The sequence below is a fragment of the Bombus huntii genome, chromosome 5 (genome assembly GCF_024542735.1).
Source record: "Bombus huntii isolate Logan2020A chromosome 5, iyBomHunt1.1, whole genome shotgun sequence".
NCBI classification, from domain to species: Eukaryota; Metazoa; Arthropoda; class Insecta; order Hymenoptera; family Apidae; genus Bombus; species Bombus huntii.
Window position 1 is genome coordinate 12207676 of NC_066242.1, and position 50530 is coordinate 12258205.

At 35.7% G+C, this 50530-nt stretch overlaps 1 protein-coding gene across 2 annotated transcripts; it reads left to right on the forward strand.

Moving 5' to 3' along the window:
• The first annotated feature begins 4455 nt into the window (after window positions 1-4455).
• On the forward strand, window positions 4456-50147 carry LOC126865884 (uncharacterized). 2 transcript variants are annotated; one of them, XM_050618811.1, is made up of 4 exons: window positions 4456-4768; window positions 4860-4935; window positions 40426-40514; window positions 44639-50147. In XM_050618811.1, the coding sequence occupies exons 3-4, from the start codon at window positions 40457-40459 to the stop codon at window positions 44782-44784; spliced, it is 204 nt and encodes a 67-aa protein (XP_050474768.1). In that variant the 5' UTR covers window positions 4456-4768; window positions 4860-4935; window positions 40426-40456; the 3' UTR covers window positions 44785-50147. The 2 variants fall into 2 exon arrangements, with proteins under 2 accessions (XP_050474768.1, XP_050474767.1); XM_050618810.1 differs by lacking the exon at window positions 4860-4935 and having other exon boundaries at window positions 4461-4768.
• The last annotated feature ends 383 nt before the right edge of the window (window positions 50148-50530 follow it).

Consider the following 50530-nt stretch of genomic DNA (forward strand, 5'->3'; position numbering starts at 1 on the left):
GATGCTTTAATCCTATTCACTGCCTTTAACAATATACGAATTTCTCTTCCCTATTAATGAACTTCATCCTCTAGAAATTTCTCCTTTTCGATCTTTGCTATGCACTCATAATTGAAGGTTTAATATGTATCCTTTTGATCTCTCTTCATCATAGAAATTTAATTATTTTCTTTATTAGTAGATCTTTCTCCTTTATCACTTTTACGGATCAAAAATAAAAAAATTTGTTTCAATATTACTCATATTTTCTTTGTTAAAATAACACTATTATGTATAAATATGTACAAATTATATTTACACAACTTTTATTAAGATAATTTCAATTTACTTTTCATTAACTTTGCTTTAATTTACTTTTGATAATTTCTTCTTGTGGTAGAAGTCTTATGTTACAATGTATTCGCATTACGTGATTGATATTTTTATTTTATTCCATACGATCTCCCTTCATTAGCAACCCAATTATTTTCTTTCTCGTTGGCTAACTTCTCGTAACAGTTTTTTCCCACATTTCCTGCATACTGCAAGTTAAAAGCGATCCCATTCCTTCCTTCATCCCTTTTTAATAATCTACTTATTCTTTTGTTAAGCAATTCTCTCTATGCCCTGGTAATTTTCTCTCGACTACTCCTGTTGCGAATTTAAAGTAAAAAGCTTCTGATATTTGAATTTCGCTCGTACTTACTTTTTCTTGTCTTTGTTGCGGAGTATAGTAGTGAAGTTTGCTACTGTTGATAATATAGGGTGTTCAGAAGTTCCTGTTGAATTCACGAAAAGGCTAAAAGAATCTTCGTTACATTTTACATGCTAATTAATTAGGCCTGAGTATGTTAAATTCTGTATTATTTTGTATCAGTTAATATCCTCGTACGACCATCAAAATTTGATACTACACAAATTGAAATGATAAAAATGAACGCTGATAAAAAGAACGCTTTATTAGAAAATATATGGCTATGTTCGAATACTCTTTGCAACCACTAAATAGCTGTGTAAATTCACTAAAATCCAACATCCTTTACATACGCACCGTGTTCTTGTTTGTGTTCCCGCGTATTGCCCCCTCCCCCTACCCATTCCCAGTACAGCAATTTTTTACATTACCTTCTTCGAGTTTACTCTAATTTTTCCGCGTCATACGCGTCCCACGCGACACTAACCGATTCCTCTATTTTTCTTCTTACATTCTCACCCGCAAGTATAACATTCCTACCCTATGTGCACCGTCATTGCTTCCTTTCTTAAATACGCACTGTCATTTCTTCAGCATCAGCGCGTAGTTATTATTCCACAGACGTTCCCTCAATATTCTTCCCTTCGTCGCACTTCTCTCTGTAATTCGTCCAGCTTCGTCATCCCTCGCTTCCACAAATCCAACCTCACCCTCCTCCATTTCATTGCCTCTATCTCTCTCTATATTTTCTTACCGATCATCAATCTATCTCAATCTCTTCGTCTCATCGAACCGTTATATTTCTTCTTTGCTTCGGTTTCACGATTTACAAAGCATATCTCGGTGAGATGTATAGCTTGAATTATAACGAGATTGGATAACATGGAATTGAAGATACGATATAATAAGAAACAATACCATCCGCGTTGTAATACTTCTGTACTTCTACCAAACCGAAAATAACGGATAAAGACATGACATAAGTATAGAATCGATTTCATACAATGACAAGTGTATTTTGCTATTCGAGAAAGGAAACATGAATTTAACGTTTCGGCGAAGAATTTCAAAAATAGATTATTTCTCGAATATAAACTTCAAATATAATTGTAACCCTCTACAGGGGAAAAGCGAGTCGTTTATGTACAATTAAAAATTTTTTTTGTTATTCTACATGTTTCTAAAACATCTGAACAAATTTTTCTCTATTTATCAACATCCACACTATCATACAATCATCAAATTGTATGTATATTATGTATACATATACATAGAAAAAATATTCAATATTTTCTTCAGCAAGAAATAAAATTCGCAGGAAGACCCAAGAGATGAAATTTCAGTTGATTTGAATAATATTATTTGAAATTTTCTGCCAAACGACGAAGCTCTGCTCCAAATCCGAAGCCACCCTATTTTCATCTCCCTTACTCGTTCACTTTTACTCTCAGCTTTCACCTTCTTCACCCCCTTTCGTTTCTTCCTCGTGTCAGTTTCTCTCTCCTTTACAACCCAGCCCAACCTCCAAGATCTCTTCCAACCCATATAATCCCGACTTACATCTTTCTCTCTTCCTCCATCTCCTCTTCCATTCACCACCTTTCCTTTTTCAGCCTAAAACAGCCTCAGTTAGCGATGGGTTCAAACGCGTGGCAAACAGGTTCGAACATGCATCGAGTAGAGTCATTACTTGAGAATTAATATGTGAAGAAATCACGAAAGAAATGCGCAATAAATACATTTTCGTTGATTTTATTATTGTAATGTAGCATTGTGATCAAACAGGAATATTTTGATACGAAATAGCTAACATGGGAAAGCATCTGTTATGTTCACAGATATACATGAATATGTACCATATTGAATATATGAATATCGAATAGATATCAGTATAATCGACGTTTTGTAGACGCTAAAGATATTAGTTGAATAAGACCAGGAAAAAAACAACAAAAACGAATCAACCTACCATACATTTAGAATTCTAAGCTTTATAGAAAAAATTCTTTTTGTATGTTTTCTTTCGAACATTTCATTAGGAATCTAATTATTTCTCTTTATAAGTCATCCTATTATGGTAAACTATATTTTACCATCCTCAATATGTTCAAGATACGTAATATACAGGGTGGTTGGTAACTGGTGGTACAAGCGGGAAGGGGGTGATTCTACGCGAAAGAAGAAGTCGAAAATATAGAATAAAATTTTTTTTCTTAATTTTTTTTTTTAATTTTTCCATCGAGACAACAATCTACAGTGAGATCCGTTATAACGTATCGCACGCGTACCGAGCGAAAATTCAAAGTCGATTTTCTAGAAAACAAAGCCTCAAACGAAAAATTTTTATTCTATATTTTCGACTTCTTTTTTCGCGTAGAATCACCCCCTTTCCACTTGTACCACCAGTTACCAACCACCCTGTATATATAATGTTTAAAAATATATGAAATATGTAAATTATATAAAGTAAACATTTATTTCTAGGTTTCATATACTTAATAATATCTAAAAATATATGACTTTGTTTAAACACCAATAGTCTATTCAACAGTCATACAGTCTTTATACTGAACTTGATTCCATCGCTACCTTCACCATAAAAACATCCCTTTCTGCGTTCATCAGCCGTATAATCTTCGTTTCTGAACTTGATCCTACAGCTAATGTAATAAAGTTCCATTAATCTGAATTTGTTCAGGCAAAGACAGTTTATATAATTGAAGTTCACGTAACAAGAACTCGTCAATTTTTCTCACAGCCTACTACTTTTCGTTTGCATAATAGAATCACGTTCGAATAAGATTAGATAAAAATTCGATTAACGAAAGCTCAGTTCATCGGACGTTAACTAAAATTTTCAATCAGTAGAGATCAGATAAATGCACTTCTACCGTAAAATCATCGCCTTCTTCGTTTCTACGTATCATTCATACAGTGTTTATAGTGAACTTAATCCATCGCTAACTGCGTCATACGCCATATAATAGCATTGCGTTTATCTGAACTTGTGGTAAGAAAAACAGTTTACATAATCGAGGTTCGTACAACAGAACCCCGCCAATTTCCCCCATTGCCTATTATTTTTCGTTTGCATAAGAGGAGCTCGCGTTCAGATAAGCAAATTCAATTAGCAAGAGTTCAGTTCATCGGCCATTAACTGAAATTTCCAATGAGTGGAAATCAGATAAACAGAATTCTACTGTAAAATCACCGTCTTCTTCGTTTTTACTCAGCAGCCGTACTCTGTTCATGATGGACATTATCCCATCGCTATCTTCACCATAGAACCACCCCTTTCTTCCTTTCTGTTTATCCATTGTTATATGAGCCAAGTTCACAGAGTGGTTATAATCTATCGTTTAAAACTTGTAAAATTCTAGATCCAAAACATTTGATCGATGAATATCCCACATAATTTTCTGCACATTTTGTTTCACGGAATTAATCGACATGACAAACGAGCGACTCATATAGCATTCATAGCGAACTTGATCCCATCACTACCTTCGCTATAAAACCATCTCTTTCTTCGTTTCTCTCGCGGTTTCCTTCGCTACACGCCACTGGGCGTCACGACCTAACCCCTATCTCTCTCTCTGTCTCTCTCTCTCTTTCTCTTTCTCTTTCTCTTTACCCTCATCCCTGTTTCTCTCGTTACGCACCCCCCACCCCTTCTATCGGGCCTAGCGCTCGATCCTGCGTGCATTCCCCTTGGTCTCTCGGTTTCTCTGTCGCGAGCCGTGGCAACCGGTCCGCGCAGGCTACCGCCGCCGCAGCCGTCGTTAGACGAGCGGCAACATTCATCCGGACGCCGTCGCGCCGGGGACGTTTCAGTCGGCGTTCTAGCCGCGTTCGTAACCGGCCAAATCTATCTTCCGTCGGCCGGGAATTATTCGTAATCATTCGCATTACGTTACGACGAGAATTAATACCCTGAAGCTGACTAAGGGTGCGTCGGACAATTTGTGCTGGGTGAGAGAAAGGTGACACGAAGGGGTCGTGAACTCTCGCTTCTCTGGATCTTCGACCTGCTTGTATTCTACTCACGGCTGCGTTTCAAGTGGAGAGGAAGAGATTATTGTAGCAGACGTCCAGGTGTGTATTGTCTGACCGCTTAATTTAATGTATGGTGTTCATGAGAGAACGAATGGTTGTGGCTCGGAATAAAAAAAATATTGGATTTTAGAGAATTCGTAAGGAACACTCTGGCTACTATAGTTGTTTCAAGCGGAGAGGCAGAGATTATTGTTGGAGACGCCGAGGTGTGTACTACTTGATTGCTTGGTGTGATGTATCGTGTATGAAGGAGTGAACGATTTTGCTTGCATGACTGTGGTTTGAAGTATATAATTGTCTTGAAAATTTGTAACAAATATTTTGGATGTGATAATTGTTTCAAGCAGAGAGGAAGAGATTATTGTTGGAGACATCGAGGAGTGTACTACTTGATTGCTTAGTGTGGTATATCGTATATGAAACAGTGAATGATTTTCGTTAATATGATGCATGGTATGCATAAAGCAATGAATGGTTTTGATTGGATGTTCGTGGTTTGCTAGAAATAATTGTCTTAAATAATCTGTAATAAATATTTTGCATGTAATAATCGTTTCACGCGAAGAGAAAGAGATTATTGTTGAAGACGCCGAGGTGTGTACTACTTGATTGCTTAATAAGATAGATGGTGTATAGTATAAAGGAGTAGATGGTTTTGGTTGGATGGTTATGGTTTGGGATAAATAATTGTCTGAAATAATTTGTAATAAATATTTTGGGTATAATGCTCGTTTGAAATGGAGACGAAAGGATAGTTGTTGATGGCGATTACCTGATGGCTTACTGTGATATATTGCCGCATTAAGGCTCGTTTGAAATCTCTGTACTTCTCCAAGTACAGCGTCTGTTAATGGGTTAAGACGTGAATGGTTATAGTTTGAGATAAACCGTAACCATTGGGAAAAGAGAATAAATAATTATTCCAAATAATTTGCGATAGATATTATGGTTTTGGGATCTTCATCCTGATAATGCTAATTATTGCAAATGGAGAAGAAGAGATTGTTGTTGCAGACGTTGAGATTTGTATTATAGGATAACGGTTAGTACGATGTACAAAGGATGTTTGGGTGGAATAATTATGGTTTGAAGCGGAGGATGTCGATTAATGTGCGTGTTTGTAATGGATGTGGATTTTAGAGGGCGAATCAGGGTGCCAGGGTGTGGTAGGAAATTCAGTATCTAGTTACTCGAGTATGTTTATGCTGGATAGAGAGATATACGATGACATATCGTGGTGTTTGTCCCCAGTGCGTAAGTGTGTGCACGAACGAGGGAATGACCAATGGTCACGAAAGTTCAGATCTGAAGTTGAGATGTAGCTGGATGTCGTAGAGCAGTTCTTTGAGTTCTCAGTGTGATTTCTCGATTCTTGTGCTGTTGAGAGACAAAAGTATATTGCACGTGTATTTCGAAAGTGTAGCAGCTGAAAATGATTCAGCCCGATGTTGGAAGAACATTACAGCCATCAAAGAAGAATTTCAAGGGTTAAAAAGGGTTAAAGGGTTAAAAATTTCAAAAAGTAACATTTGATCGCCGTTCCTTTCCTTAAATAATTATTTTGACCAAGTTTGAAATAGTTTTGAATAGTTTGAGTTGTGTCACGTTTTAAGTATACTTGCGATATGTTTTATTGAGATTATTTTGTTTAATTTGAAAACTTTCTAGGCTAACTATATCTAAATATATGAAATACACGCGAAATGACTTTATGAGTGTTGTTAAAGGAAAATATAAAATAAACTTTCTCGACAAAGAGTGTTTTTTTATTAAATCATAAATACGATACGGAACCCGTTATTCAGCTAGTCGCGCTTCGCTAAATCTCAATAAAGGTGCATTCACACAAAATTAAAAAAACTAAGTTCACCGTGAAAGATAAAATTCACAGTTTTAAAACAGTTACCAAAATATTTTACAAGAAAGAGATATTTGTTGGAAAAAAGAGGCTTAGAAATACAATACTAGAAGAAATTTTTCTATCTCTAACGTATAATAATATCATTTGTGATGGATATTTTAAATACCTTACATATCCATTAATTATTGTCATTTAATGTAAATAATTCATCATTATTTATTTAAATAAGTTATATGTCAAAATAAATAAATCAGCTTATTCCAGCGTGCAAACGAATATTTTTGATTCTGTTTAATGATGAACGATGCCTCTATTTTGATAAAATTAAGCATTTTTCGTACTTCATGTGGATTTTATGCAAGAGTTACTCTGCAACCTGGTGGACGTTCGTGAAATCCGTAAGAAAGAGAAAGTTTTGGAAAAGTTGACTGCGGTTCCATGGTGCAAGTTCGGAAAGGTAATTTTCTTGCCCCTCTTACGTATACGTAGGAATGATTAACGTTGTTAAAGTGATGTGAAACTCGCGTATGTTGAAGAGAAATAGTTTAAGAAACTTTTTGAGACGTGTTCTCTTGAGGTTAATAGTGAATTATGTGACAGAATGAGATTTTAGACAGTTTTATAGCCCGGATATTCTCCCGCTGCTTTATATTTCATCTTCTTAATTTATTAAATTTGTCGGATATTACTGAAACATCTGGGAAATTAGAATTGAAAACTTTTCAATTATAATAAAAAATTAATTATTAGCTTTGTTGAATTTCAACTAATTTCTTACTGTCTTACTTTAAATAATTCTTTTTTTTTCTTTTATTAAATCGTACTTTTTCATTTGCAATTCCTCGCTTAACTTTCTTTTTTCTCTTTAATTTAGTACAGAAATCGAATTTTTCTCATTATATTTTCTCATAGATTTTAACGTCTATTAATAATTATTCCTTGTTAATCTCCACTAATTCCTTTTAATTGCTGCTTCCGCGATTTATAGAACAAGGAAAAGCTCTATGTAAACTCGATTAACTGTAAAGTATCTCGCAATTATCTCCAATTCTTTTTTAAATCCCCCTCGTTTGTATCTGGTACCGAGGAAATTCGTTCACATTCATTCGAACACATAATTCCCTTTTACTCGCCACAGTATCAAACGACTGATCTTGATTTTCGTTCTCTAAATTAGCAAATATCCCGGCGAGCATCGTAACCACTTATCTAAAATGGAAACTCACAGGAAAACACGAATTTTGTTTGAAAAATACAAACGAAGCTGAAAAGTGGCATTTTATTGCTCGTAACGTAATATTGCTATATTACATTATATCATTTATGCATTTGAAAATAATATTTCATTAAGGGGGATTACTAATATTTAAAAATAAACGAAAATCCGAGGCCACATTTCCCATTTACCATAACTTTATTGTTTCTATCAAAAGGTATTAATTTTATTATTTTATTATTAATCAACCGTGAATATTTACGCGTTTATGGGAAATTTAAATATGTATAAATATGTACAATATCCAGAATATAACAAATATCCAAAGCAAAATATGCTTTATAATTTAATATATTTGTAATAATAAATATTTTCAATTATTTTATTATTACTCAACTGTGGATATTTACGCGTTTATGGGAAATTTGAATATGCATAAATACGTACAATATCCAGAATATAACAAATATCCAAAGCAAAATATGCTTTATAATTTAATATATTTGTAATAATAAATATTTTCAATTATTCGACCAGTAAAACATATCTCTGCTTAGCTTTCATTTCTGCAATCGTATTGATAAAAATATAAATTTGCATAAACACACGCAATCTGATCATTAATTTGCAATCAATGCTTCGAACATATATAGCAATATGTCTTAGTTGGATATAAGTTTTCTACGAACTCGAAGGATGAAAATCACTCGTCAAGTCTTTTCTTCGATTCTTCAAAACAAGCTGACCAGCTTTTTAGCAACTTGGTTTCTGTAAAACGCACAATAATTACAATCTTTTAGTTGCTAGAGTACCAATTGCAAATGCATATTGGCGACGACGTATATTTTGAAAGAACGTCGAAAGCAATTACCTTCTTAGCGCTACTTCACTTCCCCACGATTTTAGTCTAATTGCTGGTACCAGTGCTTGTTGAGAACGAGCAATCCAGATATACAAGGCTGCTAACGATTCGAAGTCACGTAGCAATAAAGTGTCATAAGATTGGTTTTTTTGAAAGATACGAGAGATAATTTAGGAATAGATTGCTTTAACCTTCGCTGCTGATCGAATTTCCAATACCTGTCTTATGTGCTAAGTGCTAACAAAAAATTTCCATGTGAAATCTGTTCCCATGTTTTGCGAACTTTGCATATTTGAAAGAATCCTTGGCGTGATAGCGTTTTTCCCTTATATTGCTATAAAAATACGTCTTCTCAACATTTTGTCATTTTTAACCTGCTCTAATGTTTGCCTTGAAGGCAAAATTGCTATATTACTACTTTTACTAAAAATTAAAAATTAATTAAATTAAGTAAAAAATTTTTTAATAAAAATTTCCCTTTTCCCACAATCCGGTAATTTCTAACATAGTAACACTGTATTAATTCATTTTTTATTTTGAAAAGTCATTCGAAAGCAATTGTACACAGATTGTATTTGATAGGATCACAATATTGCAATGATATAGGTAATTACGTATTAATTAATTAATACATTGATAATATACGTAATCACGCTATATATAAATTTAGTAATAGCACACATTGTATTTGCAATTTTTCGAAACAAATGAAAATAGGAAGAACAGCTACGTGAGTTTTATTTGCTGTTATATTGCTAAGTTTTATGAGAATTTTGAACTTGGCGTGAAATATGGCGCTTAACAAGAAATTCTGCATCACAGAATATGAAACGTCGATTGCGGTACGGAATTATAGCAACATATGTAGAATTGATAACTTAGTTTCTGATATCCAACAAAATTTGCCAGGAAATTCGGAATGTAGGTAATAAATTTCGCATCACGTCGATACGACTCTATAACGTAACGTCAACGTGACATGACCATAATGCAAAACGAATATTTAAACATTTTAATGGACTGCATTTTTTCTGTTCACAGACTATTACGATACGCAATGAATTAAAAACCTTCTACGAGAATATCGTGTTGTATAAAACGTTTTTATTGCAGATTTCAAAATCTATAGTACATAGGAGAACACTTATGATATCAAAGCTATATTTCTGCCTATAAAATCTTCTATTCTGTAAGACATAATGTGCCGATAAAAAAGTTTGTACGAGTATTCAAATGCTGCCACGAGCAGTTTATTATGCTGCTGCAACTTGTACGAGAAAAATTAAAAGCATCCTGTGCTTCGCGATTTTTTCAGCGAAATGGCAAGATTAAAAGAAAATAGGAATAAAGAGAGAAACGCTATTCCTAGAGACTTGGTCACGAACTGGAAAAGGGTGTAGTTTGCAGCAAAAGAACCGTAAGCAGTGCTGTATTTACCCCAGAATCTCGGAATCGAATGAATGCCCGAGTGATTTGGCCATTCTTCGTCACAAAAGACTTTTGCCTTTCCTTTTTACAACTTCAAACACGTCTCTGTCTCACCGATGGAAATTCTTCCAATTGTCTCGAAAATATCTTTAATCTTGTCGATTCTATCAACGTCCATAATTTCAAGTTATTATGAGATTCGAACGTGTATTCGTTCTCTTCCACGCCGTTTATACAAGAAACGATCGGACAAAACATATATCGCGTCGTGTTAATCAGGTCAAGTAGGTAAAAAGAAGATCGTATAAATCGATGTCCGAAAATGTTTTATTTGAGAGTTCAAAAATGTTGGAAATTCCTTGCTTCCCCAAGGACGCAGACTTTCATCGATCTTAATGATCGTCGAACTCTTTCGAATATTCCTGTGATCGTTAAGCACAACTTTCCCGAAAATCTTCGAACGGTTATAACTCTTCGATAAAGCATTTTAAACTTTTCGCAAGTTTATACGAAGCCTTTTACCTACTTGATCTCGTTAACGCGTAGTACGAGTTTCGTTCCGACGCGACAAGCTTTTTCGCGCCTGTGTAATAAATAAAAAGAAAAAACACGGCGAATTTATGTTAAAACCCGAAGAAATAGTATAAAAAGTAAAAGCTTTTATCCATACAAACAATTATTCGACTTCCGAAAAATGGCTTCTGTGAGATAACAACAACAAAATATTTCTATGAAAAGTTACGATTTGGCCATTTGGTCAGTTGCAGTATTAAACGTTCAAACGATGAAATACATACGTGAAAGAAAAAACAATTCGCATTGGAAAAGCTAATTCAAAGAGTATCGAAAATATAGGCGGAAGGTTAGAATTTTTCGTCGATGGAAATGGAAGCGACAGCGATGCATGTTGGAAAGTTATTCGGTGCTTCTCGCGGCCAGTTGAACCAGCGGTGCGACTACATTTGTCCGGCCAGTGCACGGGTCAAGCTACTCACCTCTCGCCAGCTACTCACATCTCGCTGGCTACTCACGTCTGATCAAAGGACGACCGAATTTACTTGGTGCCCGTTATCTCCGTTCGAATTCCGATACGGCGAGAAATATGATAGCTCTGCCGAAGCTTTCGAATCGACTTCCGTGAAATTTGATCGCGTTCGTCACTGCCTTAAACCGAAAGCGAGAGAAAGAATGGGAAAGTGAAGAAGGAAGCGAAGGAAATGTACCAACGTATATGGATAGACCGCGTTCCAGTCACGGTGAATAGCCTCTGTCAAAATGCTGAGAAAGTAAAATGAAACGAACGTCGATCAATTTAACGTACGACGAACCATCTTTAAGGTTTTTTATTCATTGAACAAACATATTTTTCGTGGATGAATCCGTAAATTTAAATGTTCCAGGATTTCTACAATTTACTGCATTTACTCTGTTAGCACTAGAATTATCAATCTAAATGTACTGTAAATTTTGCTAAGAGCACCTGTATATTTTTGGTAATTATAAAAATAAAAAAATCTCTGATTTATCATTTTCACGCAAATAGTACGGTTTATTAATTACCGTTGTTTAATGATCGTTATGAAATATTTATGATACGACTGGTTATTGGAAGCTAATGGAAGTGCAGAAGATACTTTTTCATAAGCTTAACTTAATACTCGAAATTTATTGTTACTTCGTATAAAATAAATTTTAAACTTATGGTTCGCAGCCATTCTGCGAGGAAATATATATTGGCCACATCTTTGCGATTTTTTCTGATAACCATAACGTTAAAATACAGAGATAAATTATATGAAAAAAAGATGCAAATTAGACGTATCGAAGCAACATTATATCATTTTTAACGTGTCCTCCGTATCGCAAGTTACCCTGCACCCTAATCTCCCTACCCTAAACGATCCTCCCACGTCTTCATTCTTCTCGTAATCGTCTTACCCTTAAAGTCATCTGTCATGCATAGCCTCATCCACCTACTCGAAATTCACAGTCAAGGACTAACATAAATCAATATTGATATTATCAATCTCTCTAATCCAAATATAAATAAACAAATAAAATCTAAGCAAGTATTCTTCTCGCCTATAAGAACGTTTCAATGATAGTAGAACAACGTCATAACGTAACAGACTCTCTATTTTGGATATATTACGTATTTTTCCATTTCCTATGAATTTCTCCTATTTCTGCATCTACGAACTTCATAGATACGTAAAAATCCGCCCCCCAGTTGTAATTAATCAGACTTACGTTCCTTCTGTTAGTGATATTCTCATCGTTATATGATACTCGAGTGTTTTGTCGTCCACGTCAGGATTAAATTCTCTGGAATTCTGTGGAACACGTAGCAATTCCAAACTTTTGACCTACGGTGTATCATTCTGAGTACCTTCTTGGTCGTCTGACAAATCGCCCCCGAGCCATTAATTTATCTCCACCGGCGTATCCAGCATCTTGAGTTACAAAAATGGCATCACGAAGAGTAATGCCAAGTATAAAAACAAGCTGCCGAAGAAGGAACGAAAATAAAAAAAAAAGGAAAAGAAGAAAGAGCGAAGAGTCGAAAGCACAGACAGCAACGAGTGGATGAAATTGAAAAACGAAGTCGGAGAGCCGAACGTCGCTCGAGGGTGTAATATGAAGAATTTCCGTTAAAAACAAGTTGTTTGTCGATGTATTTAGTCGGTGAAAATTCAGATAGCGAGTTGGGGTCTGTGAGGCCGTAGCTCGGCAAGAAAATGTCGATGCAACGTTTCTGACTAGAGAATATTTCGAAGCTTGAGTGAAAGCTGAATATGTAAACAGCTTGTCGATGCTTCTCTCAACAGTTTCCGCGAATCGTATTTGTTTCGAGCGAAAATAATTTCTCGATGGAATAGCAGGGACTATAGGTAATTTGTGTTGTCAATCCGATTTTTTTTTATTCTGATATTTTTTCTACTAAAAATCGTGTCATACAGGCAAGCCGCGAATAAACCGCCGATATTAAACATCACGACAAATGACAGCTCTGCTGTGTGCTTCGTTAAAAGTGTTCTTCGACGTTTTCCGATTGTACGGTATAAATAGATGTACACGATAAATCGCATCGAAAGAGGCAAATAACGTTTGCTTAATAGGAGCATGGAATACTAATTCTCTTGGTTAAAAGCATTTATAAAAATTCGGATATGTGATTTGAGACGGAATTTCAATAATAATAATACAACTAATTATTTGAAAATCAATGATATTAAACATGTACGATGGAAATATAAAGTAAAACATTACCGGGAAACATGTAAATTATTCTGTGAAATTTTTCTTTCATTGTGATCAAAAGTTTATTATCTGATATTTTTTAATCTATATGATCTGCTTAATGATTAATAAAATACATAATATTTGGAGTAATCCATGTAATAACTGATGAAATAAAATATGTATATATAAGCAATATAATAAATACGTAAGCTTTACGAGTAGGAAATTATATTAAACATTATATTAATTATATTAAAACATTTAAACTAGGAGGCATTCTTTATGCATACTATACATATTGTATATGTTTTGGAAAACATTTTGCAATTTCATTAACATTATAACGAGGCACGATTGTTACATATTGCGTTAACGAACTTTTTAGTTTGAAAACGGACATAGTAGTTATAGGATATTTACTGCGAACGTATATTTAGTGAAAAATTAATATACAACATGAATAGTTATATAAAACATACGATAAATGTTAAAGACGATCCCAGTGAATATCGAGTCTTATTAACATAATGAATAACCGACTGTTTAAATATTTTTCTAAACTCTGCAAAATATACAGGGTGGTTGGTAACTGGTGGTACAAGCGGAAAGGGGGTGATTCTACGCGAAAAAGGAAGTCAAAAATATAGAATAAAAATTTTTCATTTGAAGCTTTGTTTTCGAAAAAATCGACTTTGAATTTTCGGTCGGTACGCGTGCGGTACGTTATAACGGATCTCACTGTAGATCGTTGTCTCGATGGAAAAATTAAAAAAAAAATTTTTATTCTATATTTTCGACTTCTTTTTTAACGTAGAATCACCCCCTTTCCGCTTGTACCACCAGTTACCAACCACCCTACATATTTATGCTAAATATCTTATAATTTTTATACATTTTTTCCAGATTGTTTTCAAACTGTACGAATATAGCGATGAAGGTCAAGTCTCGTTATAATGTTAAGGAAATTTCAAATTATTTCATACACACAAAATACAATCATAAAATATTTCTAACAATATTTCGAAATACAGCAGCAGCTCAATACTTGCGAAAAAGCGATGAAGCGACTGTAAATCGACTCGAAGAAACATTTTCGAAGCTTCTAATGCAAAAAACGACAACTATTTTCTAATCTTCCAGCGTAATGAAGCGAACAACACACTTTCGTGAACAGTCTCTCGCATAACACCGTAACGAAGCAGCCTGCCGAATGATTAATCGGTTCTAATCGCATTTCCGGCGGATTTCCATTCCGACGACCGAGCACTCGTAGCCGATAGAACCGATACGACTGAAATTTCGAGGTAGCAACCCTATTTATTCACTAGGAGAGCGGCAAAGGTAGACAGAATACAAGGACGTTTCATTAATCTCGTGTAACCTGATTTTTCTTCGTTTAACAGGAAAACATTCCGCTGACATGCTACTTTCTTTCTTTTTTTTTATTCAGATTAGAGAAACAGGATGTAGAAAGAGATACAAACAAATTTTTTCATATAAATAAAAATGTAAAGTCAGCCGTAATATACCGATATGCGATGCCAGGGTCCTTTTGCAATAATTTATTAACTAATAACATTGGTAACATGACAAGTGACAAATTCTGTGTTACGCGTACACGTATATTGCATACGTTAATTATAAACCAGCTGAAGGTTATAAATAGACGGCGGATATTTATGCAAATATGCATATTTTTCATATTGCATACGTTTCGCGTATTTCATTTAAAAGGCATACGACTGAATATATTTTCAATTCCCTACATATTTTACGTAGATACTTTACTTTTGCCATTTCCTTGCAACACCTTGTTGTTGCAACTTGTTGTAACCTGCATGATCAATAGGCTGCGCATTTTTATGCATTTGCGAGAAACGTAAAGCTGCAAGAGTACACAGAATGCAGAAAATATGGAAAAATATGTATATGCGCATGCGTTTCGTGTAAACAAAGTCGTGCAACAATTGATTTGCAACAGAGTACAATAACTTGCGTTGAAATACAGGAAACGATAGAAAATACAATTTAAAATATGGAACATTTTATACGGTAAACAAGTGGGCAAAGGGTAACGTGTTAAGGAAAATAGGAAAAGTATTTTTTTTTTTTTTAAATTGACACTTCACTTATCACTCTGTATTATGTTACAGGAAATACGTTTTCCTATTACTGGGAAAAAATCACTTTCGTTGCTCGATATCGGGTCGTTTCTGTATCGGATTGTGATGAGATACTTTCTATCTTTTCTTCTAATAATTCTTCGTAACAAGCTGTACAACTTCTCAATTCCCTTTGAAATCGTGTAGAACGTTCGAGATTGATACCATTTACAGCGAAACGATAAAACGTGTTAAAACATATCGCATAACTGTAACCAAAACGCGTTAAGTTAACCGTGTTAAAAGTTAATAATATGTGTTGAAAAAAACCGAGTAAGGGAAAACTGTGGGAAAATGAGTCGTCTGAAGGAAAAAGTACCGTGTAAAAAGAGTCCCAGGTGTAAAATACAAAATGTATAGCAAAGTGTAATACTCGTTATAATATCTAGTACGTAAAACAATCTTTTTTTCTGCGTTTCATTTTTCAAATTATCTCAACAAAAATAGAAACTCGCACAAATATCCGCGATCTAACTATCAGTTTATGTCTCATAGTAGGCTTATCCGATGTAATTTGAATTAAAAACTTCTTCCAGCTTACAAATTAATTTATCGTCACCTAAGCGATACCATTTCACGGTAGAAAATCTCAATCGTTATACAGTTGTACTGAGAATTATGGAAAGTAAAATAAAATAGCTGACACATTGCAAATGTACACTCGATGCTTGTGTAATATTTGTATACGTGTTACGCACTCTTAACATATCATTTGCATATTGCTTGCATATTTGAATATATTTCAGCTGTACACAAATCCGCAGTGTAATAATCAACTTCCTAAACGACGATATTGCGTCACGACCGAATGTTTCAGATTCACAAATGCCGGTTCTTTAAAAATAAATTTTACGCAATAGAATATTATTATCCCACTAATAGTATCAGCGTTAATAGATCGTAAGATCGTCTCGATTCTTTTCGCCTGCGTTTTTCCAGCTAAATTAGGTTGCGTTAAAAAAAAGAAAACAGCAACGTTCCAAGTGTCGATATGTCTTTTTTACGTACACAAGTGCGTACGCAACAGCCACGGTTTTCTCTACGCCATAAAAGCAGGTGTTAATGCCCGGAGAATGCAAGGAGGGAAAAATAGACGCTCGGTTTAAAGTAGAAAGGTCTTTCGATGGCAGACACGGGCTCCCAATTTCCATTGATCGCGCAACGAATCTATACATTTCGTTTAAGCTTAATTGCTCTCAAAATGCCCTCGTTGCGAGGACCTCTGAAATCTGGTTCAATGGTTTTTGGCTCGACGTGCCGCTGGGGAATAAAACTTTCGTCGAAAACGCGAAGAAAACGTGGGGAAGGCCAAAGGGCGTGGTCCACGGGGTAGGTGCGCGGTGATTTTTCTTTTGGGGAAACAAGCGTCGGATAATCCTAGGCTGACTACTCGTGCGTGGCCAGGTCGATTGATTCGTTAGCTAATGCGGCCCGAGGATGAATCGCGGACGCATTTAACCGTGTATTCGAGTGGATTGCGCTGTCGGCTGGTGCTGATGGTATGCATATCGAAAACAAACCGGGTGTCGCGAAAAATATATCAAAATATCTCGGAAACGACGCATTGTTTAGAGAAACGTTAAATTTGTTAATATTTCTGAGATAATCTAAAGTAACAGAGAAGCGAAAGTTTTACGATTTCAAAGAGGCGTTGATCTTGTTTGCTTTGAATCTCTTGAATGTTTTCGAGATTATCTCAAGGCTAGTTTTCTTCTTTTCTTTTTTTCAGACGGAAAGTTATATCGCTTTTTGTAGCATCATATTCTTCCTCTCTCTCTCTCTCTTTCTGAGAAAAAGGAGAAACTATTGTATTTAAGAGATCTCATCTTAAAATGTTGTTCGGTAGAAGAAAAAGAATTTCCATGTAGTCTAACTTCGTGTAATTTAATATTTTAATAATTGCAATTTGATGAATCTCTCTGAGGAGTTCATAATGAAAAATTGTTGGAAAAACGCTACCCATCGAGTGGCTTTTAATCATGAAAAATACAGAGATGTCTGATAGAGATAGTGTGTCCGTCAATATTTGTCGAGTCTCCATGGCAGATGTGTTCAATTTAACACGAAGCTTCGACAAACGCGGTGATTGCACACCCTGTGTCGAGGAATTAGCGATACGTATCAATATTATTCAAGGATTTGAAACGAAAATTTAGAACTGTCAGTAGCTCTAAATTTTCCTAACGACTGAATAAATCTTTAAACGCTCGTCATTCACCAGAACCTTTACAGTTGCAGCACTCTCTCTCTCTCTCTCTCTCTCTCTCTCTCTCTTCTATAGTGTCGCTTTTAATCATCTTTAAAGGATCTCCTTATCAGTTTACCCCTTGTTCCTTCGAACCGGACAGGTAAATTTCATTAGCGTTAGAATTACCGATGACTGCAGTAAAGTAAAACTTGTGAAATAATTAGACCAGCCAGTGATTGAGAAGGCTCTTCCTTTGAAAAAAATACGTCTACAGCGATTCGCGAAAGTATTCACTCTTCTTAGAAACATTTTGAAATTTCTTCTAAACGAGACACAGATATTGTCATTATATTGGCAAAACTGTAAACAGATCTTACAATGCATATACAAAATAATTGTTGAAAGCATAAATCTTCCGAGGTATATCAAAGTATCTAAACAGTCAATTATTCGCTTTGATTGATAAATCAGAATATTTAACGAAGCCATTATTTAGCACTAATTTTAATATTTTATTTTTAATATTAATTCATAGTGTATACAATTAATTTATTTAATTTATCTAATACGCTTAATCTTTCGTCCAGCGTATGTTTGCAATAAGCGTCTTGTAACTTCTCCTGTACGTTTTCGGATTGATTGCAAATTTTATTATTACAATCACGACAGTCGTGTCTCATTACAATGCAAACGAAGTTTCAGAAAACTTCGCGTAATGCACATAATACGTTCGGAAAGAGTTCCTGCTGCAAGTGTTCGAATACTTTCGTCAGCCGGTACATCCTGTATCGTGAGTAGATTGATTATTGGGAATTTTATTTGAAAGAGCTCCATTTTCACAGCAACCTAACATTTTTCTCATAATCATAAATCAATCGTATTTTCAGTATTTTTATAGTAACACTCTACGTTATCGTCTTTCCAACATATTAAAAACAGATTTTGATATTAGATAACGGTTCTGCGGATAAAAATTCGCAACACGTTGGAATTTTTCCCCGCTGGCGCAATCCTCTTGCCTGTAGTTAACAAATTCTCACGTCGTTGCGCATATCTCCGTCGTCGGAGTCGTCGTCGAGGAAAAGGTAAATACTTGATGAAATTCGTGGCACGGCGCGTTTACAGATCGTTTAGATGAAGCAGCTCGAATCGAAATAACTCTCGATCAAGTAAACCGGCTACGTTATTTAAACCCTGTCGACGAAACTAACGACGTGTCTGTTTCACGACCAAATAACCGACATTAATCGAAAGTACAAAATAAGCCTCTACAAGAAGACCATTTGCAAACCATTTATTTTTTTGTTAAAGTATTACGTTCGTTCTATAGCGTTTTATTTTTATTAGAAAACAAGATATCTGCTAAATTAGCTACAGATCAAAATAAATAGGAACGTTATCGTTTTACAACGTACAGTGATTCAGTAAAGTATTTGAACATTTATTAAAAACAATTTTCATGAACATATTTATATGTCGGGTTTGTCGGGTTGGCGCTAGTTTTAGGGGCGTGTTACGTATCTTCATTAGGACAAGCCGTCGTAGTTGTTCAATGAGGTTTATATTTACGATTATGTGTACAAGTGTTGATTTAACAGGGTTTAATGATTTAACTTGTTTATTAGACACTCTTAAGTAAAGACAATGTTCTTAGGTTCGAACGAATCCATCAGTCAACGGGATAACTCTTTGTACAATTGAATATGTTTTGAAACTCAAAGTAACGTTAGCTGTGACGCACGGTATCTTTCAGACTGACTGACCTGACGTTGTGAGTAAACTCTCCACAAGGAGATCATAAGAATAAAAGACTGACACGATCACATTTGTCAATTGCGTATTGACCGGGGTTATCAACAAAATTCCAGGCGCCGTTACTAGGCAGACCCGCGTAGAGCCGTCATTGCTCCTGCCTCGGGGCTTGTTTGTTAACACAGCGTGTGCCCTCAATATTTATACTTCTACTGTTAAGTAAAAACGTTCATCCCGTGACCGTGGCCACGTTCGACAACCAGTCGTGTCACCTCGACCCCAAGCCCACTGTCACAAACCTTGGGCAAACATAATCAGAACGTATCACAACAACTACTTCTAAGTTCTACTATTTAAGTACAGCTATAATGAATAGTTTAGACCAAAGTATTGGCAATCTTCCCAAAATTCCAAAAGAAAGGCCCGTTGTCCCTACATCTCCGACATATATATTATTGAGTTGGCAACTAAGTGATTGCGGATTTGGTCATCAGATAGTATTGACAAAATCCGCAATCACTTAGTTGCCAACGCAATATGTGAATATACAGGGTGGTTGGTAACTGATGGTACAAGCGGAAAGAGGTGATTATACGCGAAAAAAGAAGTGGAAAATATAGAATAAAAATTTTTCGTTCGAGGCTTTGTTTTCGAGAAAATCGACTTTGAATTTTCGTTCGGTACGCGTGCACTTTATCACGTCTCGTTATAACGGATCTCACTGTAGACCGTTGTCTCGATTGACGTTATTTTTTTAATTTTTTTAAATTTTAAATTTTTATTCTATATTTTCGACTCCTTTTTTCGCGTAGAATCACCCCCTTTCCGCTTGTGCTACCAGTTACCAACCACCCTGTATAAAATAAATGAATTACTTTTTTGTTTGTATGCTTCAGATATATTTAAAACATTGCGTAAAACGTTATAAATTCTATGTATTACGTTGTATATTATTTGGATAAGTATGACGTATCGTATATTTTAGTGCATCTTATTCGCTCCAATTATATCGTGAATTACGATCCACCCTGTACATCAGCCGCTTTGTCATCTCCACGTTGAAAAGGTTCGTTCGAGGCTTGAATTTTTATAGTATTTAGTGTATGTCATTTAAAAATGTTTCTTTTAATTAATTGATCCGCAAAAGTCAAATAAAATTCATTTTATAACGGTCGTAAAAAGTTGGCGCGCTTGAAACGATACCTGGTTTTCAATTAACCGTAGATTAATTAAACTGAACAATCAATTTATTTGATAAACGAAACGCCAGGTCGCGAGAGCGCAACGGAATACAATTGATTACTTTCATAGGGGAGAGCTTTACGTTCGCATAATTACAGCGAGGAAACGAATGGAATCCGATATTATATATTCAAGTCGGTAAATTTGACAACGTTAAGTGCAAGTTTTTATAAAATATGGACGATATCCGTTCGTGCAAGATTTGCCAACATTTGTCCAATCGGAATTTTCATTTCTCCACTCATCGAAAAGAAGAATTATCGCCAAATGTAAATTTCCACAAATTCTACACCAGCGTCTCGCGTACTTTTTCATTGATTTTTAAATACGACATGATTATTCGCCATTTTTTCCACCAATTTTTCGTGTAGCCAAAATTTTCGATCGTCCACCTTTCGAAGAATAATTATGACCAAATTAAAAAATTAAAGTAGTTAAAATTGAACATCAGCGTCCTCGTGAATATTTTTCACGATTGTTCGCGGCTTTTCCACGTTCGTGCAACTAAAACTTTCGTTTCTTCAATCTTCAGAATAAAGTTGTAACCAACAAATTTTGGTTGCACAAACGTCGATCAATCGTGGACGATCATATTCCATTTCAACGAAAAATGTTCACGGGCTGTTGATGAGAAATGTTTTAATTTGTTGATAACTTTTCTTGAGAGGTAAATACAGCAAAATTTCGATTGGACAAATGTGAACAAGCGTGAACAAACCATAGACAAATCATGGAAAAACGAACAATACCTTTTTATAAAAATTGCAATTGTAGAATATTCGCAGATCATTTGTATTCTGCATTAGATGATTCATACGATTCAGCAATTTTGGTTGACAAAATTTTAGAAGGATTATTGAACAAATGGAGCTGATATTCAACGAAAAAAAGAAAATATTTCAACCAATTGTACGTTTCTTTGAGAAAATTCTTAAAGCTTTTCTTTAAATCGAAGGTACTCGTTTCGAAACATTACGAGACACGATAATCTTTTACGATATTATTTCAATTTCTATTTTAGCAACAGAATCTTCTTTGCAACTTTTTCACATATTATTTTCACTTTCTGTTCCATCTCCAAATATTCGACTTCTTTAAAATTCATAGCAAGTATAAACCCTTTCCCCAAGATGTACATTTTGGAAATATTTTCGAGAGTTTCTCTCCAAACTTTCACATCGTACCTATTCTGCGTACGATACGATCTTCGATCTTTTTCCGAATTCAAAATATCAATTCCACGCATTCAAGTTTGACGTATAGCCTTCCATTTTTTTAACTACAAGACGTAACCCCTGAAATATTGCTTCCAATTTCCTTCAACTTTAAATCGTTACTGTCGATTTCCTTCTATTCTCTCGGCGAATACTCGTATGCCTGTACAATGTGCATATGTGTTTTATTGAAACAAAATTTCATAGTAAAATACGTATGCGTTACAAAATATTTTTTCATATTATTTCTTTTAACATCCTGCGATATATCTTCTGGTTAGAAACCAATTGAACAATTAAAAGAAACCAAACCAATCAAATTTATAACAAATACAAACAATATACAAGAAAACGAAAATTATAACAAATTTTCTAGTCTTAGTAAATTCATCTTTCAGATAATTAATTTTATTTTAACATTAGACTCAAATATATCAATTTTCCCTGTTATTCAATATTCTTGTTTCCTGTAACATTAAATTTTAACCTCACAATATTTCCGTATCTAGAACCTCCAAGGGTGGTGTATAGTATAGATACAGTAGTTCATGTGTACTGTAACTCTCTCTCTCTCTTTCTCTCCCTCTCTTTCCCTAGGCTACCGTATTCTGTACGCTAAACGAGTACACTAAGTTCGCTATTCAGCCCGTTCAAATATAATCGAGAGCACAGACTCGTTCTCACAGCAGAGAAAACTGTGAGTTTCCTCCGGTTTATTGCGAACAGAGTTCAACTTGTTGATAAAAACAGGAACACCATTTATTCTTTGTTACGTGCATACATACGATTAATTACATCGTAATGGGAAATTTAATTGTTTGACGTACAAGGCGAGTAAGAAAATATACAACAAGCGTTACTACACGCAGGAATAAACGAAAAAGTATACGAGCAAGTTTCTGTGTTCGAGGTTTACCTTCTGAGAAAATCGATTTTGAAAATTTCTTATACAGGGTGGTTGGTAACTGGTGATACAAGCGGAAAGGGGGTGATTCTACGCGAAAAAAGAAGTCGAAAATATAGAATAAAAATTTAAAAATTTAAAAATTTCAAGAATTAAAAAAATAACGTCAATCGAAACAACGGTCTACAGTGAGATCCGTTATAACGAGACGCGATAAAGTGCACGCGTACCGAGCGAAAATTCAAAGTCGATTTTCTCGAAAACAAAGCCTCGAACGAAAAATTTTTATTCTATATTTTCGACTTCTTTTTTCGCGTAGAATCACCCCCCTTCCGCTTGTACCACCAGTTACCAGCCACCCTGTATATCCTACATATACATACGATATAGACGAAATAATGTTAATGAAATTAGCCTTCATTGTAGTCTTCTAGTCATCAAATGTCGCATTAATGCAACATTTCATTCACATTTTTCTCCATCAACGTACGTGACTGCATTTTAATTGCATTCGTTCGATTGTATTTTAATATAATGATAAAGAATAGCGAGAATTTTTGTACGCCTTTTCTTACATTCCTATACCTTCTTCCAATTGAATCTTATAATTCTGTGATATTTACAAAAACTGAAATATTTACGCATTTTCTTACACAGATTCTCCGCGATAGGTTCCCCGAACAATAAGAATTTTTTTTTTAATCTTACGTGAATTTAAACCGGGAAATAATTGCATCGGTACGACTGGCAGTGTAATTTAACATTTCGAACAGATAAAAAATATTCTCTGCTTCGTCCAAACAAGTTTTTATTAAGTTCATCATTTCGCAGGAAACTGCAACAGCTCCGTTCAAAGAGTTAATAAAAAGTAATTTTCATAAATCTGAAATAACGAGACCTATTAGCGTGGAAATTACTTTGATTAAATAACACGATACCTTGAGAAAGTTACGGTGAAGTTGAAATTTTATTCAAAAATATACTTCGTTTATGCTACAACCTAATAACACAGGTGTTTATATGGATATTGGAAAAATTAATGTTTCTACTTAATTAGAACAATTCGAACGTCATGTTGTCACACGTATGAATGCGGTCAACCACATTGTGGTACAGCTGCAATTAACCCTGCGACGAAACGTTCGTGTACAGGCTTCAAGATCATTTTAATTGATCCGCCGGTACAATCGAATCGATTAGCAGGTTATTGTTTGCTGGTTGTAATTCATTTTCTCCACCAATATATTGCACTGTATCGATTCAGTTCTTATTATTTATGGAGCACGGTTATTCATGCGATAAATAACAATATAATTACGGCCGTATTTATGGAACGCGGTTATTAATGTGAAAAATAACGATACAAGTCGTAGTAAGTCAGTATAGTGGTACTTAGATTGCATACTCGCGTTGGTATTGATTTATGATTATTCGATAAAGAAAAGTGACTCGTAAATCGATATGCTAATTTGAAAGTATATGACAGAACATTCATTTTGTGTCTTATCGTCCTTTTTCGTTCGTTATTACGTTCCCCTGTAGAATCATAGAGCTTTTAAACTTCTCAGTTTACAGATTCCGAATTTGGATATTCGATCTTTTATCTCCGATTCCTAATCTCCAAATTGTAACTTCCGAACGATTTATTTGAAAATCCTAATCCTCGTTTCTCAACATTCTCCCTTTAATTCTCAATCTTCAAGTTCTAATTTCAAAATCCATCGCGTTCGAAAGATCGAAGCGCATGTTACCCTCTGGATCGGACAAACTTTCTCGTTCAGTTTTCCGAGAAATAATAACATCGTAATCGCAAGTGTGGTTTCTACATAAAATTGATCAGAGTTTTTAGACAACGAAACAGTAATATCACGGACATTTATCTACTCGAGAAAGTTAAATATTTCTTCTGAAATTCCAACGTGCTCCAAATTGTTGCTGTTTAACGTAAATTAGAAACTATTAATTCGAATTCTCGGTACATTAACGAAATTCGAAATTTCGACGTGGAAATGAATTGCAGTTCTAATTTCAAAATCTATCGCGTTCGAAAGATCGAAGCGCATGTTACCCTCTGGATCGGACAAACTTTCTCGTTCAGTTTTCCGAGAAATAATAACATCGTAATCGCAAGTGTGGTTTCTACATAAAATTGATCAGAGTTTTTAGACAACGAAACAGTAATATCACGGACATTTATCTACTCGAGAAAGTTAAATATTTCTTCTGAAATTCCAACGTGCTCCAAATTGTTGCTGTTTAACGTAAATTAGAAACTATTAATTATTAATAACAAAATTCGAAATTTCGACGTAGAAATTAACTCATACGCATCGTTCCGCCAGCCAAACTTAATAACAAATTTGCACACGTTTCATCAGTTGAAATTCGATACTTCACGTTCGGAAACTTTAATATGGAGGCTGTGTTTCGCAGCTACCCGGTATGCTGTGTGCACGTTATCGGGAAAACTTTTAATTGGCGTGCACACGAAATAGCGGCCGACCAGCGTTAACCGTGATATTGGAAGAATTCTTTCCGAGTGACGCCAGGATAAATACCGAGCCGACAATCGAGAAGCTTCTCAAAGCGGTTGCGATCGCGTTGACACGTCCGCGTGAAGAAATTTTAGCCAGGTTCCTTCAGGATGTACAATAGACGTTACGATTCGTCGGCGAATTTCATTTGCAAAGTTTTCACAGGTTTCCAGTTACATCGAGGCGAATCGTCGCCCGAATGCAACGATGCGTACTCGATTATCAAGTTTAAAGGGTTTCACTGCCGTCTCGTTCGAATTTTCTGTCATATTCATCGAATTCGGCTTCGGATTACTTGAAAAGCGACAGAAGTTGGGAAAGTAAAGCTTGGAGGAAATCGATTTCGAATAGGAAGTCTCGTGCAGACAATTGTTAACACTATGACGAGTTATACAGGGTGGTTGGTAACTGGTGGTACAAGCGGAAAGGGGGTGATTCTACGCGAAAAAAGAAGTCGAAAATATAGAATAAAAATTTTTCGTTGAAGGCTTTGTTTTCGAGAAAATCGACTTTGAATTTTCGCTCGGTACGCGTGCACTTTATCGCGTCTCGTTATAATCTCACTGTAGATCGTTGTCTCGATGGAAAAATTAAAAAAAAAAATTTTTATTCTATATTTTCGACTTCTTTTTTCGCGTAGAATCACCCCCTTTCCGCTTGTACCACTAGTTACCAACCACCCTGTATATGTTTAAGTGAATTGGACATTAACTTAATGTGGTAGTTTTCTTCGTACAGACAAATTCGCTAGCTTGGAATGTTCAATAAGTAAGAAGATAAAAGAAATGAATAATTTAAAAAATGCAGGTGAAAAGTAGATAAGTTAATATATATATATATTGTACATTAATAATTAACACATGCACATGATGGTAATGTCAATGGTCGTCGCAAAGTTGATAATTCGATCATTCGCAGATGAACAAATTTTGTTTCGTTTGAATATTTATTCGAATTTTGTGAGCTCTACGAAACGTATACTAAATTTATTATAATTTCCATGTACATTTTTAGTTTCGTCGTGAACTTTACCAACACGTATGTTGAGCTTATTCGATGTGTAAACAGAGAAAACTCGTGGATAAATTGTAAGGCAGAAAATATATTTAAATAGAAGTGTAATTATAAGTAAGAATACAATTTGAGCTGGTCCAGATCCGCACGCTAGCTGTGTTACCCAATAACTGAAAACCCTGAAGCCAACGTCGTCTGTCTACTGTTTATGGTCTGTCTTCGTCGCAGTCTTTTGTCTACACGCTGTCGATAGTTTCGGTGCTTGAGAAAACTAAAAAGACCAGACGTAGAGTTTTCTTAGAAGTGGTGACCACTTCAACAACGTAGAATCACGTGAGTCGAGTGCATTGAACGTTAGTGGACGGAGAGTGTTAAAGATGGCCATTTTTGGCATCGCCGGATACTGAAAAATTCATGTAGGATCTTTAAGAGTGTCAGCCAGGAAACAACGAAACATCGTCAATTTGCCGAAAGATAATGTTGTTAAAAATGAATGGAAACATGTGAATACGACAGCGGTCGAACTCACCTAACTCGTGATAATATTTCATCTTCTTCTTCTTCTTCTTCTTCTTCTTCAGATATTGAACGATCTTGAAAGTGGTTTGTGAGAAAATCCTTTCGAAACATTTCGTATAATACGAGTAATATATTCATGAAATCTGTCTAAAAGTGTACGAATACTCGTATTTCTCTTAAAACATTGTAGTTTCAATATAAGACACGCAGATCGTCTATGACAGAGACAAGAATAAATTTTCATCTTCTTTACTATCCGCTAACTTAAATTAGTATAGCAACCGACCGAGATAATTCTCGGTTATTCGTTCGGAACGAACGAATTTGTAGTTTTCGTTCGAGCTTAACACCCGATTTCGTAAAATACGACGATCGTGAAAATGGTTTTATCGGCGCTAATATTAAGTAGTATAGGTAAACAACATAGCGATACGATCGTGAATTTATGTAGAAATACGCGATTCAGCCTCGCAGGAATTTATTCGCCATTTTATTTCGTACGCAGGATGTTTCGGTAAGTGATTCCGCTTCGCGAGAAATTCTTACGATGCTCTACTTATTTAAAACGCAAGCAGAAGACTCTTAAAATCTTTCTCACGGGATAAAAAATGTCACGAGTTTGCAAATTTTTAACGCTGTCGTTGATAAGCTCGTGAAGAGTGATTTTTTTAGCACTATCCAGGTATTTTGCTTTATCGTGAGATATTTCAAACGAAAAATATTGAAAACGTATATTACATCGTATACAAATGTCAACAAAATTATCGAATGAAAACATTGCTAATTTTCTTTTTTAAAATTAAATTAAATAGGGGAATAAATGATGCATACATTTAATATCCGGGGATTTTCATCCTTGCTTTCGCGTGAAATTAAACGACTGAAGATTTCTGCTTGTTTCAAGCTCCATTTAACCCCTCTTAGCGTTAAATATGAGAAACGAATACACAAAATGATGGAAAATGTAATTTTCAACGTGGGAAGTTTTCATTTTTTTTCATTGGAATTTACTGAAAGACTCAAACGATAACACGTAACATACGATTAATTCCATTTTATTAAACCACTTTAGAAATGGAAACTTTCCTTCCATAAAATATTTACCTATAGAAAATAAATAAACAGAATAGTGGGACGAAAATTTGAATATGAAACAATCCGTTGGCTTGCAAGATAAATAAATGAGATAAGATAAAGTATTATTTTAACCTGTTAACTGCGGAGTTTAGTTTCGAAAATCCCTTACGAGGTGCGTAATTGAAATCAAGCGATGACGAGTTTATACTAGCGTCGGAGGCAGGGTAAATGCTCTTATTGTAAATTTTACGAAAAAAATTAAAGCAAACCGAAGAAGGATCACATTTTTGTTTGATAAAACGATGAACAATTCGTTGTTGAAGAAGATATTGTTATTAAAGACTGGCAAATTGCCAAGAAATAATAAAGTGAAGTACACAAATGGGGATGGATCGAGTGTTACGACCGTTCGCGGAGAGACGCGGTCGTGAGGAAAACGCGTCAGCGAGAGGCGTAAATTCTCTCTACGATTCGGTGAATCGACGCCGCGAAGTAGTCGTTTCCCTGTTTCGGTTAAGATAACAGAAGTGATTAAATGAATATGACACAGTAGAGTAAGTTATATTTCACCGTTTATTCCAACAACTTATAACGAAGGCAGTTACGCTGATGCGTATGTACGAGATGAGTGAGTGACTGATCTACGGGTGTGTATACCCGGTTAAAGGATGTTGACCGTTCGAAGGATGTAAAATCAGTACTGTCTTGGGAGACGATGCTGTCTCGGAGGAAAGCTAAGGATGGGTGTGTCTAGCGCACGGGACCATCGGATTTGTTGGTGCCGATGTTAGTTAAGAGAGTGAGGGAAATAGGCTTCGTTGTTAATTGGTTAGACGAAGGGTCTTAACCGCCCTCGAGAGAAAGTGGTTAGTGGGAGGAAAGTTGCAGCGTACGTGAGAAAAACTAACTTTCCCTAGTTAAGCGGTGGTAGACAATAGTCTTTGGAAATTCTTCGAAAACAGACGTTTGTTTGGTTTGAAGGACCTTTTCTAGGAAATCTATGAGATTTATGGAAGGTACTTGAAACTATGGAGGATACGCTGCGAGTATCCGAAGACATCTGGTTGCCATATTGCCCGCGGTGTGTGGCCTCGGCTAGGTAGAGTGTTACGCGACGTAATATCGAGAAAACTAATTAATTTCAATTTATAAACTAATCTCAATAAATTCAACTTATAAAAAGCAGCACATTATACGGAGAATAATCGACATGGCAAAGAGAATAATCAAATAGTCAAACTGTTTTTTATAAAATACGTAATAGGTTTACCGGAGGTATAAAGGAAAAATACCACTAAATGTCATTTATATTGCTTTTTACTAAAATTTTAAGTTCTTATAATAAAAGTATAAATTTTTTATTTCACGTCAAACGCACCGAAATGAAGTACTGCTTTGACGTGTATACACATCAGAACGCGGTTAACCGTTTAACCCATGAGAAACTTGAAATCCAAGAAAAATGTCCATCTACTCTTTGTTTAAAATCAAATGTAAAAACTAAATATAGAGAATTGTGAGAATATCTAAAGGAATGGCCGTGCTTGCAAAATATTCGAAAACACAGGGAATAACATAAAATATTATCTTAACCGTGAAAATGTATTTTTATTCGTTTCCAAGACTCGACGTTATGAAACTGATAAAACTAAATATAGAGAATAATGAAACGCATGGTATACACGTAAAAGGATTATCCATTTATTTCAGTCTCTCTTCTGAGATCAAGAATCGAGAATAAATCCAATGTACAGGGAATAACACGTAGCATATTATTACAAGCATCCGCGGTTCGAAGGTGAAAAGATTCAAAGATACAGAAATGTATAACGTGACGCACAAGAACAAGGAGAAACGGAACGTGTATTGTCAGACACGTCCTGGAAGCAATACAACACGAACTATACCTCGGTCTCACTGAGAAACTGGTGAAATACGAGGGTAAAGAGGAAATGGATCGTCTATTGTCAGACACAGGTTGGCATTATAATGCAACACAGGCTGTAAGTCTCTGAAACTTTCCACGTACGTGCGTTATTTTCCAGCAGAGAATTAATGCTTTAAAGGAAGCTTGCACGAAATTTCGTTATTCTGTTTGACATACTCGATTTAATCCTTTGGATATCGACTGGACTGACGTTGACTGATAGTAGTAAATCATTTTGCATCGTCAAAGAGCGATATTAAGCTTTTAATCGAGCTTCAGGAAATTATCGACCAATCCGTTTTGTGCTTATTTTACTATACGATACAATTGTAATTTCGTGTTTATCCTGTGCTTTTTTCTACCAAATAAATATTTGCGTTTGCGCGTAAACGTTAACTTTATCTTATTTTAGATTAGGTTCGCTCGTTGACACGTGCTTCATCGATAATGATATTCTGTTAGGTTTTTCACTTTTTCGCGTTTCAAGGGAATAATTTGTGAAAACGTCCCTGTAATTAAAGGATTAAGAGCTCGTTCAATTACCATGTCCATACGTTTATCGTTTACTGTTCTTTGTGAGAACAGTAAACGATCATTTTTATAATATCAAGTGTGATACGTGTAATTTATTCTAAAGATTGAAAGACGCCACTGTGAGAGAAAAATGTTATTTTCATTTGGTTTTAATTACTGCAGCTTATTATTATTTATGCTTTAATTTATTTATTGTAAATTGTAGTATACATATTCATGGTTTAAATGCAGATTTATACTTTGAAATATTTATGAAGATATTCTGTATCGGGGTATGTTACAAATAATAATGGATTTAAAAGTAGTTCAATCAAATCCGAGTATTTAATTTACCATTTCTCTGGAAGAATTTTCTGGTAGATTCACTCTGCAGAGGTAAAAATTTTTGAAACGCCAAGGAAACCTATAAATTACATTTAAAATGCTCGAAATATCGAAAGTTCTGTTAAAGTTCATGAAGCTCGGATGGTTTCTAGTTTCAAAGTAGGGAAACTGCAAAGTTATAGCAACACCAACAGTGGAAATTTCACTTGAAAAATACTCGAGCTTTTTAAAATTAGCGTAACATAACGTTGGAAATGAAATATCTTCCTTTCAGATGCTTTCCAAGGAGCCCGAAAATTTTCCCAAACATTTCAAATCTATCTCTAAAAAATTATTCTACGGTCTCCAATTTTACTTGGAAAGTTTACGCTTTCGTGAATTTAAATGATGCCTGGAAATCGTTATCTGATATTAGAGTTAATCTACATTTCGTAGAACGTAGTAGTTGGATCGATATTTGAAATAATTTCAAACTTTTATTGTTTCACCAATTAAAAGTTTAAATTTCATTTTTTTTTTTTTACAGAGTATTAACGATCTAAGGTTTTATTATATTTTATCACGCACTACATCTTTGTGTTTTGTTTAATTTAAATTTTTTACGTGCTACAGGTGCAGTTCATGCATGTTCAAAAAAGTAGAAAATGTTGTGATGTATGGGATAATGAGGTACATGAGCTTATATGCTGTATGGAAAAATAATGCGCTGTGTGAAGTTGCGAATATGAAAGAATGCCTGGTCTAACACGTGTACACTAGAGATAAGAATTAAGGAACTAAAAGTTACGTACAAAGTGAGTCATACAATGAATTGCTAGTAAATATATTTACCTTTATATTTTTTCTTTTTTTTTTTTTTAGTCAGACTTCGATGATATATGTTATACAGAAAATGTAGATTTTTTTACATCACAACTCCATTATATGGGCTCAAACATAGATCATCAATAATCTCTTATACCATCAATCTGTCGGTATACCAAGCAGACCTAAAAAAAAACGAATTATTGCCAGCAGAAAGGCTGCCTCGATCCAAAAATAAAATTCTATGGCCTAAAAACTGGCCTACTGGGCAATCCCCAAGGATGCCGATTCACGCGATCCAACTCCATTTCCGAACATTCTCTACCTCTGACCTATTATTTCCACAAACGAAAATCCAAAAGAACTGAATTCAAAACTAAATCTTGAAACTTTTCTAAAATCCTTAAAATACCATCTGAAGAACCTGATCCAAGTTTGACCCATTTTCCTAGACATTGCTCGTCCCTAATCTGTACACTCAGCCTGTCCAAAATCCAAAAAACATTATCAATCAGGAACAAAAATATCATCTCAGCTCAAATTAGTTCTCGAACTTTACCTAAACCAGCAAATTATGTACCTTAATCTACCACTCACCCAATCTATCAATTCTAAAAAAAAGAGCAATTTCAAAGAAACTACTTCAACCTAAAAACCAAACTCTTTTCTTAGGAAAGACGCTATTCTAAGGATTTCCGACTAAGCAATCGGACCTCCTCTACGAAGGTTTTCCAACCTATCGGTCACACCGTTCAGGTTAAAAAAGGCTAACGACCATAAAAAAATCTCGACGTAAAAGCAAATATCCAAAGTTTTTCTAGAACCCCGTAGGATCTCGATCCACGGAATCTGAAACCTCGTTTCCAAAGGTTCTCCACTCCCAACCCATCAATCATCTCACCGAGGTTTAAAAAAAGACAAGAAGACAAAACTAGACCTCTCAACTCGTGCCAAACCCTTCAAAACTTTCGTCTGTATCTGTATCCACGTAATCAAATTCCTTTCTAAAGAGTTTCCAATCTATCGCTCGCACTATTTTTAGGTCTAAGAATATTGACTACCATCATCGATGGAATCTGCACTTAAAACTAAACCTGCAAACTTTCCTAAACTCCTCAAAACACTTATCCCATAGGATTTCGACCCACGCTATGCCAAATCCCCTTTGCAAGGAATTTCCACTCTTAACTCACAAATCATCTCGGTCAGGTTCAAAAGAAAATCCAAGCAGCACCAATCGAAAGCTATTTTGTTCGAAAACTAGACCTGCCAATGTTGGCAAACGCTTCGAAACTCTTATCGGATCTGTATCCACGTAATCAAATTTCTTTGCTAAAGAGCTTTCGACCTATCACTCGCAGTATTTAGATCTACGAACTACTTAGCATCCAAGAACTAAGTACTATTATGAAGAAAATCTGGACTTAAAACTAAACCTGCAAACTTCCCTAAACTCCTCGAAACACTTATCCCATAAGATTTCGATCCACGCGGTCTCAAATCCTCTTTCCAAGGATTTTCCGCTCCTAACCCATCAATCATCTCACGAAGGTCTTAAAAAGAGCCAAGCACCACCATCGAAAGCTATTTCGTGAGGAAAATGGACCCCCCAAGTGTTGACGAGAGCTTCGAAACTCTCGTCGGTTCTGTATCCACGTAATCAATTTCCCTTTCTGAGGACTCGGTGCAGCATCCGCTGTACCAACGTCGCCCCAATTCCGGCCGACTCTATTCCAACGCGTATATAATTATACTCGCGAGGCAGCGACAACGCCTTATTTCCCCCGGTTCGATTCGAAACGGCTTCTCATTATCGATTTCCATTGCTGCCGAAACAGATGACGAGCGCCGCGCTAACAGGCGACGATATCGACGCCTGCCGACACGACAATAGGCCTCGTGCCGCCACCCAGGAAGACGTCCGACTCGAAAAACGCCGCGACGACCGCCAGTTTCTCGCGTAATTGCGACAAAACAAAAGGGCGGCTAAACGCGTGTTGAAAACGCGGCTATCGTACACGCGCGTCACACGCCGCGCGGTCTTCCACAGGGTGAAGAGGACAGAAAGCGAGGGACTCGGGTAACTTGTTGCGTCGGTGTACCAGTCGCAGAACGTACAGTACCGACAACGCTTCTGCCTGCGTGGTATTCTTTTCTCACCGATGACAGAGAGTAGCTGCCAGCGGCTCGCTGTTTCCTCGAAAACTGGGCGACGAACGAGAAGCGGAATCGAACTCGATTAAGGCACTGATTGGATTCTTGGCCACCGTGAAAGCGCCAACTTGCTCGCTCCAGGCTTTACGAAAGACGTTGGTCGTGGAGGTGAGTGAAGAAAGAGGAAATGGTTAGGGGGGATTTTCTTTTGGTCTTCGGGTCGCTGAAGTCGTAGCGGAGCACCCTATCTGATTGGATGTATTGTTGCGGTGACCAGAGGTTTGGGAATTTAAGAAATTGAAGGATTAAAGGGTCCAAACGATGGGTCATGGGTCTTTTGTCCTTCGGATCGTTAGGAACGAAGAATCTGCTTTTTAACGCCACGAGGTTTCCCATTCTCTTTTACGAGCGTCATAATCGTTGAAATAACGAAGAGGACTTTTTTTTATTTATCAGCAAAAACGTGCAAGAGTTGTTCCAACGAATGGCAGACCACCATGTGAAAGATATTGTTATTTTACGATAAAATCGAAAACTTCGTTGTTTCTTTTCCAACGTATATTCTCGTCGATAAGGATTCGGCAAGTTTTATCGTAAACAAATATCGATCGTTCAAAGTCACCGATAAGGAGGCTACGAATAATTTTCAAAATAAAACCACCTCCATCCGCAATTCTTGCAATAGTTTTTACAAGTGTGCTTTCATGTGCAGTATATCGACTTGTATGAACGCGGAGTTTCGATTAATAGTCATCATCTCTGGTAATTTGCGTTAATTATCACGTTCCCCAGAACGAGATCACCAGGTACTCCCAATATTTACGAACGTGGCTGTGTGTTGGGTATTTGGTTATCGCGGTTGGCAGTTTCCCGACTCGGTAGTGGGGACTTTTGCTTGGGTTGTTTATTGGTAGAAGCGTAAGTTGTAGCTGCGTGTGAAAAATGAATATAATTAATCATGGAATGTTGTAAATATCTGGTCGAGTGTTTGTTACTTTTCCGATTGCTTTGACAAATGCACATTATGCTACTTTGACATGTTGTGCTACAAATTGTGATTTAAAGCGCTGTCATCAGAATTTATATGGTTGCACATGCAGCTAGTGTATTTATTGGAAATGGTATTCAAGTTATTTTTGGCTCTCATGGCAACCCGAGAATAAGAAGAGAACTAGAACGCAGAAAATCGACCGAGTTTTATACTTTTAAGAGAAGATTAAAATTTTTTGTTTTGGATAAACAAGATTGAAAACGTGTCTCTTGAGATTTAGAAGGAAAAATTCATAGAATAACTTTATTTGCTGGCCAATTTAAAAAGAACATTTAATTCGTGTTTATCTTAAAAAATATCGACAAAACGTTATCGTTAAAAACGTTAATGTTATTTGTCGGTGTTTAATCGTTCGGGTCTTCTACAGTTGAAGATTCATCGATAGATCGTGGTAATAAAAATTCACGCTTGAAAATACAGTCGAGTGGCTTATAGTTGAACGTTCATGTTATTAGTAACTCAACGAAAGAAATAGAAAAGGAAAAAGCAGCTTATATGTCATTACAAAAGCCATTGGAAAAAGAGTAGAAGAAGTCAGGTCGTACAGATCCTGCACGTGTTTTATGCATTTGAATTCCCCCAATTCTCTTCTAAGTTTCCATTCGCCATTACGTAATTAATCTTCGACTCTTTCGCAAACTCTGTGTTCGATTTGGCTGAACTTTCCTCTCGTAGAACTTACAAATCACCCGTTCTCGCTATAAATGGAACGAAGAGGGAAACTCTTGCATAGATCTAATTGGGGGCCTTCCAAGAAGAAGCCTTGTAAGCTATGCAAGCCATTAAGTTTGCAAAGTTACGAGCTCCAGTGTACATAGAGAGGTTGGATGAAATAATAGAAGCACCTCATACGTGTCATATACGTCATAAATGAATGTACATTGACCGTAATGCGAAAAAGAACATTGAAAACTTTGAAGCCAACGTTTCGAACATTCACTGAATTTTTATTGAAATAATTCGTTTCTTCAAAGTGAATTTGTAATATTGGAGATTATCCGATTGAAGATGAATTTTCATATTTCTATACTTTTGTTTCTTAATTTTCATATTTTGCTATTTTACAAAAATTTATTGGATAACGCTATATGCATAGACTATAAAAACATATTGAATACGATACGAAGATCAGAGGGAAGAAATATATGATCCAAGTTGACTTTTGTACATTGTTCTCTGACTTTAACGCCATCATCAAGAAGAAGGGGAATTTGATATAACGTAATTGAAAAGCAGAACAACGTCGATACCAAAATGCAAGGACTTTTTAAGTAGACGATAAATTCACGATAACTTTCCTGATCAAAAATTTCCCGAATCTTTTTAATATCCCGGGTGAGACGAAGAGTACGAGTGTAAGAAGTCCAGAAATTTTCCCTTATTCTACCCGTTGGGCACAATGTTCCATGAATCTTCGACTAATCCCACGTCTTTTGTCCTGTCATACCACAATTCTCATTTATACAAAGCGCTTGATCTTTTCCTATTCGATTTTTCATACAGTGTCCCGTAAATCCCCAATTAATTTCGCCTTATCCCCCCATATTACGATTCTCAATTACAAATTCACAAGCTTAATTTCTGCCTATTCGACCGATCCGGCCTTCCTTCTCTTTAGATGGCAATTTTTCTTCGATCAACCGACTGGTACGGTCAACAATTTCCAAGTAATTCGCGTGGAACTAGGATCACCGTGTATGTTCGTACAATCGGCGATGAGAGCAACTGTTTCTCTGTTCTCGTCGATAACACGCTTTCGGAGGGAGGAAAGGCATCTTATGAAAGGGAGCGTTTCGTTAAATCGATTCGTGCCAAGCATACACACCGGCCCGGCCACTATCTCCAGCTTTGTCCAGAAAATTGGCTCGCGCTAACGCCGCGAGTTAAACTTCAAATTAAACAGCTCAGTCTCTCGAATAGAATGGCGTGAATTTTGCAAAGCGGAAAGACTGTCGTTGGAATCGATTCAACGGAGAGATTAGACGTAGAGAAAAGAGTTAAAGTGGCACTCTTGTCTCTTGTACGTGGAAGTGTACAGGGTGTCCTAGTAATCACGGTATAATCAGCAAGATGATAGAATACATTTTTCTTCTTTTTTTCTTTTTCGAGAGAATCGGCTGTGAAAATTCGTAGAATAAATCTGTCAAATAGTTGGAATTAAACACCGTTGCTGTTTCGAATAAATTCGAGTGATTTTGCAAAGCAGACAGACTACCGTTGGAACAGGATCAACGGAGGAATTAGATGCACAGAGGGAAGTGGCGCTCTTATCTTTTGTGAAAATATACAAACTGTGCCGGTAATCACGGTATAGTCGGCAAAACGACGATTCGACGTGAAAAAATAAATAGAAGATGTAGAATAAATATTTTTTCAGCCGATGCTTCGATTATCGAGCGAATCGAGTCTGAATATTTGGCAAATATAGCTCGCATTAAACAGCTAACTGTCCCGAATAAATTCGCGTGAATTTTGCAAAGCAGAAGAAAGACCGGAGTTGGGACAAAATCAACGGACGAATTACGTGTACGGAGAAAGGAATTAAAGTGGTCCTTTTATCTCTCATGAACGGTGAGTCCAAGATGTAAAACGAATATTTTTCCGAATTTTCGACGCCTCGTTTTCGAGAAAATCGAGTTTAAAAATTGGCCAAACATGGTCTGACTTGGTTAATTTTTTTTCAATATTGTCAACGAATTTTTTTTTAGCATTAATTATGCTAAAAATAATCTTCGCGTTCCGTCTATTGTGTAAATAATGCCGGAACGCAAAAAAGAAAGATCTAAAATATTCAAAAGAAAAATGAAAAGAGGAGTTTTTAATATAACTTTCTAACAAAGCATTAAATCGCCGTTTGTATAACATTTTTTTCTTGATTATAGCTATCTATATCGTACAACAGGATCTCATCTGTATTATAAAATGTATTAATAAAATTTGGTTATTAAACTCTGGGACACATTGTATACGTGTACAGTGGTCGCTCTTTGTTTGTATGTATATACGCGAAAATGTATTGACCCGTTGTTTTGTGCGGTTACGGAAGAATTTAAATCGAGTAATTTGCGCCGTGTTAAAGAAGACAACTTTATTTGCAATGAAAAAACCGTTTAAGTAGCTGGTTCACTATTTTCAAGTAGATAGAGAGAGGCGGTAAACTTTTTTGCATTGATCCGTTTAATGTTATACGTTGTAAGACTTTGTAACGCGATTTTTAAACTTTACAACTATAACGTTTGGATGATGAAATGGTCTGCCTGATTAAAGATGGTTTAAAACGAAGATCATTGAGAACTTTCGCCACCGAAACTTCAAACTTCCAATATTTAGGTCACATACATACACACACGCGAGAATGGAAATTTAATATTATCCACCTCGTTTCTTAATTTTAAAGTTTTAATATAGAAGATATAATATATAACAAATTAAACTAACTTAACTTAATATAGAAGATATAATATATAACAAATTAAACTAACAATGTTTTAAGTACTTGATGGCAAATTGTTCACCTGGTATACTTGATAATCATATAGCTATCTGTATTTATAATTATGAAATAGAGTGATACTGAATAGAGCTAATTATAGAATACAACTGTATTGATAGAACTACGTTTATTATGTTATACCACTCGTAGAACTAATTAATACAGCTACATATAGAATTATAAATAACTGATATTCCATTATTTGTATAATAGAAAATCAATGCCAATTTTTATAAATATTTCTAAACGTGAAACACGAATATTTATGAACATGAAATTCGCGTAGAAACGACAAACAAACGTTTACAATTGCTAAATATTTTTTCAAGAAAAATATTATCGATGAAAATATTACTGAATAAAATTTGTCTGTTTTTAATAAAAAATAAAAATTTGTCAGTGTTCCTGAATTTTCCAGAATTTTCGTCCGACACGTATTTCTCCAACTTCTGTATTATTTAACCGCTTCCATTTGCTGCTAACTCACTACTTAATCATTTATCAAATGCTTGAATTGTGTAACAGTGAGGCACTGCATGCGCTACGATAACGACAGAATAAAATAAACAACAATTTCAAAATCGTATCGCATTAACTCGTTCACAGATGTTCGCCCATTCGACGTTCCGATTATTTGTTTACGCTTAATTTAACAATTAATAATTCGAGCGAATAAACAATCCCCTCGTGATTAAACGAATTTTAACGCGACGCGAGAAAACTTGATCGAACAATTCATTTAATCAGGAAGTCAGTCCGATCGGATATGTGTATTCGTTCTCGTTGCTTGCACTTTAAATGTATTCGTCCCAGGCCGTCAGTTTCGTCGGTAACATCGAAACAGTCCATTAATATAAGTGAAAACGGAATTTAATGCGGAAAAAAGGCCTCGCAACGTGTCGTTTCTTACCATTATCGACTTTTGTTTCGCTCGTTTGCAACGAACGATAGCCTCAGCCCGTTGTTTTGACTCCGATCGATCGACGTGTTGTAGCTGCCCATTACTTAAGATTGCCAATCCATTAAGTGAAGAAGCTTCGACGATAGACGGTGATCGTGAAAAAAAAAGGGAGATACGAAAGTTGGAGGAAATTTATGGTAAAAGTGAAACAATTGTCCTTGAGATAGATCTTTATACAGGGAGTGGCCGAACAACATACGAACACAACGTACGAACGAGCATCAAGTGATTCCTTGCTTAGTTTTCAAAAAAAACTGACACTGGAAACTTTGATAGGTCACTGCTTGGCATTGATAGTGGCATTGATAACTTAACAAGTGTAAATTCTAAGGGAGAGACATTTTAAGCTAGTGTTTTTTTTTTTTCTAAAACTAAGGCTAGTAACATAAATAATAATTTTGCTTTCTCACACAAAACTGATGGAATTGTAAATATATCTTGATATTTTTTACATGATAAAAATAGAAACACAGCGTATACCTTCTATTCGATGAAAGAAAATTGAAAATTTGCTGAGTCGTGCCGCTAATCAACGCCAAGCAACGAAATGCGAATTTCCCTAGTTACTTTTTACTAGTTAATTTTTCCGATTCAGACATCATTTTCAAAAAAATACGATTTGTTCGTGTTTTATTAATAATCGGTCTAATACACGCGGGTAGAAGTACAAAATACCGATAAACAACCCACCAAATTGGAAGAGAACGTAACTATCATTAAATTTCAATAAACACGATCTCAAAGAAGCTCCAGACGCAATTTTTTAAAAAACAAATTTCTTCGAACTTGTTTGAAAACATACCGAAAGATTTTATTATATAAACATGTTTGGCTCGTTTTTTCGCGTATTACGCAACGCACAAAAGTAAATAAAACGCCCATAAGCAATGCAGTAAATAAGAAACGATGGCATCGTTAGGTTTCAATGGACGCATACGCAAAAGCTTGCGAATACAATTTTCTTGAAAAATTCCCCACTAAAAATCTCTATCCGACATTTCCGTTTCGCTCTTTTTCCACTGAACAGCGAAATAAATAAAAAAGCCACAGCTACCAATGGTCCCAGCTATAAAATTATGTATATCACGTTTGGGGACATTTGTCTTTTCCCCTAGAAACCGCAACAGCTGGCACAAGAACCGATTTATCGCGCTGTCCTACTATATTTTTTGTCAGAAAATTCTAAAAGCACGGAAGAACTAGAAAACATGAGTTGACGTTTTCTCTTGCAGGTTTCTGGCCGACAAGTGAAACAACGGAAAAATGCCTGTGGGAGGACGAGTCGCTGGCAAAGTTGGGATTTACAGCTCCCATTATAATGGTAATGTAAGCAGGGATATTGGATCGTTACGTGTTACTCTCGCGTGATATGTATCTGCGTTTCCGGCGTGCAGGCTTTCACGTTATTTATTAACATTCGTTAATAAACGATAAATGACGATCGTTCGATATTTGCGTACGCGCCACAGTCGGATGATATGATACGGATAATAACGAAACGAGACGTGAAAAACTCTTTGCTCGTCTCGAAGTATATATCGACTTCGATGAACAATAAATTACACGGCAATTCGAAATGTATTTCAACGATACATCGCCCACAACGCACGATCGTTCCGTTTTGTACGTTTTAATTGGTTTCGTCGAGAATATAGGGCGTATATTTTTAATATAGTTCTGAAATGGACTTTCCAATAAGTACATAGCTTGTTTTCTACACCTACATTGTATGTTGTATGTGATCTCGTAGAAATAACAGGTCGGTGCACGTGTCGTGTCATTTTTGGAATGAAGCTTTAACCACACTTGGCTTATTCGGAACGTGATATACAGTGACTCGCCGAATTATTTGAACACTTACGACGGAAAATGTTTCTAAATGTAACGAGATGTATTATAAAATGTATTACAAATTGCTTGACCTTTGCCAATGATGTGTTTGCTCAATTCGTGGTCCAATTTCCATTCAAATATGGATTAACTTTAAGTTCAAACTTCGAAGAAGATGCGATATTTCAGATGAGCCAACTTTGATAACATGCAGATTAAAAATGGAAAGAAACTCAACGATTTACGTGCAAATCGAAAATGAGATAAGTCTTTGTATCGGTGAGAGAATGATGTCTAGTTGCAACGTGATTAGAATTCAAGTGTTACATTCTGATAGACGATCTTTATCGTATAAACGTGCACATGTCGAAGTTAAAATAAGTAGATAATAGAGTAGAAATTTTATACATATATGCACACACGTAAGTAGCTTTTCGTACGGCGTAAATAATTTAGATAACTTTGCATAACGCTCTCTTATAGCGTTCTGCTTTTATTATTTTTCGCGTGCATTCTGTAAAACGTAGAAGTCGTTTAATTATTAATTAAAATTCCTGCTGTAACGCTCTGTCGAAGTTTGGATCGTTAAAAATTTCAGGCTGTGCAAGCTTAAAGGTGATATTCCTGAAGGAAATGTCATCTCAATGGTTGAGATCAAATTTTCTTAAATAAGACAATTATTACTTATTACTCATCTTGTATGCGTAACCGGAAGTCAACGCAAAGCCGGAAGACAGACGGAAATAAAAAGACGAATAAAAAGTTATTATTTATTATCTGTAAAACTCGATTTTTATAAAAATGATGTTATTTAATTTAAAAGAAAAAAGTATATCATTTTTTTAATTAAAAATAACTATTATCGTTCTTTGTGATGTATTATTTGTAAACTATTATCTACTTATTTCATGTACCGTTTATAAAATTTGTAAAACTTCTTTGACGTGCAATAATTCAATAGCAAACTCGAACGAAATTCACGAAACGGATAAATCTACCAATACGAACGTTCTAACGTCCAATACACGTTCGATACAGAATAAGATAACAATATCTTTGCACTGCAACAAAGATAACTGAAACACCATTGCAACAGTTCGAAATCGAATGTTCAGTACACTAAGACCACAATTTCCATATTGTACAGTCAATATGACGAAAAGTACAATTTCAACAACTTCAACCCGAATGGCCGGTACATCAATCGAAACTTTAACCACAACCCTGATGGTCACCGTAGACGGTCTAGTAGCAAGTAACAAGTATCAAAAAGGATTTGCAAACGCGTTTGTGCATAGAATACGTAATACTAAGTTTAAATGTGGAGTACACTGGTTACAGCCTTCGTAACTTTGATTTAGATATCATCGATGCGGCTCTGTACGTTGTAACAAGCTTCACCATAGCACTCAATAACCCATACACTGTATCAACTCATGCATACAGACAAAAAGTAATTATGCAATTAGTATGCGACAGAATGTCTCTTTGACGGTATAATTACGGCTTTAATTCCTTCAATATAATCTTATAACGGCGTCAAAGTATTGTTATAACATTCGTGTGTTTCTTCCTGATTTTTATGCACATTTCATTCAATCAATTATAACGTTCAATTGAATTACTCCCTCTATAACTTGATTATTTGTAGAAAACTTTACAAGCAGTGTTCCTTTTAAGTCAAAGTAATATTAGGTTGTCCGAAAAGTTTCTTTCGTTTTATAAGGAAGTAGTAGATGCACAAGATTTTTTGTTTTATATTATTTTATTGAATTATGTTTGATCCATTTTATTCTGTTACTACAAAATGAATCATACATAAATCTATAAAATAATATAAAATGAAAAATGTTATGCATCTATCATTTCACTTATGAAACGAAAGAAACTTTTGGGACGACCTAATACCAGACTTTTGGTTTTAATGGGCCAGTGACCATCGGAATGGGAACTATACTGACCCATATGTGGGAAATTAAGTCGTTTAATAGCAGAACACACGAGCAATAGATTACAAATATTTATATAAATTCATATTTTTACGAATAGAATACGTTCCATCTACTTTACTAATTCTATAGATTTCCAGCTCGTTAAATATTCTACAAACATTTTATACATTCTTGTATCTTGAAATCTTCCATAAAGATTTTATACACTTTTAAACCCTTTAAATTCCCCGTGAATATATAGAACAATTATCCAATGTCCGACTTCAAATTGCACGAACACTGAATAATCAACCACCATAAAATTGTTCGATTTCGCTTCTACATATAAATCGTTCGCATACAGTACACGTTATTTCTTAAATCTGCCTCAGAATTTGCACATTATTTTTTAAACTTACCTTAACACAGCGGTTCTTAATCTTTCGTTTACCACGGACCTCCATCAAATAAACGTATCGTTGTCACGAACACCCCCATGACTCGGTTCAAAAGTTAAATCCTTATGTGCCAAGTGTGTACATCTGAAACATTGATCGACTGCTCATCGACAACCTTTTTCGAGAGAAAAGTTTCATTAGAAATAATCAAGCACGAATGTTAAATATTTTATATATAAATATTTTATGTACAATAATAATAATATAATAATCGGATCTCCTTTGTTCCATACATTCGCAATGTAATAAACATATCCAAGACCAACTACGACCCCAATAGTTATATTAATCGTATATATAAGCAGACCAACCCACTCGCCCATCAGTTACACTTTTTCTGCAAATCGTTGTCCACGTTTAAAAAACATTCCAAAAACACTTTACATTCACATCCACTTCCGCATCGTTTAACTTTTGATCGATTGACTCGCGATTAATGTCATACTTTTATTATACGTCGAAATATGTTCGCTAGTGTGGTAATATTTTTGTTAAATAATTATCAAAATATAGTTCAAATATGTGCGCTTATATCGACTATAGCTAAACCAAACGTCGTTACTCGAAATGAATAAATAAATAAATAAATAAATAACTTGCGTGTGCGAGGGTTTCATGGTCTTTCAAAAATGCACAGGCCACGGGTTAAGAACCGCTGTCTTAAAATTTATCGCTATATCATCTCTATACAGGGTGGTTGGTAACTGATGGTACAAGCGGAAAGGGGGTGATTCTACGCGAAAAAAGAAGTCGAAAATATAGAATAAAAATTTTCTTTTATTTAATTTTTCCATCGAGACAACGATCTACAGTGAGATCCATTATAACGTACCGCACGCGTACCGAGCGAAAATTCAAAGTCGATTTTCTGGAAAACAATTCCTCAAACGAAAAATTTTTATTCTATATTTTCGACTTCTTTTTTCATGTAGAATCACCCCCTTTCCGCTTGTACCACCAGTTACCAACCACCCTGTATATCATTTTCATGCAATAAACGAACTCGTGAAAATTTGAGTAATTTGAGGAATTTTGAAAACATTAAACATATATTCTGTACATACACATCCATATGCTGAAATTGTGGAATCCATAGGTTTAGCTTCTGAGAGACTCATACGTGACTCATAAATGAATCAAGAGCTTTAAAATCGTGAACGTCATCCCACAGTAACGAAACCCTGGTGCAAGGTGTCGATTACAAGATAAATCCAGCATGCTTTCAGGAAAAGGCTACAGTGGTATTAACGAGGAGATCATGTGGATCAGCATCGGGATGGGGATCACGATCGCCGTACTGATCACCATTGCTCTGTGCTACATCGCCCGTGAGAAATGCCGGAAACGACACGAGGGCTACTACGCTTCCTGACGGACGCTGCCGCCGCCCTCGTGGGCCTCTTGGTCCTTCTCACCATCGACACCTGGCGTCTTTTTCAGCCCGACCACGTCGAGAGGTAAACCGAGGGCGTACTATATCACCGTATAACGCCGAGATCTGGTGACTAATACCTTGCTTTCGGCTCGAGCAAGCTGACGTTTCACCATGAACGAGAAATCGAACGACGACTCTCTTATCCCTCGACTTTTTTTATCTTTCCCCTCCCTATTCGTCTCTTTCCTTTCTTTTTTTACTTTTCCTGTATCCTTCGACTAGTCTCATCCCATTTAACAGACACAAGAAAAGAATATAACAAGTCGATCAATGTGCACCTGTGAATCTTCGTGCCACTCAATGGCTAGAAAGAAGTATTTTCGAAAATACGTAGACGATAAGTCCACGTTGTTCTACCAGTAATTTACTTTCAATCGTAACTAAGCAATATTTCATACTTACGGATATGGTATTCTCGAAGAGAAAAAAAAAAGGAGGAAATACATCTCCATGATCGCTCAAAATTCTACAGAACCGCGAATTTTCCAAGAAAATTAGAAGCTTGTCGTAGATTTGATATGGAAATTGAAAACCAAGTAAGAATATAACGTTGAGCTCGTGTAAGGTTAATTAAACAGCGTACTTCGAATTTCGATATCGCGCTGCGTATGAAATCCAAGATATGTAAGTTATCGTATCTTGCTGCTGCGACTTTTCGTTCGGTCTGTCTGTGCGCTCGTTCGTCGCGGAATAAACATCAGATTGCTCCTACCGAATCCTCGAATTTATCGAGTCGAAACTCGACCATGATTTATGGAGCGTGTGGAGTAATCGCTCGAAAGAAGAAGAAATCGGAGGAAAGCTCGGGTAATTCCGTTTGATCGACTGGATAATTAACCGAATTCCTTCCGTTGATGGCGTTGTTACAGGCAAATTTTAAGCACAGATTTCTATGCTTTATTGGAAATTCAAGGCTTTTTGGGTAATTGATTCGACAGAACGGACGTCGAAATTAATTCGACTTTGTTTGCGAGAACAGGTTTTGAAACTGGATCGTAATGAGATTGTTACGAAATCGGTTGCTATGTGATTTGGGGATAATTGACATGCACCGTTGTTCGTGAGTTACTAGGATATTTATGAAACACGAGGAATATTTGCAGCGTTATTTCGTTAAATACGATGGGAATTCGTACGATAAATTCGACATCACGTAATCAAACCTATTCTGTAAAACGCTATTCACCTGTTAATTTTCTAATTATTCTATTTTATTATATAGAATCGATCAAGTTTGTACAATACATCTGATACCTTATAATCGAATTTACTGTACAAAAATGTGTCTCTCGTATATTAATTTCTCAAGCCAGTTGCTCTTTCATCAAACGTAACGTAACGTACGATTGACGTACGCTCTTCTTCATAGAGATTAGGGTACTTATGGAAAATGAGAAATATCTAAGGAGTTATCAAGGAATTATTTCAACTTTTAAGGACTACCGTTTCATTTAAAGACTGGGACTAAAAAAAAAAAAAAAAAATCACGTATATTTAATTATATGTCTGCCACTATTTCAAGTTTAAATTAGATCCATGACTTCACATACGTTTCTGTTCGTAAGTGTTAGGGTATTTATAGAAAATAGAGAATATCTGAAACGTTCTTTCGACATTGTTTAAACCTTTAAGAAACATTGCCGATTAAATTTATGGCTCAACGATATCTTTGCTATTCCCTTGCTGAATATCTGCAAAATATCTTAAAAGTAGGTTGAATAATTTCATTGCATAAAGTCGTTGTCCAATTTCAAGGGAAATTTCTCAAAATTGCTGTCCAAATCCCGATATTTTCCAAGAGATTCTATGTAACGAACGTTATTTCTCTTTCTTGCCCTATCCTTTTAATTCCACGTATGAGTCGATTGATCGTGCATTCGAGCTGATTGCATTCCAAGCAATAAAACATTTCCATGCCATTGAAGTGGTAAAGTCAATCGGATAATCGAGAAAGTTAACGACAGTGCCGGTCTAATAGGAAAATGTGTTAAATCGCGCTTAGAACGATGCGATTTGCATTAAAATTGCTGGACAAATGAAACGGTATTTCGTTCGATAGAACGTGTCATTCGTTCGCCATCTACGCACACAGATAAAAGACAATTTCCAGAAAAATAAGCGCACCGAATCGTGAAGCTGAGGTAATCGAGTTTCGTGATTGTACAGCACGAACATCAGACATCTCACATATGTTGAGTCAACATAATCCTAAAAGAAGAAAATTTCGAAAAAAATCCCATCAATTTCATGTCGTATTTCCAAGGAATAACATAAATATCTTTCAGCTAAAAATGGTAGAAGCTGACTTTAGATGTTTCGTGACTTTTGCCACGGTCCTCTCGCCTGATTCAAGTAAATTCTAATATCCGAAATTTGCTCGTATTTTGCAAAATTACAAGCCAGTCGATTATCCTGTCTAGCTCGATGTTAATATCGTAAAATTGACAAGAAGCAATTTATAATCTACAATTTGTAACTGGGAAAAATCCAAGTAGGAAAATAGAAGAAATTGAAGAATAATGAAATTCAGTGGAGTAAACTGTAACGAAACTTCCATTCTCGTTTTGCAATATCCACTACGTTTCAATAGATAATTGCAATAACTCTTCGGGAATGTTATTCTTTTTATATTTACGAGATAAATAAAAATGTCACGAGATATCCAAAAATATAACAATTTCAAAAAATATGAACCACCATTTGACTAGAAAATACATTTGACGCCTACATACAGTGTATTTATGTATAGATTCTTTTTTTTTTTTTTAAACAAAAGAGCTTCTCGATTATTACGTAAGAGGGCCCAGCATCTTCTTAATTTAATATCGAACGTCGTCGAAGCGATTCTGAAACAGTCGCAAAAAGTTTTTAAACGAATGTTCTCATCTTCTCAAATCATTTCTGGACGTCGTTTCGTCTTCGAGAAACCTCGTCGATTCTATTCAAACCGCGGAAAGGCTGGTCTCTCCATTTCCACGTTTCATCCATTCTCGTGCTTTCACGAAACGACTCAATTTTACAAGAAAAAAAAAAAGTCTCGCCTGTCGCCATTCGCTCGGATGGACAGCAACAACTTCCGGTTCAAGGTTAAAAAGTCTCACGGAACTAACCAATTCGTAATAAATTCGCAAATTTTCATCCACCGTTGTCCGCACACGCGTCAATTTTTAGACAAACCCCTTTTTTGGCAAGGAACGCGACAGTCAAATTTACGACTGAGAAAGCTTTGCCAAACGGCGACAATCGCTGCAGCAACGTTGGTTTCCGGGGCTTTTATTCCGCTACCTTTCAGCTCCGTTGGCCCTGGAAATTTCAGACCTGGAAAATGCTCATTTGCGAACGCGCGAATGTCGATTCGTGGTCAAAGGGAGGATTTGGACCATCGATTCGGTTGATATTTCACGCGTAACTGGTACAGCGTGCGCGATGTATTTGATTTAAATATCACGTGCAGTTGATCGACGAAAATATTCCCACGCTTTTATCCTGTTCGATGTTCGATGACCAAATATTCCTAGTTTCTTAGCTCTTTGATTATCAAAAATTGAAGAGAGTTCTTCGCGTGAAAGTTGCTCGACTTCGTGGAAGAAGCTTAATGGTATAAGAAATTCACTTTATCAACTGTAGTTTACCAGAGTTTTAATATCAGGTAAAACGATAAGAAGCATTTAAGAAGATGGAATAGACTTCACTCTCAATTTCGGTCGCTTGCACGTATAAATAGCGGTTGAGTTCTTTTTTCTTCTTTTACTTTACTATTCTTTCGCACGATATACAATGTGTTTTCTAATTAACGGTACAGTCGCACAAGGATAAATCTTGATGGTGATGAATGAAAAAGTCGATAATGTAGAATGCAACCTCTTCGTTCGAGGTTTCGTTTTCGTAAGCATCGGTTTTACGTAGATTTCCTTCGCGTTTCTTAAATTTAAACAAACAATAGATCAACTTGAATCCAAATTGAGATATTTTCGGACGATTGACATCGAAATTGACTTTGAACGGAAATACAGATAAAAAGAAAGTTTCTATTAACTCGAGATAACCGAGTGAAACTATTAGATTATTAGAATATCAGATTGGAATTCTAATTGCGACAGCAAACTTCCTACGACATTTCCTACGCTCGGAACATGCATTATGCATACCACGTACCATCTGTCTGCAGAATTTCAGCTAAATCGTTGAATGCATCGTGAAATTCCTTCGTGAGATTTTTTAAAGCTTCGAGAAACACCACGACCGACCGTTCCTTCCTTTAAATTAAAATCTCTACCTGCCGATACGCGATTCTTCTTTTACGCGCGTATGAAACAACGATGATCGATCCGAGATTAAATCAAAAGTTCGAAATAAATTGCTGGCATGTATAATTTTATTGGGCTGCTCGGGAAATTCGTAGCGAATTTTAAAGAGTACTCGAAGATCGTATCTACATTAGCACGAAATTAGCATTTTATCGCACAGTAAATGCAGCTTTCGCAACGTTTACGCATTATTTCGCTGCTTGGTCCTTGATAGACTGATGCGTTTAATTGATCCAACTAGAAGTAACATTTACCAAAGTAGCTCTCCGATGCGAACCGTGTAACTTCGAAAGAAATATCTTAACGTTACGCGAATATTGTCGAAGATTATTTCTTTGAAATATTTCTTTCGAAGAGACGTCGTTTTCACCGGAAAGTCTTAATTTTGACAAATGTGTAACACTCTTCCGATCTTATTAGATACGTAGATTACGAAATGTAATACACCTACTGCCATAAACGTTAGGAATTTATCGAGCAACCCAGTAGGCTGCGAATTTTTACGCGTTTAGGAAAAATGCTTTAAATCAAAGAATACGCACAGTGCAGAGAACGTGTAAAAATGTAGAAAAACGTCTCGAGTATTCATCCTAGATAGCATTCAACAGATGAAATATATTTTTACACACATTTCATTCCTTTAATCGTATTCGTGAAAATATTAATTTTTGTAAGTATCATGAATGATACTCTATGGTTGTTAAACGATGGTAATTAATAATAAAAAAAAAAAAAGATAATACAACGTCTATAAACCGTGGCGCTGAAGCTGATTTCAAAATCGCTGATTTGATACGAAGTAATAATAAATTACGAACGTTCGATTAATCCTGCGTGAAATCGAGTATCTTCCGATGTAAGAGGATTAAAACGACGATCGATCATCGGTGTTCGAGTTTCAAAAGCACAGACAAATCGATACTTTCTGCACCGACGTCTAAATGTTTATCGATAGTTAAAAAAAAAAAAAAGAAAAAAAAGAAAGATGAAGAAGACAGAAGACCGAAGGTATTTTTCAACGAAGTTCGATCGACGAAAAGATTGAAACGATTGAATTTTGGGAACACATAGAAGCGACATCAACGAACGATAATTTCGATTCTAAGGTAGCATCCGCGTCGGTATATGTCGGTATCTGTATTTACCACTCGTTCAAAACGCTTATATTTCTGTCGAGGAAACCTTCAGAAATTTAATTACGTTCGCCTTTTGCTTCGAGATAATTACCTTCGTGATAATTACCGAATTTTCCGCTAACAAAGGTAACGAAGAAAACTGGACGCACAATCTACAGTCATCCGTTCCTCCGAAACAACGTTCTTGCAACTTCTCATACTTACGAACTTGAAAATTAACCTGTTAGGATATAAATTAAC

Excerpts from the sequence above, each read along its gene's own strand:
- LOC126865884 (XM_050618811.1), top strand. The coding sequence starts at position 40,457 with ATGCCTGTGGGAGGACGAGTCGCTGGCAAAGTTGGGATTTACAGCTCC. Across the intron at positions 40,515-44,638 it reads TTACAGCTCCCATTATAATG|GAAAAGGCTACAGTGGTATT; the intron begins GTAATGTAAGCA and ends GCATGCTTTCAG.